This window comes from Coptis chinensis, chromosome 2, assembly GCF_015680905.1.
Source record: "Coptis chinensis isolate HL-2020 chromosome 2, ASM1568090v1, whole genome shotgun sequence".
Classification (NCBI taxonomy): domain Eukaryota; kingdom Viridiplantae; phylum Streptophyta; class Magnoliopsida; order Ranunculales; family Ranunculaceae; genus Coptis; species Coptis chinensis.
Window position 1 is genome coordinate 101944531 of NC_141457.1, and position 72089 is coordinate 102016619.

Here is a 72089-nt window from a genome sequence, read left to right on the forward strand (position 1 = left end):
TTGGTGGTTTAACAAATATGTGTTGTCACTTCTTGTGACCGAAACGTGTGTCGACCAATAAAATCAAACCACCAGTAGTCCACCAAGGCACCAAAAGAAACTTTAACGTTTTCTCATTTAGAACCAACAATGTCACTCATTTTCGGAGGTTACCAACGTTGGAATCATCATATATATTACGTGATTGACAAAGATATACAATCAGAATTATCAGATAATATATAAGAATAAATATCATGTACCAGCAAACTATTTTGAACAAACCCTCTTGAACAAACTGACGTGGCAAGTATCATGTAACTTATTTAGCTACAACACTGTTCAAGTTGCAAAACAGTTTTAAAAAAAAAACAATTCCATCTTTTTTTTGTGGCCAGTGGTGGAGCCAGGAAATTAAGTGAGGGTGAGCTACCACAACTAAACATACAATTTTTTTTAAAACTAATATTTCAAGCCCAATCACAAAATTCATTGTTTTTTTTAACTAATATTTCAACTACCATCTTCAGTTTTTTGGTGACTTTGTTTTGAGAATAATCTTATTTCAGCATTATTAACATCTTTTGAGTTCAGTATTGGTTGAGTTAGCAATGACTTTTCTTTGATAAAATACTTTAACATAATTGTTTAAACAATACTTAAGTAGCAATAAACCAATGTAATCTATTACTTTAAATTTCAAGAGAAATAAAGCATCAAGTTTAAACCTACAAAATACCATAAAAAAAACACATCAATAGTTTAGAAAATTTATTTAAAACTTACTACAGCCGTCCTCAAAGAGAGTGAGAGACGGAGTCACCAAAAGAGAAAGTACGTGAAGAGTTTTTTATTTTTATTTATTTATTTATTTTAAATAAAAGAGAGAGTGCATGAGGTTAATATTTGGGGTTTCTATTTTTAATTTATTATTTTTGGGAGAGAAAAAGAATACGTAAGCCAGCGGGTTTTTGGGCTGGGTTTGGTTTGCTTTTTTATTTTTTATTTTTTCCTATTTGCTTTTCGGTTTTTTTACTTTGAGGGAATAAAAAACCAACTAAAATTAGACGAGACAAAATAGTATTTTTTAAAAGGGACCCTGGCTCTGCCACTGTTTATGTTGATTACCCCATTCTCTCTTTAAAATGCATCTCTAATCTTTTGAATAACCTTTTAGCTCTCTATCTTCATCCATCTATGTTTTTTTTTTTATAAGACTCCAAAACTTAAAAATTCAAACTCTGTATCAACTATTAAAAAACATAACACTACTATTGCAAAACATATATACTCAATATCTAAAAAATTGAATGTTTCTTTAACAATTGAGTACAAGTTCACAGAGAAATTGATTGAAGTTCAAAACATTGTTCAAAAAATATATACTCAATATCTAAAAATTGTTTTTTTTTTTGAGTACAAGTTCACAGAGAAATTGATTGAAGTTCAAAACATTGTTCAAAGAATACGAGTAGTTTTTTTTTTTTTTTTTGGATTGTTTTATAATACAAAGAGTATTGGTTTGAAAAGTAAAGAGCATGTGATGCTTGCCACGTCAGTTTAATTGTTCTGAGTTTGTTCAAAACTGTTTGTTCATGTAGAAAAACTCTATTTCCTTTTTCTCTTTCGGTGGTAGAGAAGAAAATATATCTTGAATGGGACCTCTCTCTGTCGCGCTCTCTCTCTTTATCCAGGTACTATACCTTTGTTTAATTTCAAGGATACCATTTATATATCTTGCATTGCGGGTAAAATGCAAAATGTATTGCTACAATTTAGAACGTGGTGTGTTATAGGAAGATTCGTTTTCACAACGCAGTAGAGATCCCTTTAATCGACCACTAACTTTATGATTTTAGACTTGTCATAAAGATCTCCTCTTACTTTAGTATCCATCACTCTTAGCACTTTCCTGTTTCTGCAAGTATTCTTTGAAGGTTTGGTGGTTGATGTACAGTTAAACACATTTTCATGCAAGTATGAATCTTCCACTTTATAGTTGGGGATAGCAAAGGGTGTTGATCGTCTACATATACCCTCCCAACTTTATCGCCTTTATTTCTGTAGCCTCTTTTCTAAAGCAGCTTGGGTTAATTTCCTTTATGAGGAAAAGGTCATGGATGCAACTAGATTGTTGTTACACTCTGTGGGGGCCAGAGACGGAGCCAGAAATCTGAGTTTGGGTGCAGCGGCAGTAGTTCAAAGCTCAAACTTACCAAAAAAAAAATTGGGGGTAGATCGACCATTGTAGATTCAAGCATTTTTTATATTTCTTACAACACTTTAACTAATTATACCATATAATAATTGTATTTCCAAAATTTTGGGGTGTTGCCAGTTGTGCGGTTGTGCCACTCCCAAGATCCATCACTGTGGGGGTATAGCCGTATACTAAGAGTACGTAGTGTTGTCATTTGAACTTTTCTCTGTAGTAGTCCTGAGTCCTGACAAATAACATTCTTTCCGTAAGGTTCATATCTTATCCAATCCCCCAACTTGGTTTCACTGCCAAGAATATTTATGTGGTAATAAAGATCCGATCCTATGACATTTTTGCTGTGTTTGATACACCAACAAATGTAACAGAACTACCGAAGTACGTTAATTATCGATCTGGTAACAAAGATGATGCATATATTTTACAATTACAGGGAAATTCTCGATCAATACCTCACGTAATTAGCTACACTCCAAACTTAATTATTTGTCGCTATTCAACCTCACAATAATTTGGTATGATTGTATCCATTGTCGCTATTCAACCTCACAATAATTTGGTATGATTGTATCCATGGAATGATCGACTTCAGGGCGCGGTTTAAGCATGCGAATGATAACACTTTTAACTTTTTAAGCTCCTGATTACCCCTTTCTTTATGCTCTATACCAAGCAGACTGCAGAGACTTGCATGCAAAACATATTCATGACAACTGAATACTAAAGAATTCATTTGAAGATTGAAGATAGAGACCCCCCAACAGCAATTTTAACTCAACATACTACTCATCTTATACTTTATTCGAGTCATGAAAGCTATAAAAGCACTAAAACTGGTTAGTTTTGTCATCTAATTAATCATACAAGTGTAGAAGCTATAGAAAGTAGTGGTTCCTCCCTAAACTTTTGACTGCTTTTAATTTAAAAATCATTTTATTTATATCTGTGTTGCTAATTATAGGTTCATGTATCTACTCATTCTTGTCAAAGACTTAAAGCCATCAATGAATCCTAATTTTGTATCATTACTGTAAACTCCAAGCCTCCATTTAGGAGCCTTTAATTTTTAGGCTAAATGCCCCCGGCCGTCTTATCATTTTATTTTTATTGTTCACGTGGTTTGTGGGACGAGTCTAAAAACCAGATCTTATATGAAAGACAAAGAAATAAATAATTTATGGGCTATTTAGATTTTGGGCTATTTTTTAATTCGATCATTTGCGGTTTGTCACTAATTGATCGTTTATTTGCATTTAGGTCAAAATTGACTATTATCTATCTATATTTTATATATTGACACATTTACCCATAGGATCAAATTCTAATTTACCGTTAAAGTTTGGGGTCAAATCCTAATTTAATTTTGAGATAAGACTTGGGCATTTAATAAAAGGCCTAAATTTGTTCTAATTACGATTGTATGCTCTAATTATGATACATCTTTCATGTAATTGATAATTGACCCTAAACACAATAACCAACTCTAAATTGACATAAAATTATTAGCTGCTAATTGGGATGTACAATTTTATGTTTTTGGTACCATTAACAATAGTTTTAGAGTGTTAATATTCTCCCATTGTTACGTCTATAAACTCACTCTTAAAAAATTATATTATCTATTATACTCCTCTATTCTTCCACCTTTTCCATTAGCATAAGTTCACCACCACCTCCTTGAAAGTTAAAACTCTCTAATTGGATAAACTAGCTACTCAAATATTCACTCGATCTCTTTTACAAATATTTATTATATTCTAATTTATACCTAATGATAGCAATTGAATCAACAATAGGTTGTTCAACCTAGGAGTGTAAAAAAAAACCGTTGACCCATCATCGGTAGGGTACCCGGTCTTCACCCGCCACCCAAACCCGCCCCGCCCCCCACCGTTTTTATGTGGTCGGGCTATGGGTGTAGGTTCTATGCTCAAACCCGACCCGTTAAGCCGCTCGGCCCGCACCGTGTCAAAAGCCGTTGACCAACACAATTTCAAGACTCTAACTCTAATATTTTTGTATTTTGTTTATATTTTTTTTTAACTTTTGTAGAAATTTGAGAGATATGAATACAAACTTATGAGTTCAACATCAATTTCAACACTTGAACATTAAATATCAAAAGTTCGAATTCAACTTTGAATTATGGAAAAGATTAATCATTCATCCTTGTATTAATTTATCTTTTTAGTTTATATTTTATTGCTTTAAGATCCTCTCTCCCATCTTCATTTTATCATGCTATAGAAAAAATTTTACAAATGGCTTTTTATCATTTTATCACGAGTCCAATTTTTTGAAAGTTAAAGTTTTTTTATTTTTGTTTATTTTTTGATTGATTGATTCCATTTTTTTATGTTGTAAAAAATGTTGTGAATTGAAAAACAAACACTTTCTTAACCTTTTTTTTGGGTGAAATTATTAAAATGATAATTTCCATCCGACCAGAATTATGACAAATCCCAAATGTGATTCATAATAATATTAACCTCCTACTAAGTTTGATTTTTTCCTCTACTACCAATTTGCCTAATTGATCTAGACTATTTAATTTGACACCACCTTGTAACCCAATTTTGTAAATAAATTCAACCCAATTGGTTTGCTTCTACAATCGCGGCCATCTTTTATATAGATGTAAGAATCTTATTTAAATTTAGGCTTAGATAGTCCAATTTGAACAATATCTTACAATTATTTTAGTATAAAAGCTAATGAAAAACAAACACTTTATAACCTCAGCTTGAATCAAATAACAATTGAATTATGACAATCCCAAATGTTTAGTATTAATATGTAATATTTGCGTTTGGTTTTGTTTTGCTCCTACTACAAAACAATTTGTGTAATGATCGAGACTATTTAATTCGTACAATTATGTAAAAATTAATAATATGCATTTTGTTTTGCTTCCACCCATCACTTTTGTATCGTATTTGCGTGTGTATGTTAATTCATTTTTTTTTTTTCCGATAATTTATATAATTAATTTGGCTTAGATGTATGATGTACGTTGGTTAAGTTGTGGTCACAAAAAGATTTTTATATATATGAGCATTGAATCAAATCTTAGATTTTGTGTGTTTGACTATTACTTAGAATTTTTAGTATTTGGTCATACTATGTAATATTTGCGTTTGGTCCACAAGTAAGTCACGTGTATGGTATGCGCGGGGAATTTTAGCCATTTTTAAGAAATTATAGATGGAACAAGACGGTCAACTCAAAGTAAATGCAGTCAACTATCAATTTTGGCTCAAATGCAAATAAACGATCAATTGATGACCAACTGCAAATTATCCAATTAAAAAGTGGCTCAAAAGCTAAATAGCCCATCATTTATTTAGAATATAATTCAATTGCACAATATTACTATCAAAGATTCAAAGTATCAAATGATTCAGTGGACATGGGTCTTAGGGGTGCAAATTTTCTTCGGATTGGGCCCGAAAAAATGAAAACAAGCCCAGAGAAAGGCCTCCAAGGTTTTGGGCTTGAATTCCAAAATCAGTTGGCGTATAAACTTTTTGAACAGAAAAAAGCAAACAAGAAGCAGAGAATGTGGTATCTCCATATGGCTACATACATACTGCAACAAAAACAGTTGTATAACTTCCGAGTAATTTTACAACTGATGCTACACAACTTCCAGCGCAAGATTTTAAATACTGTAGTTTCAAACAACAAAAAGTGACAAAGGACTCCACGAAACTTTAATTTGCATAGGTAAAGGACTACAGGCGTACAGCTTTGGTATATAATCCCTGGGGATGATGAACTTAAAAATTGATATTCTTGGAAACGTTGCTTTAAAGTCCATATCTGAATGGATAAAAAGTTGGGGCTTGTTATGCCCAACCTATTCTTCAAAAGAAAAACGGAGACCGTCCCAAATCCCAACTGTCAAGTCTCAATAACTGCCAAGTCCATTTGGCCATTTTTGAGGTTTTCTCTTTTGGAGTTTTGATTGGGTACTTCAAAGCTCATAAGGTCAATAATAGCAACAAACACTACTTCTTGGAATAACAACACTAAGAGCATCATCAACACATTTTCATTTTTCGTTGTGACACTTCAGCAGTTTGTGGACTTCAAAATTTCTAAAATCATGTGAAAAACTAACGCGTTTTATGTAAATTTTGGTAAAAAAATTTGGACAAAAATAGTTGTCCCGTGCCAATCTAAAGTTTTTTTTACATGAGAATAGTTGTCCCGTCCCCTATTGAAACACATTTTATTTAAAACGCGTGAATTCGTATCATAAGCTTCCAGTAACATTTTCCTGCAAGAGCTTCATGAGATAAACTTAAAACTCATCCCTTCAATCACCAAATAAAAATTTGTTTTTCAACCAAATTTGTTTCTATTTTTTGCAATGGATCAACGTTGTCGAGCTGACGTAAGAAGAGTATTCTGTGTGGGTTGGGAATTCAAATCATCGGGAAAATGAGAGTGAACTCGTACCGGAAAATGATTTCAATTTTCCACGAAGATTAAGTATTGTTGATTATCCGACGTTGGCTCTCAATCCAAACAAGCATGTTTCGTGTTTATATAACACTGATGGAGTAAGTATGAGTTTATGAACGTTGTTTAATTGATTTTGATTTAAAATCGCGTTTAGAATTTATCGTATACTAACTGTTTGATTAAATGCCTTAACGTGTAGAAGATAAGTTTGACGAAATGGAGATGCGCAATGCCGAGTATTAAAGACTTCTAGAGTCATCTAGTGGAAAGAGGGGAGGATATGGAGCACGTAAGAGCTCAAATTTTGGGAACACCTTTTGGTCCATTGATATCGGTAATGAAGCATTGGACCGATCGTCCAATCGATATTTGCATTGGCGGAACGATGGTGGCACACCACACACATTTTTCACCTTTCATGTGGTAAGATTGGTATCACACCACTTGACTTTACAATGCTAACGGGTTTAAGTGTGGGCGAAAAGAAGCCAGTTTTGTTTGATTCAAGTATCGAAGATGATTTTGAAAAGTTGAAGACTCTACTGCCTTCGTTGTTTGATTTTGAAGGTAGACTTGTTCAAGGGAATATGGATGTCAGATACATTTTGAACCTGCACATCAGAGAAAAATTCATGCACCGATTAGATTATGAATATTGTTTAGAACATGAAGTTGATGCCCTATATTTGAACCCAAACTCTACGGAGGAGGATGAGTTTATTAGAATTTTTTTGTTATATTTTTTTGGCCAAGTGGGTTTTACAACAGGAAAATCTGAGGTTTGGGGTGGTTGGTTAGCGTCTTTGGTAGACCTTGATAGCTTGGAAGATTTTGACTGGGGAGGTGCTTTCATGGCATATTTATATACAGGGCTTGTTTGTTTGTACAAACAAATCAAATGGGGAAGCAATGCAACGGAATTACTTGGATACTACAGGTAATTCAATAGGATTTAACTTTTAAGATATAAGCTTTTATTTTGTTAGTTAAATATTATATAATTTAAATTAGATACACTTTCATTTGATTATTTCTATAGCACCCCGTGTTTTTCTTTTTTTATTTTCCTAAGAATAATAATAATAATAAGAATAATAATAATAATAATGATAATAGGTTAAACTAAATATAGATAACTATCAGATAAGGATAAAAGCCTCCTAGGTAAATAGATAAGTGTTGTCCTTGTTTTTCGGTGAGTTTTCTCACGTAGAGTTTTTGGGGAAAAATACAGCGAGAGTTTTATACAGAAAAACGGGATTTTCTTAAAGAAGAAAAGGAAGGTTTTTCTGGTAGCTGATTGATAGTCGGAGCGCGCTAAAGGTGAGTAGATGCTTTCAAATATATAAAAAAATTACACTTTGAAAATCTTTAATACGCTGTTTTACTGCTGGATCGTCGTTTTTGTTTTCGATTGTAAAGTTGTGGAAATTTGGTCGTATAAACATGTTATTGTTTGAACTATATGGTATATAAAGGAAAACAAGATGTATAACGCAAAGGAACAGATATATCAAGAACCTCGTCCCTGATATCGAGGGAAAATGGAAGACGTTGTCTTTCTGTTTAACTATAAATGGAATCGAGTTTCCATGGAATTAAGTATTTCATCGTGCTTAGATTTAATCAAAAACTTATTGATTGTTGAGAATGTAAACTGTTTTCATTTGATGTCTGATGAATTCTATATTTTGGATTTGTTTTCGTTGTTTGAATTGAACATGGAGGTTGTTGGGTAAGGTGTTGAGGGTTGTGTGTTGAGTGGAGATGGCTCGATTGTGCCGAAGCGATACAATGGAAGCTCGAGAGAGCTTTAATGGCGTCGATCCAATTTTACAAATATAAGGAAATTATGATTTGTTGGTATAGGTAGGTGGGGTTTTTCGTGGGGATGAAAACCGCTGGGTTCATTTTGGTTATAGGTGGCCGGTGGTGGCTGTTGTGGTGGTGGTGGCGCTGGTGGAGTGAGGAAGAAGATGACAGCGAAATTCATTTTTGATGTTGGGCTTGGGCCGAACCATTTCTAGTGTGGGTTGGGTAGAACCAACTCATCTTGAGTGATGGCCGGTGGTGGCTAGAGTTGGTGGAGGTTTTGGTGAGGAAGGAAGATGAATAGTAAATCTCGATTTGGGCTTGGGCCCAATCATGGGTGGGCTTGAATGTTTAATTTTTAGATTTTCAATTTGGATTTTTGTTTTAGACTTTGGGCTTTTGGGTTAGAAGAGTTTGGGACTGGTTGACTACTGTTGACTCTTGGCAGGTCGACTTTGACTTCGACCAGAGTTGACTTTGACCAGGGTTGATTTTTGACCAGGGTTGACTTTGACTAGTTGACCCATTTTGACCTTTTAACTCGGATTATGATTTGGGCTATTAGGATAGGTCTAGGGCTTTTAGCATGCTTGGCTTTAGGCTAAGACCTTTCTATATATACGTGTGTATGTGTATTAATTGCTATGTGATATTTCAGTTTTTGTGATATGCAACGCTATGACACTTAGACATCAATCTAATTAATAACGCGTAAACAAAAAATACATGAATCAAGATACTCTTTTATTCTCTGAAATAATATATGCAATAAAGTTCTATAATGCGTAAACAAAATTTACCGCACTCTTTTAGAACTCTCTACGCCTTAAGTTTTGAAATTGAGTTTTATGACTGTTGATGTCATATATTAGGTGGGCATTTATTGAATGTGCCATAAATGGCCCGTTAGCGTTATATAGGAGTATTTATTGAATGTGCCATGAATGACCAGATTGTTTGGACTGCCCTAGAAAGGAACTAAGGTATTCGCCTTGCGGGTTAGTGGTATTAATTTGATTATGTGAGTGTTTGGGTTTTCTTTTGAATAACTATAGGATATCTACATATGTTAAATAGAAGTTCTAACTTTCTTTTGCAGGAGGGTAGGACTAAATAACATTTTGTACAGGGACGCGGTCCTACCCTTATACAGCAGTGGATATCGGTAAGTTTTAATTCAATATTTTAGATATTAAAACAAGTTATTATAATTAGTTAATAAAATAGAAGTCTTGCTTGGGAAGAAACTATGCTGGTTGAAATGACGGAACTACCTATCTTCCAAGCTGAGAATGATTAAGTTAGGATATATTTAAAGTGATGGTTTGATAAGTAAAGACTGGAAATAGTTATATGTGGTTAGTCTACTCATACCAGCAAATTCCATTTTGCTGACCCATGTTTGCTTTGTTTTGGCAACGTGGGTGTGTTCTTGGGAACATAGGTGGAAGGCAGTGGAACCGCAGCGTGTGATTTGGATTCTTGCCTGGAGCAGTCCGGGAGGTTATTTTATTAGGTCTGATCTTTTGGAAGTATGTAATAACGTAGTTTTCTTTTCATATGACATGAAAATTCGATGTTGAAGACCTGTTATTCTTAGAGTGGTTTGATGTTTTATTGGGACGGAAGATAGATTTTTTTATAAAGTAATAAAGAGAATTTTGGAGATTATTTTTGTTGTTAAGATTCTTTTATGATGTGGGTTTTCGGTTTTGGCATGTGTAGTATCCACCCGTCCATAGCCTGGGTTTTTAGACAATTGAATATAGTGATGTTTGAGATATTTATATTTCAAATATATTTTTTTTTTTAGTATTGTTTAGAAATTTGGGCTGTGACAATTTCAGTACTGGTGGTATGAGTATTTGGCTTGCTTAAACCCTATACTGAGAGATGATTGGGATAAGGACTTATGGCCTCGCCCACAGAGATGGGCTGCAGACGGTCATGCTAGATTAAGGGATGAGGTCTATAATGATCTTCAAGCTACTAGGATCCAAATAGAGATGAAAAGTATGAGATCTATTGTTTGGAGTTCGTAGCCAAGTTCTCAATTTGAGAATATGCATATCTGTCAGCATAGTACTCTAATGTCGTTAAAAAGATTCATATTGCAAGCCCCTGATATATGTGCTTGGTTCCTTGGAAATAGGGTAACTATGCAAACCATTGGATATACATATATTCCTGCTCTCCCACCCACAGATATGCGTGCTATGGATGTTTCAGAGAATTTGATTGAACGGTATCGCGCGCGTTGAGAGTGCGTGGTTGTGTTTTACAGATTATGTTGAGTATATCATGGTTATACACCCCCACCTAGTGATCCATATGACCCATGGTCATACCGCGTTGTTAGTTCTCAGGGAATGGATAGCACATTTTACTTGGAGCGTTCGGTGCTTGTATCTGAGTTACATTAGTTTAATGAGGTATATTTATATTTCATTATGTTAATTTAAATACACTATGTATATTTAACTTATATACAATATTGACACAATGCAAGAAACAGTGCATGCTCGATTATCAGATGAAATGCAAATCAACCAGGGGCTTCGAGCTAGTTTAATTGAGCACACTCAACAGTATTATGGCTATTTAGACGAAGAACGAATGCAAAGAGCAAACGCTGAGCGTAGGATGACTGAGATGACAAACGAATTGGAAGCCTTAGTAATTTTATTATATGTTTTACATTTTCAATTTTTTTTATATATCCAATTTTAGATTTTAATTGCATTGTGTTGATGTTTCAGAGAATTGCTACTGATATCATGCAGCAAAACAGTGCTCCTAATAAGAGAGGGCGAAAACGGAGAGGGAGTGGCTAGAGCAGTCAGGGTAGTGCTCCATAGTGCTATATTGCACTATTTTGTAATAATTTAGTGATGTCATTGTTGTTGTTGTTGTTGTTGTTGGTTGTTGTTGTTTTTTAGGGTTTGAGCATGTTTTTTAGAATCTTAATAGGTTTAGGTATGTGAATTATGTTGATTAAACAAAGGAGGCTATGTCCAATTTTTTTATGCATTAAATTAATTATTACATTGCGTTAATTATTACATTGTTTTAATTATTATAGCAAGTTTATAATCTATACATGCTTTTTGTTATGTAGACAAAGAAATTCTCATGTGAACAATCAAGCCCATGTGAACGTGACTACTAAGCTCATGGGCCTCCAAGCCAAAACTGCATTGCATAATAAAGTAAAAATACACTAAAACAAAGGGATCAATTTTTACGTTATACGTTGGCATTATTCCCAAGGGAGGATCAATTTATATCCGTTGACATTATTCCCAAAGAGGGATCAATTTATATTCATTGGCATTATTCCCAAAAGAGATCAATTTATATCTGTTGGCATTATTCCCAAGGGAGGATCGATTTATATCTTTATATCCGTTGGCATTATTCCCAAGGGAGGATCAATTTATATCCGTTGGCATTTATTCCCAATGGATATAGGAATTTATTCATAACGGATATATTTCTATCCATTGGGCCTTTGTATATATATTCAAAGTCATTTTCATTCCTCACTTCAACTTCTCATTTTCATTCTCTAATCTTTCTCAACTTCAATTTCTATCTCAACTTCAACTATCAATATGGGCGGATCAAATATTGTCCACATTTCTACACTTGAGATTTGTCAGTGGTGTAAGGAAGTTGGTCATTACGCTACTTCATGTCCATACATTAACATCAAATGCCCAAAACCCGAATCTGCGACATGATGATGATAATGGTCATAACTAGCAATGATGATGGAACATTGGAAGACAAACTTCTAAAGTGTGATGTTGATGATTGTCCCTCAAATATTAACATCTATCATTCAAAAAAAGTTGACATACCTGTATGTCATTTTTGTAAGGAAGCAGTAGATTTCTGCCCTAGGTGTGGCTTATGCGATCAATGCAATCCTTCAATGAGTGGTGGAGAAACAAGTCGTATCTCTTAGAATTTAAGTGTAGGATATGTAATATTTGTATTTTGTTTAATTCCCTAGTGTATTGCCTTTAATTGTTTTGCATGTGTTTTTAATTCCAGTAGAATTTTATAAGATGTTTTGTGTTTTTATTTCAAATTAAACTGTAATGTTTTTCATTTCTAGTTAAGTTGATTTGTTTTTAATTTCAACTTATAAACAAACACATTTTTTCAAGAAAATATACTTTCATTAAAACAAAATACAATTTTATTTAAAGAAAAACATACACGTAAACAATAAAAACAGATTACAACATAAAATTTAAATAAATTAGTACGCTAAAACATAATCTAATACCACTCAAGTACACGCTCAGGCCCAATGGTACAAAAGCCCAACGGTACAATTTTTGCAAATCCTCTCAAATCGTTCAGGCCCAATGGTACAAAAGCCCAATGGTACAATTTTTGCAAATCTTCTAAAATCGTTCAGTCCCAACGGTACAAAAGCCCAATGGTATTAAAGATCAACGGTACAAAATCGAGAAGGTTTAATTTTTTATTAAAAAAAAAGAAAAAAATGATGGACGACAAAAGTAGTCCAGTCCCACTCTTGGACGGGACAAGTTGTCCCGTGCGAGACATTTATATATTCTTGACGAATTTGGTTTCAGATTTGACAATTTTGAAAATGAAAACGATGTTTTGACAGCGCTTTGGTGATGATAATTGCCAAATAAATTGTTAACTGTCACATTAGAAATGAATTATAGCATCGCATTGATGATGCTCTAACTAACCAAACAGGCCTCGGTTTTTCTATATGTAATAACTTTGGATATTGTATTGGTGCAGGACATGAGAGAACCAGTGCCGCTAACCGAGGCAAAGGCACGAGCCATTCGAGGAGAAGTAGACTTGTGTCGACGTTTGCAGCTCCGATATTTGTCCATTTTGACAGACTGCAAACACCTAGGTAAAGTCATAGAGAAAAAGGAAAGAAATTTATCTTGGGGAGCTAGATCTTGATGCACACGATATTTACTGTAGTATCTCTTTGTTTGATCATTGTAATTTCTTGGGTTAACTAGTACCCCCAACTAGATGAGTCAATTAGGATTTCCCTCCACTAGATGAGGAAATTAGGGTCAACCCCCCCTAGATGAGCCAATTAGGATTTTCCTCCACTAGATGAGGAAATTAGGGTCAACCCCCCCCCCCCTAGATGAGCCAATTAGGATTTCCCTCTACCAGGATGAGGAAATTAGGGTCTCCTCCAAGTACACACAAAATAAAAGTTAACTTGGGTTGACTGTGTTTTTTTAGTGTGTATTTAGAAAAAAAGACCCTAATTGTCCATCTAGTGGGGAGAAAATCCTAATTAGCTCATCTAGTGGGGGTAACACTAACTAACCCTAATATCTTTTATATTTGCAGAGACTCGAATATTATTGCTCATGTAGACATGTACTCACAGCTAGGGCAGCAAGCCCCTCCTCATTTTACTAACCTTGCGAAAACAAATTCGCTTATTAGTTTATGTATGGATGTAACAATTGCAAAGAGCTCTTTCCTTTTATCTAAAAAAAAAGCACGCACACAATAGATTTAGGCAGGCGACTTTGGACCGGAGACATTAGACATTAGACAGATGTCCGATTAATGTTTGACTTAACTCTGTTGCGCTTACGCTTAAGCTACCTAAACGGCTAAACATCAACTAAAACTTATTTGACTTGTGAGCCTTTGCCAATGTGAGGTATTGGTGGCTAGATCTGTTGTTTGGCTATCGAGAAGTACAATGACTTGGGTTTAGCAGTCATAAGTGGCCATTACCGAACATCTGTTCAAATGCTCGGCTTAGCAAATGGAAACATAATCTTGGTTCATAACTTTGTCGTTGTAAAATAACCATACATATGGAAGCACAATGGTGAGTTCCTGATGTACAACTATAATTATATACAGCTCAAGAAGTCACCTACAATGATAAGCTTAATCTTACAAAACAACTCAAATATATCTTAAAGCTCAAGAATTAATAACACGAGGCTCTGAAGAAGTTTTCATTCAAAGGGGGGGCAAAATGGAAGACTTGTTTCAGATAAATAACACTCTTCCTCTGGCAAACGATAACATGCTCCTTATCTTTTTCAGGAGACCAGAGGAGGTGGTTATGGCTACAACACAGAACTTAAGTGGATGCAAAAGCAGCTTCTGGGTGGTAGTGAAGCATTTCAGTCCACATCATATCCCTGATCGTATCCTCTCCCAAGTCCTCATCTATGTCAAGATCAATTGGAACTTGTGCAGGTGGATCGGAGTTTGGGTTATATAAAGAGGACATGAAAGGGTGTTGGAGTGCTGCAGTGACACTAATTCGCTTTGAAGGATCAAAGATGAGCATTCTCTGCAACAAGTCAATTGCCAATGGACTGGCACTCGGATATAGATGGGAAAGTGGGGCCCTAGGGGAATAGGGAAGTGATTTAATGTACTTCCTGGCTTTCGGATTGTCAATGAACTCGAGATCAGACTCGCTTTGGCTACCAAGAACGTTAATGATCAGTTTGAGCTGATTGAGGCACTCAGTACCAGGGAAGATGGGTTTCCGACCAAGTAATTCAGCAAAGATGCACCCGACAGACCAGACGTCAATGGAGGTATCATATTTGTCACAGCAGAGCAGGAGTTCAGGGGCCCTATACCAGCGTGTGACAACATATTCGGTCATGAACTGCTCTTTGCCACTGCTGGTCCGTGCCAACCCAAAGTCACATATCTTCAGGTCGCAGTTGGCATTGACAAGAAGATTACCAGGCTTGAGGTCCCGGTGAAGGATATTTGCAGAGTGGAGATACTTCAGCCCCCGCAGCAACTAAAGTCAAGTGTCAAAACGTTTTAGTTTACTGGGTAAAATGCTTCCCAGATGTACTTATGAGTTATGACATACTTCCTCAAATACTTCTTCCATGTGAGAAATAGGCCAGCATAGGGTTGATTCAGTGCAAAATATTGATAACTTTATATAATGTATCTTGATTGTTTGTTGCAAAACGGTTAGTAAACTAGAGCTTAAGAAAAACGGGAACCATAAAATCGGCCCAAGTAGCGTAGATTGTTGGCTTACCATGCAGTATTACCATCTTGATAACATTTTAACAAGCAGTATATATTTGCGGACTAACAAGGATTAAGATAGCAGATGATTTATCATTCAAACATACACCCAGTATGTGGATTAACTTCATCCTTATAGTAAGGTAAAATTAACTGCATTTTTTGGATGATTAATTAATAAATGGAGAAAGAAAGAAATGCACGACGGACGACTAGATTATCTGATGGAAACACCCTTAGGTATAACGTAAGTACCACTAGCATTTAAAGTGAAAATAAAATAAAATGCATACCTGAAATAGAAAATACTGGCAATGGTCATTAGAAAGTGCTTGAGAAGACTTGATTATCTGATGCAAGTCTGTATCCATCAACTCGTAAACCAGATACACATCCTTGAAACTCCTCCTCTGTACTGGCACCATAACATCCTTCAACGCTATCACATTCTCATGTCGAAGATGCCGAAGAAGCTTCAATTCCCGTAAAGTTCTGAGTGCATCAATGCGATTGTCAAACACATTATTAATTCTCTTAATCGCAACCTTCTCATTCGTTTCTCGATTAATGGAGGAGCAAACTATACCATAAGCTCCTCTACCAATCGGCTTGATTGGAACATATTTCGTGTCGATCTCAAACAACGTTTGCCACATTGAGAAATAATGTTTTCCTCCGGACCGAATTCCATTCGGTGGATCCACATAATTCGCCATATCTCACCAAAATCACTGTAAATTCATACGATCATCGAAAATCAACCACAGTTTTCAGCATTTTGAAGAAAAAAAAAACAAAAAACAAAAAAAACCCATCTTTATTTCTTGTTAATTAAATTAAAGAGAATTCATTTGATGATCTCAACAAGAACCATTTTCTATTAAAAAAAATATTACCATCATACCTTGAATTATTAGACCACTATTGGAAAGTTGACATATATTCGAGCCGTTAAACACAAATATTTTCCTTGGTGTACAAAACTACACCACCCTACATCTAACTTCCTTTCCTTCACTTGGATGAAAATATTTCGTCGTGAAACAGATGGAGATAGAAGAATGGATTAGGAGATGTCTTAGTTTGGCAAGATATCACTCATCTCACTCTTTCTCTTTTTATCTCTCTCTCTCTCTCTCTCCAATTCTCATTCATGAAGAAACAAACAAGACTTATTATTATCTCACGCCTTTTCTTATTTTTAAAATAAAAAACATGATCCGAGTTTTATTTTGTCAAGGAACTTTAAATCACTATCGGCTCTAACTAAACTAGCTTCGTGTCGGCTTTGTGGTGGTGGTCATTGGTCAGTTGGGTCTATTAACTCTATATATATGACGAAATTTTGACCGTATTGACTTTCCCTATATATATCGACCTTAATACATTTCACCGGTAGGATCAATATCGGATACCTGAATATCTTGACATATATCTTCAATGGTTTGTCGACGATTCATGGTTTAGATGCAGTGAGATATTGAGATAGACACAGTTTATATGGTAACAACTAATTTGCTTGATTATTATGATAGATGGATTTCAAGAGTTTGAGACTTTGCGAGGCGTTTGATTTTTGAAATATTTCCCTTGATTAAATATCTTATTACTTGGAAAAATTAGTCTCAAATTTGACTGAAAGATGTATTTGTTACGTCTGCTTGTTCTTAACCGTGCACGTACAATCACGCTGAAGTGCTAAACTATAACTAGAAAAATGCAGGGCAGGCTAACAATCAGGCTACAGTATTTTTTTTTTTGGTCGGAAAGTCTACAAGTGTACAATTCATGATTAAATTGCGCACTGGTGTACTGTGGACAGCGTGGCCATAGTGCTGTACTAGTATCATCGAAGTTAGAACTTAAAAATCATAGAAGGATAAGATTTGCAATTGGAAAACGAGGACATGTGAGGATGTGTAACATGAAACAAGCGAGATGCCGAGATATATGAAGTTTATTTTATTTACCTAACAGTTTATGATGAATTGAATCTGTACCACTGCAACCACATGTTGCTTGTTCTGTTCTAATCGAAAATACACATGTTGCTTGTTCTATTGTTTACACGAGCAGAATGTCATATTGGAGGATCTTGGACCATACCTACCCGCCCCTATCCAAGTCTTTATGCATGATTGCATGAACCAGTGAACCACTTCGCTTTCAAACACGGACGGGACGAAGTAATCCGAAGTAATCAATCAAGTCTGATCCTTCACTCACATAACCAGAAGTATTGTCCATCTTGACCACATATTTTAAGTTTTTAACCAACAGTTCAATATATACTGAATCCCTCCCCCCAAAAAAAAAACGGAAAACTATTTCGGACCTTTTCCAAGCCTTGATATTTCGATTTCGTATAGGCTGCACCTACCCTATTTCAAGCGAAAAGGAATGCGGCTCACAATTTTTTTTTTTTTTGAAACTTGAAAGTCGTTCAAAATCATGGCTAACGTCATTGAACAAAAGTAGGACTGAATCTTCAATCGATAATTTTCGTTTTCAATATAATAAACAACATGCATTGCATGGCACGACTCTTTTCATGCAAGCCAAGTTAGCCAGGCCCAGCTAAGATTGGACGGAAAAAAAGTATTTTTCTGTTAAAATATGCTTTTGTTTGACAATATTATGTTATTTGGACCTTGCTTATCCCGTAATCCATCACACCCTTGAATGTTTCCCAGACATTCTCCAAAAAATTTAACTTTTCAAGCGAAGTTTGGCCGCATGGCATTTTCTCGTTGGGCCGGCTGAATATTTTATTTTTTTATGCGGACTAATTTAGCAAATAGTCTCGCTGGAGAAACGATAACTTTGATGATTCTAAGTCACTATGGTCACTTTTTCTTCCACTTTTAGCAAAGTATAGATTTTGGATCGTATGCTCGCCTTTAGTGCTTTTCTGAGTTCGTTTCTTTCACTCTCCAGTCTTAACGTGCGTCCATGGCTGCGGTATTGAGCAAACTAATTATGCAAGGCACTACCGAGTTTTGATTAATGTTTCACAAATTCAATGGATAGTACTTTAGCCACCAACAAAGGCAAATTTCGTTGGATTCCTAAATATCAAATTTCTGTTTTCCAAGTGCGCCGTACACCACAGTCTAACAGTCTTGAAAAGTCCCAAAAATCAGCTATATATCGAACAATCAAGAATACAATTTTTCGGTGAACAACAATATTTTAGGGGTACCTACCAAAATATATCAGACATCCTGAATTGTTGTAATATCAGATTTCCACAATTAAATGGAGGTCACGTGTCTGAAAAAAGATGACGGTGTCTTTTCTGGCCTATACACAAAAACATGCACCCATTCAACATGGCTAACTTTCATTCTAAGGAAGCTTTCTTTGATATCAGATATCCTGAATTGTTGTAATATCAGATTTCCACAATTAAATGGAGGTCACATATAGCTTACTGGAAATTTTTGTTTAATACAAACTGCATAACAATGACGATTGCAACCTGCAGTGTCACAAATTAGCACAAGTTGAGATTTAATAAGTAAGATCCCACCTATGAGAACCTTACCATAAATTTAGGGTGTCGCTAGCTAAGAACAACGCTGTCTACCGAAACAAAGAAAAATTCACTAAACCCTGGATATTCTAATACTTCTACAAAATCAGCTCGTTCATGCATTCACACCACATCTATGTGGTGTTGGAAGTTCATTTGTGAGCCAATAGTTTTATGATTCTGCAGTCCTTTTTTGGTGCAATTTAAAATAATAATATGGAACTCACTCTTCCTTTGGAACAATGGGCATAAACGCGTAAAAATGGCGATGAATTGCTATCAGCAGCAATGACTCCTTTGCCCATAAACCAATGCCACAGTAGTGCACTGAACATAATAAATCCATCAACGGAGGAAGGACATTAGAATTAGAGTATCACTCAAGTATAAATGCCGTTTCAATCTCAATGAAAATTTTCTTGCCTGTAATAATCAGGATTGGGAACAAACGTTGTCGTGCTGAGGAGACCATAGTTCCCACCAATTAAAGTCTGCCTACAGTATACTTTAGTATTGTACTTGGATGTCATTCCCAATTGATCTAAGTACCTGAAGTACGTATGGATATCATACAGAAAATCTTAAAAACCCAAATCCCTTAACTTCGTCCCCAACTCCTCAAATTTCCAAATTTCACTCAAAAGAAGAAATGCTAAAATCTCTGTTCTCAATATTAGTTCCATTAATACCACTAACTTAAAGCTACAACTCTTCAACCTCTCTGTTTCTTCAAAATAGAGCTCTATCGTCAGTCGGGGAAGTGCTCGTTAGTTGTCATTAAAGTGTAGTAGGCAAATTACAGAAAAATTAAACAAATTACAGAAAAGTTAAGCATTTACCTTTAAGATCCAAAATGCCAAATGAACCTCCATTATAGATTGCACTTTGAAAAATTTTGTTTTCAATTTCTCAAAAGAGAGAAAGAGAGAGGAGAGAGCAATCGCGATTCTATTTGGAGAGCAAATTCTATTTTTGGCTTCGGTCAAATTTTGTTTCCTAAAATACCCTCCCATATTTCGTGATTTAGAACTCGCGATTGATTCAGTCAAATTTTGGTCACATCCATTGGATTGCACCAGATGAAAGGCCGAGATTCACTGTGCCCATAATGTGGCTACAGTACCTGTGGTTGTATCCCTCCCCATATATATATATATATATTTTAGGTCTTACAAGATGTGATTACGTGAATGCGTTAAGGTATGCAAGTTAGTCAACTTAAACCACTTGTTTCATCAGAGTGATGCTTAGAATCAACTACCAACTGCTGCTTCGAATATGCATTTATCAACATAAGATCTATAACTAGTGGCACGCAGACTCCACTCAAAGGATTTTACATAGGTAGTAAGACAGCCAGTACTTCAAATGAAGAATTTTATTGACATGCCAAGGACAAGTAGGTAGAACTTCTAGTGCCGTTCACCAAGTTCTCTCCAGAGTTCTTCCTCCATTTGGTGCAAGTTCAAAAACTGAGGAACACCAAAGTGTGAATTAAGAAGAAACCCTGAATAGAAGAAACTAAAAAAAATAAGAAGGGAAGTAAGGGAAAAGAGAATCACCATTAGCAGCTTCACCATTGGCTCCATCTTTAAAGTTGCATATGGTAAATAGATTGGTGAACAAGTTCTGTATCTTCCTCTATGGGCATGTAAGACACCTGTAACTAAAAGGAAAAGAACATAAGTAATGAGATAGATGCAATTGATTCCAAGTTTCCAACTCATCATGACCAGATAGGCGGGTAGTTCAAAAAGTTAAAAATGGGTACCAGTTATCAAATATGCCATATGCGTATGGTGAACCAGACCCAACAAAGGATTTTCGATTTAGCCTCCCTTGTTGTCAACATAATCATCAACAGTACAGATACAGCTTAGGTCAGCAGTCAGCTGAATTAAGCAGAGAAAACATTGTATGATGACCACTGCATCCCATCTCGGGAATCATATTACAGACAGACATTTACTACAATATGAACAAACGCGGATGGCCAGTAGCTCCAATGCCTCTGTAGCTAAAAATCCTTCTCTTGTTTGTGTGCTCATGCAAGATGCCTGAAAAACATAATGAATATATTCAAATACGAGAATGGGGAATCAGAGAAGAGTTTGTTTTTCATTTACCTTGATTCCAAAATCCTATGCCGAAGCTGGTAATGAACAGCTCCTCTAGCTATTTTTCCAAGCATGTAAAGGTTGATCTCAGTGAGGTACAATCTTAACGAGCTGTGATACTGCAAATACAGGAAAGCAAACTTGATGGAGCGTTTCATGAAACTTCAGCAATAAGTTGTACATTAATTTACTGTTAATAGACACCCTAAATACTGGAGCAATTACTTTGTGTAGCATTTTGATTTTTGAATGTTCTTTTTGAAGTAGCAAATGGTAGGGACATGTTCTAATCCTTCAGCCTGATAAGCCCTTGTGTATATGCAATCCTTGTATATCGATTTTAATAGATTAGACCGGGTCGTCTAGGTTGAGTTCTGTTTTAGGTTATGTAATTTTATTACCTGATCAGAAACGGTTAGTATCATGGGAACAGCAACTAAGATGACCCAGTGACTGTGCAAATAGCTTTATACTTGCTTGAACATGAAATTCATATAAAAAAATAAATTCAGACCTGAGAATTCTTAGAGGATCAATATGACCATATGTCGTTGGAATTCTTACTTGTCTCAGCCGCGAAATATTCTAGTGTGTGTGATCTAGGTTTTTAACTTTTTCTTAAAAATCTTTTGAGTCTCTTCTACCTACTTCAAGAAGAACGGGTGAAAACAAGGATTTATTATAGGAAACTTCAACATCCAGGTGGCTGAAATTAGGGCACCTTTTTTAGCGATTAACCCGCACAGAGAAACACGAGATTGAAATACAGCAATTCCAGACACATCATTTCCGTTATTGAAAATTAAACAAAATTGAGTGAGAAGATAAATAACCGACGCAAAATAGTATGGATTGTGAACTAAATATATAATATTTGAATGCAGACAAATGCCAAAGATAATAGACTGATTGCACAAGGAAATAAAGAAAATGATGGACTGCTTACGGGTGGATGATCACTTCAGCAGTTTAGCATATTGCCATCTTCACCAGAAAAGAAATAAGTCATGCACTCTATAATGCCCAACCCTATTGAAAGTAGAAATACATAGGGATTTTACTTGACATGCACAGAAGAACTGAATCAAGTTTGTGTGAGGAAGTATCGAAGTTTCACATAACAGAGGAAACAAAACAGGGTGATATATAAAAGACAATAGAACGGATCTCTAACATGATGAACTAACTACTGCTAAACAATTATTTTTTATTAAAATTAACCCGTTGTTGCTAAATGCAGTCAATCTGGTTAGCTGGAATGTCTAAAATGAGGTTGCAGTACATCAATTTCGTTATAAGAAATGAAAATCATATAAGAATATAATGACCTTTAAACAGCTCACCAAGCTGAGAGACATTACCTCAATAACATGTGATGGAGGGTATGTGTCGCACTTTGTATAGTTCTTCTTCTCCTTGAACTCTGTCCTTGAACTCCTTTGGCATCAAACCAATCACCAATTTCTGAAGGCTAGTGATGAACCGCAGCCCATCTGGAAGCGTCTCCAAATTCTTGCAATCCCAAATCTCCAAATGGATAAAAGTAGGCATTGCTCCTTCGACCACTGTCCACTCTTCCAGTTCATACAAGCCCAGGAGTCGGAAAGTTTGGAGTCTAGGAAAGCCTTTCGCAGTACAAACCATCCCCTTTCCTTTATATGCATTACGTTGTAACTTGAGAGAGACTAAATTTGGTAGCTTCCCCAGTGTTTCCATTGGGTCTTGCTCAAGTTGAGAGGCATGCAAGGTTAATTTAATGAGAGTTGGCGGGAAGACATCTGGGTGGTGTACCTCAATCCGCCCCCACAAGTACAACTTAAGGAGGCGGTGGCAACACGAAAGTTGTGAGAGATCTTGAAAGATCTCCTCACTGGACAAAGACAATGACAAGGAGCGGAGGAATTTGAGTTTAACAACAGATTTGAAAATGGTATTAGTTTGTTGTGTTGAGAGATCATATATTCCTAATTTGCGAACATTAGTCAAATTGATCAGACCTTGTTCTATTGAACTCCCATACCTTATGCTCAAAAGAGTCTGAAGGTTTTTCAAAGTGTCGATCCTCAAGCCCTTCCCATAATTTATATCAAACAAGAGATGCCTTAATTCTTTCATTTTCCATATTACATCAGGTAACTCTGGAGAAGCATTGGCAATATAGCTACTTCGCAAGTCAAGAGTTTGAAGGCTGCATAAGTTACCAATTGAATTTGGAATTTCTGTTAAGCAACTTCCGTTCAACCCCAAGTATCTCAAGTGAATTAACTTTCCAATGTCATTAGGCAAGTATTTAACACTTAGACTTCCAAAATCTAAGATCCTAAGTAACTTGAATTTCTTCCACATAAAGTTCAAGTGCTTATGTGAAATTATGAAGCCACTCTGCAGAATAAGAAGAGAACGAAGGCCGCCGTTGATATTCTTAAGGGAAATGTACTTACTGATTTCATAGTCCGAATGGATGGCGTGCCTGCGAGATTTAGCTGAGGGAGCATCATTTATGCTCCCAGTCCCACCTAGAATCTCCAGAAACCTTTCCTCTTTTGACTTTGCCACCGCGAAGTCCCTCCAAACATCATGAACATGGCATGTTTTAACTGTCCCAAAACTCATTTCAATAACTTGTACCATGCACCTAGCAATCAACTCCTTCAAGCAATTCTCAGCAGCAGCTTCCATGGCTTCTTCTCTTTCTTGAGGTATGAACCCCTCTGCAACCCACAAACGGATCAGTTTCTTCGCGCGGATGTTGGAATCATCTGGAAAGTGACTGAAATAGAGAAAGCACGATTTCAAGTGGTGAGGTAAATCATTGTAGCTTAATGCTAATATTTTTGAAATTCGATCTTCGTCGCCTTTATGCAAATGCCAACTGATGTTGTGATGCACCTCCACCCATTCATCCCAAGTCTTTTTTGTCAACAATAATCCTCCCAATACAACAATGGCCAAAGGCAAACCCCCACACCTTTTCACCATCTCTGTTCCTAGCTCAACCAAATTGCTAGGGCAATTTGTATTAGGAAATGCCTTCTGGCAAAACAAAGCCCAACTCTCACCTTCAGTTAAACATTGTGGTTCATAAGGTTTGGTTTGTGAATCTGCATGGAGAGCAACTTTAACGTTCCGGCTTGTAAGCATTACTTTACTTCCTTTCTCCCCATTCGGGAATGCAGGTTTTAGAACATCCCAAGCCTCTGTACTCCATATATCATCAAGAACAACCAAATAATGTTTCGATTCAAGAAAAACATATATCTCTCTTAACAACTGTTCCTCACTCCACTGATTGAAAATCCCCATTTCATCTACATTAATTCCATTAAATTCTACCAAGATTGTCCGCAAAATATCTGTTAAATTGTATTCTTTCGAAACATATATCCAAAAACAGCAATCAAACCAACTCTTGATACCATGATGATTATAAACTTTAAAGGCAAGAGTAGTCTTACCAATACCACCCATGCCAATAATTGAAATCACGCGGAGTTTTGTGTCTTCATTCATTAATTGGGCCATTACTTGTGCAGTATCTTCCTCCAAAGCAACTATAGAATCTTCCTTCATGTGAGGAAGGAGTCGCCGCCATCGCCTTGTACTCTCATTTGCAGAACTGATAACTTCACCAGTCTTAATAATGCTGTACTTTTCGCGGTTGTTGGAGATATTGTGAAGTCTAGTTTGGATCGATGTAATCTCTTTTCCAATTGTGCGGAGATCTTTCCATTTATTCAGCACAGAAGTAGCTCTCTTGACAAAGCCTTTTCTGTTTTGAAACTCAATCTTGAGGATATAAGTGTCAATTACATCGTCTACATCATAAGCTACTTCTCTGATTTCTGAAACCCAGAGTCGAACTCTTTCATCTTTTTCTTGTTTTGAGTCCGCGTCTTTCAAGAAGCATTGAATCCACTTGAGCTCATTTTTCATCTCCTCGACTTGATCACGCATCCCATGCAAATAAGATGTTTTCTGAAGCAGCAAATAAGCAAGTCTTTCTACAACAAACGCAACAACAGACTCAGCCATCGTGTTCTTCAATTACCAATAGAAATGAAATAACAAGGTTTAAAACTTCAGATAATCAGACTTTGTACCTTACAGAGTTACAGGTTCATTTCTTTTCTTTGTTTTAAAATCTACGAAAGATAAGAGAACTAGACAAGTCAACTCCAATTTTCTCTTTAATAACAATTGTTGACTCTGACCACAAATTCACCATAGGAATCCTTTTATACTTAAAAGTCAAACAAACCCTCACCAGTCACCACAAGGAACATGAGTGTGAAGTTTATTAAGCAGTGGGGGAGTGAGCGGAGAGGGAGAAGAAGAGAGAGAGTCCGTAGAGAGAAAGAGAGGGTAAGAAAGGAAGATGGGAGGACAGAAACCAACCAAACAGATTATTTGGAGAAAAATAGGAAGAGTGGATATTTAGAGGAAGATAGTCTGGGAGAAGGGAGATGGAAAAGGGTGGATATTTAGAGTGGAGAGGGAGAGGAAAAGGGAGAAAAACGAAGAAAAAAGCGGAAAGAGATGAAGACAGACAGACAGAAACCAACTTTCTCCCAAAATGTTCTCCGCTCACGGAATATTCTTCAATTAAAAAGAAATCACAAAGGGTGGTGTGTTACTTCCATTTTGTAATGATTAAGGGATCACCGAAATAATGTCCAAAACCCAATGATAAACACATAATCTATCCATATCTCTACTAATATAAATAACCTGCCATCTTAAAAATAATCAGCCTTTTCAGTACCCATAATGTCCTTAACAAGTGTTGAGAAAAAAATAGATGAGTGGGCAAACAAATAGACAACATAGTAATTTACTTTTTTCCTTTCCATTTATAGCCTGTAGTTTAATAAGAATAAAGTGCATATACTAGGGGTGGGCAATGGGCCGGGTCGGACTAGCCCGGCCCTAAACATTTAAAGCCTTTCAAATATTAGGGTCGGGTAGCGGCCCTACCTAAAAGTCGGCATAGGGTTCGAGGTCGGGCGGGTCCTGAGTCTAAACCTCGAAGCTTACCCTACCCTAAGCCCTCTTTAAAGGCTTTAGGGCCTATATATATATATATATATTTTTTTTTTTACATCATCGGGTTTAAAAACTCATTTATATTACAAAAATGTCAATAATCTACAAACTCAAAGTCCAACCAATCTAAGTAATAATCTTGTATAAGTCCAAAAATTTAAATGCATATCCACAATCTAATGAACTCAAGTACATCGAGAGTTGAATTTGTTATTCATTGTACTCAAACCTCACTAAAATTACATTTTAAATTGAAATACATGTAGACAAATAATTATATTATCATTTTAAAGGAAGAAGTAATAGATATAAAGAAGAAACATAATAGTTTTGGTTAAGAGGGTCATGGAAGTTGTTAAACTATTTGTAATATCATAAATTATTTATATAATAGATTCAAACAAATATAATATTACATTTCTTCTAATTTAAAAAGTAATTCAAGCTTTGTATATGGAAATGAAAATATTGGCTTTTGAACAAGTGATGGAGAAAGGTTTGAGATTACAAATGTCATTTTTCCTCGACAAAGGTTGTTTTTTGTTTCTATGTTTTGAATGTCCGCTCAGATTTTGCTTTAATGGTGTGGAAGGAAATCTTTAGTTTTAGACTTGGCTTGGATGTGAATAAAAATATAATTTATAAGAAATAAGTGAGAAAAGAAATTGAGAATAATAAGTTATGGACTTTGACTTGATGATCAAAGGAATAAAGTCTTATTTTTTATTAAATTTAGTGCTTCATTGTTCTTCATGGTACATTAAGTTGACAAGTTTTTGTTATATAAGACAAGTTATTAGAAGTACCACTTGGGTGTAAGTGATAAATTATAAAGGACAATGTTATTTTAATTGAAAATATTTAACAAAAGAGTTGGACAATTATGGTATGTGTATTTATAGTGAAAGTGTGAAACAGGGCGGTTTGGGCTTGGTTAGGGCTTAGTTAGGGGTCGGGGCTAATGAGGGTTTGAATTAGGTCGGGCCTATGTTTTAGAATCTTAGCCCTAGCCACGCCTAGAAGGCATTAGGCTGGTCGGCCGGCCCTAAACTCTGTGAGGGCTTTAGTTGTGAGGGCTTTATAGGGCTTAGGGTCGGGTCGGTCAGGGCCGGGTTAGGGTCGTTAGGGCCAAATTCCCACCCCTAGCATATACAGAGGTTTTTTTTTGTCTTTTTGAAGATGTTATTAAATGTACGTACTTTTTCTTTATGTCGCCATCATACAATGTTTAACGCATATGCACAATCCACATTAAACATGATTATGTATCCCATCTACTTTACTTTTTTAGTTGACCCACAATGTTTAACGCATCTGCAATGTCAACATTAAGCATGCCTATGCATCCTAACTACTCTAACTTTTCAGTCTATTTTTTTGTTCCCATAAGTATCTGCTAACTTTTCAAAACAGTTGTGTGGTACCCCGTTAGAACGCATTGGTGTTACCAACGCTTCTGTAGAGGAAAGAAAGAGTTTTACTATCAGCCATATTTTCTCATCACATTATTTGGCCCTTTCTATACATATAGAGCCAGTGAGTACAAAGATCTTGCCCATTATCTCCCCGTTTTTGCCTTTCGCCGTGAGTCATTACAATGTGTTTAACCCCACCATAACTAAAAAATAAACCTGCTTTACATTTTATTTTATTTTTTAAAATATCCCTAACATTATTTTCTTTCCTCTTCAAATACTTGCCTCGGGGGCACTTCAGTGCAGTCGGCACACAATGTTGAACGCATTTGCAATGTCCACAATAAGCATGACTATGCATCCTACCTACTCTACCTTTTCAGTTTATTTTTTTGTTTCCATAAGTATCTGCTAACTTTTAAAAACAGCTGTGTGGGACCCTGTTAGAACGCATCGGTGTTGCCAACGCTTCTGTAGAGGAAAGAGAGAGTTTTACTACTAGCCAGATTTTCTCATCACATTATTTGGCCCTTTCTATACATATAGAGCCAACATATTGCCCATTATCTCCCCAAATTTGTCGCCCGTGAGTCATTACAATGTGTTTAACCCCACCATAACTAAAAAACAAACCTGCTTTACATTTTAATTTTTTTTAAATATCTCTAACATTATTTTCTTACCTCTTCAAATACTTGCCTCGGGCGCACTGCAGTTCAACATGCGTAGCTAGAGTTTAATAGGAAAGGCTACCTGCTTTATGCAGAAAAAAAAAAAAGGAATGATGATATACAATGTTTATTTGTCATCGTCAGGCACTCGAGGTATCCACTAATTTGCATTTTTTTCCCCCTCTTTTGTTACTTAAATTCTAATGAATTCATTTCTGCAGGTTTGTTTCCTTTTTCCCTCCATTTCGATACAGTCGGACATTTATTTGAACTATCCAAATTTAAGTCAGCAACTTTAAAGCCCATTTAGATAGGTAAACTAAAACGGAAAATTACTTAGCTCAATCCATTGCATTTGTTGTTTTAAAATTTTTTAGTCTGTTTTTTTTTTTTTTAACTGACTACTAACTATTGTTGTATGAAGGTTATTTTAGGTCCCTTTGACGGAATTGAGTCAACGGAATTTTCGTACCGAAAAATACAAAGGTCCCATAAAAATGTTTATAGTATATTGTAAAAAAAAAAAAAAATATGATCATAGTGCATTAATCGGTTAAAATAAAATGTTTAGTAAGTTACAATGGACTATGTAACATGTTATAGGCCCATAGTGTTTTTGTTACGAGTTAAAATTACAATGAGCTTGTTGATAAATTGTATTTTTATACTTTAAAAGTAATGAACTAGCATATTGACCTTAGCTGCTTTGAAGCTTGGCTTATGTTCTGACTTTTTTTAACTTGCCAAGAACAATATTTGAGTCAATAGTTTACAAGGATTTTTTAATAATAGTTTTGTTGACAATATTGTTAATTTTTTTTGCTTTGTTGACTATGTTGCACCTTAAAATTGTCATGTCATTAAATTGTGTAACTACATCAGATCCAAAATAGATACAAAATGCACGCAAAAAAAAAGATGAATAGCTAAATATTACATGTTTAGCATAAGACTCTACAAGCTGTAATTTGAATCATTCTATTTTGTGTTTCCGTTTGTTTAGCATTAACATATGGAGTTGCATGGAAGTGCTTCGAATTTAGATCTCAGAAGTTATGATAATGCTCAACGACAACAACAACAAAATCGGCGAATTAGGGAACGAGAGAGGCAAGCCAATATGGATTCAACACAGGTAGCCCAGAGAAGAGAACGTTTACAAAGAAATTATTATCGATGAATCCGACAGCAAAGAAATGAAGCAATAACTGCTCAAAGAGCCCGCATGTGTATAGCGTGAGAAGATCCTTCATTGATTCCCACTGATGAATCATTACACTCCAACAATTTAATATCTCGGAGGGTTAATCAGGTACCACACCAACAAAGAAATATTTCAAACCAGTTGGTTTGGGATGGTCGTCCTACGCAACAAAGGCATTTAACTCATATAAGGCGTTATGCTCACAACTTGGTCAACGAAGATTCAGAATTTATTGAAGCAACAACAACTACATCAGTTAGTGCAAGCAATAATTATAATGCATCATTACCCTCCAAAAATTGCATTACTCAGAGGGTAACTCAAATGCCACATCAACCTACAAATATTTCAAATCAATTCTTCTGTGGGGATCGCACTACACAACGAAGACGGTTGACTCATATAAGACAATATGCTCGGAACTTGGGAAATGAAGATTCCAGATGATCGATGCAACATCTACTGCATCAGCAAGTGCAAGCAATATTTCAATTCAATCATGTCTTGATAAAATATTTATTCGATGTATACCATGATATTGACAAAATAAAATTGAACTTTGTTAAGTTCTAGGAATCTGTGATGATGAAATTCCTGACGAATATGATATCAATACCATCAGTCTAGATGGGAATATCATTAATAACAGTAGTGACAATGAAGGCGAGCCTTTCGTAGGTATACATCTAATCTTATGCTTGCGTTGATAATTAGTAAACTTTTTTTATTTCGCTTATCACTTATAATTTTTATTTAATTTATAGAAACAGATCTTTTCCCCACGAAGATGTCAACATCGCATTACAAAACCGATTCATTAAAAGTCTTGATTACGTAATAGATCTTTGATGGAATTGGAAAAGACATCGAATGTTTAAGAAAAAATTTAGTATCTGTGCAAGGTTAAATTGACTTCTTAAATTAAGAATATCTATATAAGTCATTTAATTACATTAAGTAACTAGGTTTATGTAATACGTATATTAACTATCTAAAGTATGTTCCCTTAGGTGGCGTTAAGAATAGTCGACAAACATGCTTTGTGACTAGAAGAAGGCGTAATCATAATTGCACTCGAGGCTATGATGACTCTTCGCATGTAGAAACACATCGTTTGCCACCACCTCGGAATTGTCCTAAATGTCAAGCAAAATTATTCAATCGTGAACCACCCAGTTTATGTTGCTCAAATGGGACAATTACTTTACCTCCTATGGTAGCGCCTACTGATTTGATTAATTTATATGAATGTCAATCAACGGTTGGTGTTGAATTTAGGAAAAATATCGTCGCATACAACCATGTTTTTCCTTCACTTCTATGGGGTGGACATTGATGATGCTCTCTCGCTGATGGTAGGGAAGGAATTTACACATATAAAGCTCGGGGTGCTATTTATCATCGTATTGGTGGCCTACTACCAAGTCCGGACCACGCCCCGATTTCTACAAATGTATATATATGACACAGATCATGAACTTGAATATCGGATGGCTGAAAATGGAGTACTAGACCGACGGGTATTGTCTATCATCCATAACGTTTTAAAGGAGAATCCATACGTCCAAATTTTTCGACAAGTGTCGCAACGATTAACATCACCAAATGTTCGGCTGGTTATTAAAGATAACCCAACAGGAAGTCATCAATATAGCATTCCTACGTCTTCTCAAGTAGTTGCTATTTTAGTTGGTAGTGAAGATCCAAGTAACCTTAATGAACGTGACATCATAGCCCAAAGGATTTCTGGTCAATTCGAAAATGTTCCAGACACTGCAGGCTATTATGATCCACTTCAGTACCCTCTTCTACTCCCTTATGGCAGTCTAGGATGGAATTTACATATGTTTCGTTGCAATAGGGCACGACTTACATGTCAACAATTTTATTGTTACTTGCTACAAGTAAGTTTCTGATTAACATTTTATAATATTTTGTTATATACATATTTTTTAATCCAATTGAAAACAACTAATTTCTAATTCCCTTATTAGATTCACCCAGATGATCCATCCCTTCTGCTCCGTAGTAGTCGTCTTTTACAACAATACATAGTCGACAACTATGTTAAAATATCAACTTTAAGATTGAGGTGGATACGTGATCACCAGCAAGAAATAAGGGCTGAACTTTATCAAGGATTGCAAGACTCTTTAAGTTCGGGGGAAGTTCATTCAGGTACGTATTGAGTTTTGAAACTTATTAAAATTTAGTCAAATGGAAAACCTTACATTCATTTTTTATGTTAAATTGAAGGCAATGTGGGGCGCAAAACAATTTTACCTGCAACTTTTCTGGGCTGTCCCCGTGACATGCATCGTCGATATCATGATGCTATGGCATTGGTTCAAAAGTATGGAAGACCAGATTTGTTTATCACAATGACGTGCAATCCATTGTGGTCAGAGATCGAAGATGAGTTGTTAAAAGGCCAGGTTCCAAATGATCGACCCGATTTGATAGTTAGGATTTTTCGTGCCAAGCTCGAAGAGTTGAAAAATGATATATTCGTTAAAGGAATCCTTGGAAAAGTGGTTGCACATGTTCATGTAGTTGAATTCCAAAAAAGAGGGTTGCCTCATGCACATATCCTTCTAATCCTTGATGAGGTCAACAAGTTAACAACTACAGATGCTTACGACAAAATTGTTAGAACAGAAATTCCAGACCCGACTATTGAGCCAGAACTATATGAGATTGTAGTTAAACACATGATTCATGGTCCGTGCGGTAATGTTAATCCTAACTGTGTCTGCATGCGAGATCAAAAGTGTACAAAAAATTTCCCAAAACAATTCATTCCAGCAACTAATCAAGGAAGCGATTCTTATGCTATATATATGAGGCCGGACAACAACGCTTTTGCAACTGTTAAGAATCATGATCGGCATTATCGTGTTGATAATCGTTGGGTTGTTCCTTATAATCCATGGTTATTGAAAAAGTATAATTGCCATATCAATGTTGAAATATGCTCGAATATTAAAAGTGTCAAGTATTTGTACAAGTATATTTACAAGGGGTCAAACCGAGTAGCGATGGAAGTGACGTCGACAAATAAAGATGAACATGATGAAATAAAGCAGTATGTAGATGGCCGTTGGATTTGCCCGCAAAAAACCCTTTAGAGAATCTTCGAATTTCCACTAAGTCAAATATACCCGTCAGTTTATTCATTGCAAGTACACTTGCAAAATATGCATGAAATAACTTATCAAGGTAACCAGCTGCTTCAGGGTGTTTTGGCTGATGATAGGAAATCTCGCACGATGTTAACAGAATTTTTCCAACTGAATAGCATTGACGTTGCTGCTAGACAATATCTTTATCATGAAATTCCTGAGCATTATGTGTGGGATAAGTCGACTAAGCATTGGTAATCAAGAACTGCACAGAATCGGGTCATTGGAAGACTATTTGCAGTTTCCCCTATGGAAGGTGAGCGATTTTACTTGAGGCTACTGCTGAACCATGTTAGAGGCCCAATATCATATGAACATATGCGAACTATTGGATCTAATATATACCCTACATTCAAAGAGACTGCTGAGGAGTTGGGGTTGCTCGAAAGAGACAGTGATGTTCGCCAATGTTTGCTTGAAGCATCAAGAATGCAGATACCAAGTTCTCTACGGAAATTATTTGTTACAATTCTGGTTTATTGTAATCCTATCAGAGTACATGATTTGTGGAATGAATTTAATAGCTATATGGCCCAAGATTATGCCTTAGGGAGTTCTAACACAACCTATGTGACAAATCGTTTACTAAGCGAACTTAAGTTGTTGTTGGAGCAATATGGACAGACAATTTCATATTATGATTTACCTCAGATGAGTGCTGACAAAGTTGACCAAGATGATATATCAAGTTTGGTCACATAGGAACTTTCTATTCCTGTTACTTCAGAAGATCTTTCTTCTATCAGTCAGCTTAACCATGAACAGAAGATTGCTTTTGATCAGATTCTTAGTTCTGTGCAGCAGAGGAATGGTGGTGTGTACTTCGTTGATGGGCCTGGGGGGACAGGTAAAACCTACTTATATAAGTCTATTTTAGCAAAACTCCATAGCAACGAACAGATTGCTATTGCAACAGCTACATCGGGAATCGCTGCTATCATGATGCCTGGAGGTCGTACAGCCCACTCTAGATTCAAGATTCCAATTCCAATTACATCCACTTCCACTTGCAAAATAAGCAAAGCCGGCGGTTTAAGCGCTTTATTACGGCAGGTGAGCATCTTGATATGGGATGAGGCTACCATGGCACATCGTTATGCGTTTGAAGCATTTGAGAAAACTTTGAGAGACATTACAAACAGTGATTTACCATTTGGAGGGACAGTTTTTGTAATGGGTGGAGATTTTCACCAGGTGTTGCCAGTTGTTTCTCGTGGTTCAAGGGAACAAACTATTGATGCATGCATAACAAGTTCTCCACTTTGGGAGAAAGTTAATGTGTTACATCTACAGGAAAATATGCGGGCTAAAAATGACCACGCCTTTGCAGAGTTACTCATGGCCATCGGCGATGGGATTCAGCCAATTATTTGTGAGGATGACATCATTGAACTGCCAAAAGATATTGTCATTCCGTGGGAGAATGAGCATTCACGTCTTAAGCTTATAAATGAAATATTTCCAGGATTAGATAAAAATGCTGGTAACAAAGACTACATGATCAGTAGGGCGATAGTAAATCCTAAGAATGATACTGTACAATTGTTGAATAATGAAATAATTTCCCGATTTCCCGGTAAAGAAGTCACATATTACTCTTTTGATTCAGTTCAAAATGATTCTCGTGGTCTATATCAGCAAGAATACCTGAATTCAATCTGTCCCAGTGCTATACCTCCTCACAAATTGAAGCTAAAGTTGGGGGCTCCCGTTATACTGACGAGAAATCTGAATCCTAAAAATGGCCTATGTAATGGAACAAGACTAATATGTAGAGGATTCAACACGCATGTAATCGATGAAGAAATTGTGACTGGAAATTCCGTAGGTGATTGAGTTTTACTGCCCGGCATTCCGTTGTGCCCTTCTCAGGATGCAAAGTTGCCATTCGAAATGACTAGGAAACAATTCCCTATCAAGTTAAGTTTTGCTCTTACAATAAACAAATCACAAGGTCAAACCATTCCACATGTTGGGGTCTATTTGTCTGATCATGTTTTCTCGCACGGCCAACTCTATGTTGCTTTATCAAGAGGAGTATCACAGACGACAACGAAAGTTTTAGTTAAAAAAGGAACAATCAAGGGTCTTCCTGGAACTTACACTAGAAATGTCGTCTGCAACGACATTCTAGCTTCTTGCAATGTTTAGTTACAAGTAGTGTATTTTACTATTGTTCACTTCAATATTAATTTTAAAGCGTATATATTATTTTGTGTAAAATGCTTAATTTATATGACGACCAAGTCTCATTATTATACAATATAAACTCAAAATCCATTTCCAAGCATCCCTTCAATTTTTCATGTCTACGTTGCGCAGCCTTTAACCCAACAAACAAGGTGAACTATGTGTATTCATTGTTGTGTACAATTTAAACATTTTTTTCCTCTGGTCTTCATATGATTTAAATCGTTTTTATTTAACTCAACGCTTTTATCCTTGCAGTTTATTATAAAAGTGATTCAAAAAAAGTTAAGAGACTTTTCAGCACTTAGGAAATGGCTTACAAGGATACTTTGTATAATGCATATGATGTGCTTCATGTCTGAATAGCTTAGCGTAATAAACCAGCTACAATATAAAAGAAGATTGTAAAAAATTTATCTTATAAGGTATGCAACTATTTTTTTACTTGGACAATTTTAAAACTTTTCAAGTTTAGCTATCGGAGACCCATCATTCATAAACAGCACATATCCTAATAAATTAAATTAAATTGATTGAGGGATGAGGTTGTTAAAATGATTGCCCATACTTGATGGGTTGACTCTCTTATACTTAAAATAAAGTTATAAAATAATATACATTGGCGATACGTTGACATTAAAAAAAAAATGTCTGTCTTATTCAATATAATTTACAAGTATACTAGAGCATGTAAATGTCTGCAAGTAGATGTATTTAACTTAACTAAAGCCAACGTGGGCAAGTAAATGTCAGCATGTAAAATATCAATTATTGTGACATACGATCATCTTAGCCCAAACCTATTCCACACTTCTATTATACCACACAATAATTGTGGGATGGTTAATTTTTTTTTCAATATAAAATTGGTCGGTCACATAGTGGCTATTAAATTATTATTCTTACGCGTACCTTATTATTGCTGACAGGACGCAAATTTGGGCTTCTTTTGTACATATTCAAATTTTGTTATCACCAAATGAGCATTAAGCAATAGTTAAACCAAGTTACAGAAATGCACAGAGCCGTTATACATTTAAATGTTTCTTTCCTCTTAGGTAATTTTTTTAATACGGTGTTTCATCTACGCTTGATAAACATACTAGATTAGACTTAATTTTTTTAAAAAAATCAATAATGTATAGTGACTATATATTTATTTTAAAACTATTATGGTCTTTTCCTTATTTAAAATATCAGAATAGGTATATAGATTAGATTACCTACCGTTGGTCATGCACAAGCTTATATATCCTGTTTACTCATTCTTTTAAATTCTTTATAAAATTTAAAAATTAATAAGCTAAAAAAAGAACATGTTCAATTGATAACCCAAATCTTATTCCTCAAACAAAATCTCATATTAAAAATATTCATTTTACCTTCTTTTCCACAGTAAATTATCATTTTCGTCACTAACCCACTTAATCATGCTATGCGGCGGTAATAAAATTGTAGGGGAGCGAAGAAAAGTTTAAAATATTAAATTAATAAGTTGCATAGTTAGGTTGAGATTGAACAACTCTTACCCGCCCATTGTTATCACAGGAGGGACTTAAGTTTACATATATGCAATATATATCTAAACCTTGACGCTGACAGAAAAACGTTGTTGAATAGTTTGCACAGTGTAAAGAGACATCATTGTCCGTCTCACATGAAACTATTGTTCTCTTTGTCAAACAAATTTATCGTCATCCATATTTATTATAAACACTTGATAAATGATGCCCGCCCCCGCTCAATCATGGTTATAGGCAATGATAAGGGAAACAAAACAAAGTTAAAACTATAAAATTAGTCGGTAGCATAGTAAGGGCGGGGTCATACAGCTCTGAACTACACATTGTTATCACTGGGGGACTTAAATCTACATAGCTACAGTACATATTTGTCTATTTGGGATCGACTACCAAAAAAAATGTTAAAAAAAGTGAACACAATGTCAACAAACGCTCGTGTTCATGACACATCAAATAATGTTCTTCTATATCACACGAAATTATTGTCGACCAAATATACCATCCAAAATTAATACAATCCAACCCTGCTAAATCATGTGAAAAGACAATGATAAGATGGTAGGAGACGGAAAAAATGTTGAATAAACCAAATTGGTCGGTCACATCATGATGGTGGGGTCGAATTACTCTGAGCCGCCCATTGTTATCACGGGCGAGATCTAAATTTACATATCTACAACACATATTTAGATGTTGATGTAATTTGAAAATAAATTTATTATTTAAAAAAAAACATTAGCATTTCATCGCTCACAACCCCACTCAACCATGATTAGAGTCAATAATTAGGGAGACAAAAAAAAAGTTAAAAAATATAAAATTAGTTGATTGCATCATAAGGACAGGACCGAGCAGGTATGAGCCGCACATTCTTAGGACAGGCAGGCCTTAACTTTACATAACTGTAGCACACGTCTATATTTTGCGGTTGGCAACAAAAAAGGTGTTGAAAAGTTGCCACCATGTCAAGGGCCATCAGTGTCCATCACTCATTAAATAATGTTTCCCTGAACGACACCAAATTATTGTTTATTAAATATAGCATGTACAATTGACACAACAGAACCCCACTTATTCAAGGTAAGAGACAATAATAATACTGTTGAGGAACAAAACAAAAGCTAAAAAAACAAATTGGTTGGTTGCATATTAAGGTTGGTATCGATCAGCTCTGGACCGCCGATTATTATGACGAGCGAGACTTTAAATTTACATATCTCCAACACATATTTAAATCTTAACGTAAGTAACCAACAAATTCATTAGGCAATGATAAGGGGAACAAAACAAAGCTAAAACTACAAAATTAGTCAGTAGCATAGTAAGGGCGGGGTCGTACAGCTCTGAACGGGGGCCTTAAATCTACATATCTACAGTACATATTTGTCTATTTGGGTTCAACTACAAAAAAAAAGTTAAACAAAGTGGCCACAATGTCAACAAACGTCCGTGTTCGTGACACATTAAATAATGTTCTTCTATATCACATGAAATTATTGTTGACCAAATATACCATCCAAAATTGATACAATCCAAACCCGCTCAATCATCCCAAAAGACAATGATAAGATAGTAGGAGAGAAAAAAAAATGTTGAATAAACCAAATTGGTCGGTCGCATCGTGATGGTGGGGTCGAATAACTCTGAGCCACCCATTGTTATCACGGGTGAGATCTAAATTTACATATCTACAACACATATTTAGATGTTGATGTAACTTGAGAATAAATTTATTATTTAAAAAAGCATTAGCACTTCGTAGCTCACAACCCCACTCAACCATGATTAGAGCCAATAATTAGGGAAACAAAAAAAAGTTATTGTCGACCAAATATACCATCCAGAATTGATACAATCCAAACCCGCTAAATCATGCCAAAAGACAATGATAAGCTGGTAGGAGAGGGAAAAAATGTTGAATAAACCAAATTGGTCGGTCGCATCGTGATGGTGGGGTCGAATAACTCTGAGCCGCCCATTATTATCACGGGCGAGATCTAAATTTACAAATCTACAACACATATTTAGATGTTGATGTAACTTGAGAATAAATTTATTATTAAAAAAAACATTAGCACTTCGTAGCTCACAACCCCACTCAACCATGATTAGAGTAAAAAATTAGGGATTTTTTTTTTAAATATAAAATTAGTTGATTGCATCGTATGAACAGGACCGAGGAGGTATTAGCCACACATTCTTAGATGGGCATGTCTTAACTTTACATAACTGCAGAACACATCTATATTTTGCGGTTGGCAACAAAAAAGGTGTTGAAAAGTTGCCACCATGTCAAGGGCCATTAGTATCCATCACACATTAAATAATGTTTTCCTGTACGACACCAAATTATTGTTGATCAAATATACCATATACAATTGACACAACAGGATCCCACTTATTTAAGGTAAGCTACAATAATAATATTGTTGAGGAACAAAACAAAAGCTAAAAAAACAAATTGGTTGGTTGCATATTAAGGTTGGTATCGATCAGCTTTGGACCGCACGTTATTATGACGAGCGAGACTTAAATTTACATATCTGCAACACATATTTAAATCTTAACGAAACAAACCAACAAATTCATTATTAAAAAAAACATATACTTTGTCGTTTTAGAATTAATAATCAGCTAAGTTGTATTATGTTGACATCCAGACTATATTACCTTACTTTGTTGCGGCATCAAACTTATGTAATATGTCAACTCTCTCTTTAAAGTTCTTATTAGTTCATTAAAGTTATACCTTCTCTTATAGAGAAAAAAAAAACTTCCATTCCACTTCAGAAAACTTATTCAACAGCCTACCATAATCAAATGGCATCACAAGCATGTCAATTCCTTGCTAATCTCCGTACATGTACATACAAGTGGAAAGTTAAAGTTAAATTAATAATAAGAATGTAGAGTCACGTCATTGGAATAACAACGACGTTATAAGCCGAGACTTTTTACTATTGGATTCCCATGTAATGGGTCACGTTAGTTTTAAGCTATTTTTTTAAAAAAAATAAATTTTGTTTTCTTTATACACAGGGAACTCACGTACATGCAAAATTGGCATCGGAAAACTTTAGAGAATTTGATAAATTTGCAAAAGAAAATGTGATAGAAGCAGGCCAAATCTACCTTATTGAAAGATTTGATGTGATGTTAGCAACAACCTATTGTCCGGTAGTTCATCCATTTGTGATTCATTTGAAGCCAGAAACATTAAAAGAATCAGTGGATGAAGACGAGACTGAAATAGCAAAGCACAAATTCAATTTCACTGGCTTAAAAACCCTTCAAGAAAGATCTAAACGGAAAACTCTTTTATCAGGTTATATATTAAAACTTTCGACTTAAATATTTCTTCTAATTTATAATTTCACATTAGATTAATCAGTTTTTTCACTTGAAAAGTTAAATGACAGAAGTTCAAATGTTTTGTTTATGTCAACACGTAGATGTTATTGGTGTCTTAAAAAGAGTTGGCAACCGTAAAGAAAAATCAGGATTAAATTTACAAGAGATCGTAATCATGGATAAGAAGTGAGTTAAACATTGATATCTTTAGTTAACAAATCAAACATATTGTTGTAACTCAATGAAGTCTACCCAACTTTTAGCGGCGCGGAAATAACAATTGCTTTGTGGGGTGATATCGGCAAATCAATTCCAGAAGACATTATAACAAAACATAATGTTATCATTATAGCCACTTCGCTGAATGCAAAAGATTATCAAGGTACATATACATTTATATCGTTGACAATTTATGTTGGTATCAAATATCAATTAATATCAAATTTATATTCCACCTGAAATTCTATCCATTAAAAAAAAGTTTTAATACAATTTTTATTGTAGGCAAAATTACACTTTCATCTCTTAGCGGGACAAAAATATATGTCAACCTGGAAATTGATGTTGTTGCTGAATACAAGCACTGGTGAATTATATATATATAATTTTTTTTTTTAGTAAAAAAAAATTAACATCGACTATATTCGTTAACACTATAAATATATTTGTTACATTGGGTTCAATTTTCTTTTACTAAATTGCTATGCGTATTTATGTAACTGCAATTCATTAACATTTTTCCTATTCCCATTATGATCCACGTTTTTATTTCTTGGGTACATACTAGCTTCCGAGATACATACATTTCCGTAGAGGTTGAGGGTTCTCCTGAAAATTTATCTGAAAAAGAACTACTTAGAAATAGAAGAATTACCATAGCTAAATTAAAGGAGCTTGGAAGAGATGAAGCACAACATGGATCAAGCTATACCTGCTCTGCCATAGTAGACAAGGTATACAATGTTAATTGGTTCTACAATTGCTACAGGCGTTGTAAGATAACTATCCCACAAATTGACTATGAGAAACCCTGTACTAAGTGTAAGGTGGACACAGAAAAAAGGTTGGTAAAATTAAACTAACATATTTAACCTGTTTTTCCTTAAAGTATTCAACTCCCTCATTTACCACATTCTAATTTCAAAGTAGGTATAAACTTCGAATGTGTGTGAATGATTTCTCCGATATCACCACTTTTGTCGCTTTCAACAAGCATGCCGAAGCCTTGCTTATGAAGTTGGTCGAAGAATTAGACATAATCCAAAAGGTAAGTTATTTCACAATTCATTAATACATCTTTTGAATATAAGTTGAAACATTTCTTATACAAAATACATAAAAATGGTCCGGATGCAGTTTCCAAAGAACTCCAAAAAATTGAAGGAAGGTCTTTCATCTTCCAAGTTCAAATCAACAGCTTAAGTGCCAAGGAAACTTTTGAATCATTTACCATCGACAAAGTTTACCCTGAAGAAACAGACTTAGATAGTCAAGTGGTTGGCAAGGTGAAGTTATGCTTTTTTTTTTTTCCCTTCCAAAAAAATTTATGTAAATGCTTTAACAATTATACATTTTTAACTAACATAGGGTAATGAGCTCGCAACTGGTGAAATGGTTCGCAAAGATGTTTCAGCCAAGGAAAACAATGCTGAAATACAACCATCCAAAAAAAAAAAAAATCAAAAGAACATAATACTAGGTAAATGAACAACACACACATTTGTGTGGCATTATTTAAATATTCATTTCCTTTATTTGCTACCTAGGAAATATAACAACGTTAATTGTTTTTGTTCTACAATGCAGGAGACATCCATGTATGAAGAGTTAACTGTGTTACATCTCTATCTTTAATTTTTTAAAAGTCAACTGCAAAATGGAAAACGAGATGCTACTACGCCTACTCCATCCCATGCTAAGTCCATCTAATAAATGTTGTTGATTTGACTCTGTTCAAGTCATGTGGCTCGGAGTGTTATAATATTATTTATGTACATATGTTTATTTTTAAATAATTTGCTACTTTAAGCAAATCTAGCAACCTTTCCACTTGAGCTTTCTATCAATAAAATATACTTATCTAAATATTATAAAAAATATAAATTATCTATATTATGCCTCCATCTGATCCTTTTTTTTGTTCCATTTCAAATTCTTACTTGCAACCATATTCCAATATTTCAAAATCTTCGTGATTCTACGGATTTTAAAAAACAAAATTACGAAACTTATTCCATTATATTACAAGAACATTCTAAAATTTAGATTTATTCGACACACTATTTGTAATTACGAATTTAGCAAAGCTCGAAATATTAGGTGGCATTTCAAACAGTTTCTCAAAATAACCAACTACGCTTACGCCGACCAAAATGCATGGTAACTATACTGTAATAGTATTACACTTTGTGGGTGTACATATTATGCGATATCATCTTCATGTCTGCTTGCTTCTCCTGATTATAACACTATATACTATTTTATTTTCTCAACAAAAACATATATATAGTTATTATGTACTGATACACCTGTTTAAAAGTTGGCTTATGACAAATCATGTTTTGAGAATTAACATGTATTTTTTTTTTGTTTTTCAATATTTTTTAATAGAGATGTTTTTAAATTCCTCCCAAGCATCCCTTCGACTTCCTCGCAATCATCCCTTCGACTTTAAAAGTTGACTTTCCCGCTTGATTAAGTTAAAGAAAACTACTTGGATGGTAATTCCTATCTTATTATTGCAAACTTTATTTTTTTTTAATTTAAAAGGATGCAAAATTTTAACCAATAAAAAAAAACAAAAATTATAATTTAGTCTTGACTTAGCATACAATGAGGTCCATTTGTTGGTGAGAAAAAAACATTAAAAAAGTAATTTTGATTATTTAACAAGAAAAATATCAATTGAAAAAAAAATGTCCATTTATCAACAAGTTGAAAAAAACAGAATTGGTAACTTATCGATTAAGCATATAAAAAAAAAGTCAGAAACAACTCCCATTATGCCTACCATACTTCTATATTATAAAATAACACAATATATATATATATATATATATATATATATATATATATATATATATATCAAAAAACATATATATCAATATATGTATACCAACTACGAACATAATTTTAAACAATATTTTCCATTTGCAATCAGTGGGGCCAAGCCTTAAGGAGCCTCCCACATATCCTCCCTGTTCAACTGCAATCGTACTATTTTCTCTTCTAAACTACATATCGTTGTCTCCAACATGTCAATCTGTTTTTCACTTCGCTGGCGATTTCCATCGGACCATCGGAGATCAAACTCTTGGGCCTCTATCAGATCCTTCAGAGTCATCTGATCTTCCAATATCCTTAACACGCAAAATACCGAAAGCTCTTTATCTCGAACTAAATGATCTTTCTATTTGAACTATCCGAATATATTTGCTTTGTCTCTTCCAAACCGGTGATCGCACCTTCACGTGTTCTTTGCTCCCTTAGTTTCTTTCTTAACACTGCTGACAACATGGGTTCCAATATCCAGCCTTTCATTGTCAGCTACTAAACTAACAATCCGACCACTCTGTACGTCTAAATATTCTTGATACTGACGTGCCACATTATCAAGAAGTAATTGAACCTATATAAAACATTTGACTTTATAAATCTAACAAAAAAATAACTAAAAAAAAAATTTTAAAAAAAAAAAAAAAAAAAGCCTTACAGAAGTTAATCCATTTTGAACATTTGTAATTCGCAAAATAACATCATCATTGTTTCCTTCCCGAACAGCCCCATCTCTAGAACTAAGTGACAGGCCATTCCTGACTTTTGTTTGGTTCTGAGATACTTGTATTGCTTAGACAATCCCAGCCGGTAGCATGGACACGTTTAACGTGTGTTAAAGACTCTTCCATAGCCTTGCACTTCATATGCTCCTCAGCAGCTTCACCCTTGCCTTCTCCCATAACAAAAAAAAAGCAAAGCCATCAAACAATTATATAGCAGTTTAATGTCTCTTTCTCCCTTTGTCTCTTCCGACTTTTTTTTAAACGTTTTTTCCTACTGAGGGTTATTTTAAACATATTTTAAAAATCTTATGTATAAAAGTCCTGGCATAACTCTTAAACTTGACAATTAACATGCCTAACATAAAATAGCCCAACATAGCCTATTTAAAGAAGAAGCAATAAAAAAAATACACTTTGAACTATAGTTTTTTTCCATATCTCCTGCTCTTAACCTCTTAAACATCCTTCAACTCAGGCCCTTTCTCTCTTTCTCATATTATAATCGCTTAAAGAACTCTTTAACAATTTATTTTTCGTATATACCCTTCCATTACCTTAACGTAACCATCGGCCCCATTATATGTTTTTCTTTTGCCCTTCTTATTTGGCTCCTTCTTAGTCATCTTTGCGAAACAAGTATTTCATCATATATAGTAATAAGAAATGTTTAAACAAAAAAATATATATATATATATTAGAAAAAACAAAAAAAAAACAATCACTAGCTGTTAAAGACCAAGAAGAGAATATATGTATGTCTAAGGAAACTCGCAAGTTTCTTAAAGAATTTGTGTGTTTTTAAAATAAAAGCAAAAGGCAGAGAAAAACATAATTTTTAAAATAAATTAAATGAAAAATCTACAAAACCACTATATATACTCCATCACATATCATTAAGTTGAGCAGTTCTCTTTTACAAACCAATTGACCCAATAGAATTGGTACAACAAAGGAACTACAGTTACTTAGAATATTGAATAACACCCAACTCCCAAAACATTTAATGAGATAAGGCCCACCTCTGTTACACATAATATCTGCTGACACATTTTCAAACCCGAGTTCCAATGTTGTCTGCCACATTAAAAAAAAAAAACATACAGAAATCATTGCGATGGGCTCAAAGATTACATCATTGTCAGAGTGAACCCTATTCACAAAATAGTAAAAAATGATCCTACATTAATTATAAATAAAAAAATTATGCATAGGTCCCATCAATTACAATTTCTTTTAACATACATCCTATTATACTGTAATTTTAAAAAATATAAAACCTGTATTAAGACATACAAGTATGGACATGTGATTACTTTTAAAAGACAATACAAGCTCCACTATAAAATTTACCAAACATCATTTCATCATCATAAGAGCTATTCATTGTACTCAAAAAAATATTTTTTTTTCTTTATAAAAGATGCATGAAGTATTTGATAACTTTAGAGTCCTTCCATTTATGCAAACAAAAATAAATTGTCCATAAATCCAAAGCAAACTGCTGTGAGTTATAAAGAGTGTATGAAAATTCATGCTACTTCAATTCGTAAATATGCTAATGATGTTTGTTGCCTATATATACATATGACTTCACTTAGTACAACTGTTCTAAATGAAAAGGTACTAATTTGTTTATATATATCACCAACTGTTAAAGACAAAGAAGGGAATATTTATATGTTTAAAGAAACTTGCAAGGTTCTTAAAGAATCTTTGTGGTTTTTTAAGTAAAAGAAAAAAAAAAAACAATTTTTAAATAAATAAAATGAAACTCTAGAAAACAACTATATATACTCCATCGCATATGATTAGGTTGAGCAGTTCACTTTTGCAAACCAATTGGCCCAATTAAATGGGTTCAATAACGGCATTACAGTTACTATGACCACTTTGTAAGGCCCAACTTCCAAAACATTGATGAGATAAGGCCCACTTCTGTTACCCATAATATCTTCTGACACTCTTTCAAACCCGAGTTCCAATGTTATCTGCCACATTAAAAAAAAAAAAAAAAAATACAGAAGTCGTTGCGATGGTCTCGAGGATTACATCATTGTTAAAGTTAACCCCATTGGCAAAATAGTTAAAAAAATCACTACATTTATCATTAAATAAAAACATTATGCATGGGTCCACTTAATGACAATTACTTTTTGCGTACATACTACTGTACTATTATTTTAAAAACATAAAACATATATTGAAACATACAAGTATGTACATGTCGTCATTACTTTGAAAATACTATACAAGCTCCACTATAAAATTTGTTAATATCATTGCATCATCATAAGAGCTTTTCATTGTCCTAAAAAAAGTTTTTTTTTCTTTAGAAAAGATGCATGAAGCATTTGAAAACGTAAGAGTTCTTTCATTTATTCAAACAAAAACCGAATCAAACAAAAATAAATCGTCCATAAATCCAAAGCAAACGCTGGTTTGTGAGTTATAGAGAGTGTATGAAAAATCATCTTTGCTTCAATTGGTGGATATGCTAATGATGGTTGTTGCCAATATATGCATATGACTTCACTTAGTGCAACTGTTGTGAATAAACATTTATCACTTAAATGTGCAGCCTGTGGGTGTCATCGGAATTTTCATCAGCAGAAATTTTTTGTCCGAGTAAAGTTAATCAAAATCGATTGTCAGATGTACCTGGTAATCATATGGGGAAAAAAATTTGTATCAGTGGTGGTTCTAAGAGTGTCAAGAGTAAGAGATTTAGAAGCAAATTTACAGAAGCTCAGCAGAAGCAGATGACAGAGTTTGTTAACAGATTAGGTTGGAAAACAAAGAAAAGTGATGTTGTTGCCATTAGGCAGTTTTGTTTGGAGAATGCAGTTGGGATAAATGTTTTTAAAGTGTGGATATATAATAACAAAAGCAAAAGGTGAAGCATAACCAACGACTAACCCTACACCTCTTATTGCAGTTGCAGCATCAATATTAAACCTACTATGTTGATCTCTTCTACTAAAAAAAAAAAAAAAAAAACTAAAACTGTTTGATTTTTCCAATTTGTTTTATATTTTTTTTGTAAACTTTTTCATATTAAATATTGCAACTCCAACTGAAAGTTATTTAATATCTAATTTCACACCAAAGAAAAATCCCCACCATAACCGTTGACTCCACAAGTTTCTATTTTCTTAAGTTTACCAATTAAGAAAACATTTACGATTAAGTTATTGGATAATCATATATGATTGGATTTTAACAGTTAGTATTAATTTTAATTACCTTGATGTAAGCACTTAATACTTAATTGTTTTTCTTAGTATTGTCAAACTTATCATGATTTAATTCCTTTTTTCTATGTTTTATTGTTATAATTTTTTTAAATCCATTTTCTTGCTTATTCAATCACGCTTAACAACTTCACTTTTATTTTGGGGTTTTTTTTTTTTTTTAACAATTTTTAAAATTTTATATCATGTCATAGACTATAGTTAAAGTTAGTTTACTCTGATGATGTATTGTATACTACTTAATACTAATTTAATCTTTGTATAACGTGTCAATAACTTATAATGCGTTATGTTTGTTTTAATGCAAAAGTGATAACAAAGAAATCAACCTCAATGAGACTATTGCAAGTGTTTCTTCTACAACAATACCTTGCTTTACTGAAAAGGTTAGTCAATAGACCCTTTCCTGTGTTTTTTTACCGCTTCGGACATGTAACTCATTGTGCTCTCAAATTGATTGCTACATATTAGATTCATGATATTTTTATAGCACGAAGAATACACTTACAATTAGTTATGAATTTGTTGAACTGTCTTTTGTTTTACTTTTTGTTATTAACTTGCTGCCAGGAACTGCTCCACAATGCTCTACAATATATAATTCCTACGTTGCCGATGACAAATGCTTAGTGAGATTTCCTTTTTGTCGTTACAACTGTGATGGTCATTGATGTCTTCCACAGCATAGATTATCATTACCTTAATGTATAGTTTGAAGAGTCAGTTCTATCTACTATTCGAATTTATGCCATTGACAGCCAATTACTCAAATCGATAGTGGTCAAACTGTTCTGGCCATTTGTAGATTTGTTTTGTAATTTAAGAAAAATAGTTGAGCTCATTGTCTGAGGTTTTTAAAGTTTTCTATAATTTTTTTTTTCTATGCAGAAATGTATATGTTATTCCCTCGATCTGGTACATACAAAAACGTACATTAGAATGAAATAATAAAGAATTTGTAAATTGCTTGATTGAGATAACTTACAACTACTGAATAAATTAGTGTCTGTTACACGCTTATCACGTGGTTTAAAACTAGATTATGGAAGTAACCTCCTCTATCTACTTGACAAACCAAATTTTCCTTTAGACCCACCTATGCTTCTAAATATCAATTAAAAATAATTACAGAGCCCCCACCATTTTAATTATGTTTTCATATTTTAATATTTCTTTGCCACTATAAAAAAACGCACCCTTTTATTTTTCTACATACAATAATTATATTCCTCGTCCAGTCTCATTAGTCTTCCTCATAGCAAACCCTAGTTCTCAATGGCTCCAAATAGGCAGATAAGCCCTATCTCACCCCCGGTCCAAATAGATTACTTCGCTGAAGATGTCTTGCAGAACACAGTTGATCCCATGGAAGGGATCCATATTCTTCACGAGTGTATCAAAGCAATGTATGCCCGGCAAGGATTTATGCATGAACAATTAATAGATTTACAACAACGTATCATAGTGTTTGATGAAGAACAAGAACACTTTTTGGAGAACTACTCGCAGTTCTTAGAGAACCACTCACAAATTTTGGAGAGCCAAAGACAAATTTTCGAGCACCAAGGAACCCTTCAGCAATAAATTCTCCAACATATAGAACAACTTCACACTATTGTTACAACTTTTCTTCCACATCCTCCCCGTTATAATCGTCTGCCTGGCCCTTCATAATCTAATCATACCTCAGAGTAAAAGTTCCCAGTTGTTTTCTCTAAGATTCTTATTGTATGTGTAATATTGAAGTTATGCCACATTTTCATAATGTGCATTTATGTTTTTGAATATTGTCTGTAATATATATAAATATGTCAGAACCAAATAAAAACTTTTATTTAACACTTACATAGTCATTCAAAAAATACATATAGCACTGACATTACATCTTACATGAAAAAAACCTCACATAGGATAATCAATATGACAACAACACTCATTACCACAAACATCACAATTGACAACATGGGTGATGCTCTTTTCATTTGGCAACATTGGTTGGTTACAAGCAGTAATGTAACGCCCGTATTTTTAAATACGTATTTTTCTATTTAATTAATTTAATTTAATTATTTATTTTCAAAAATTCGTCGGATTGGACTCGGGATACGTGGGCCTGGTTTTGGGCCCGAGTCGGTGTTAGGCTTGGGTTTCGGACCCAAATATATAAACACATTTTTCTAGAGAATAGGGTTTTAAAAATAATAAAAATATTAAAAATGGAGGCAGAGCTAGAAGTTGGATTTCTAGAGCGGTGGAGCGCGACGGCTCGGACTCGGAGGAATTCGTAGGAGCTGTTCAGACAGGTGAGTACCTATTTTGCTATTTCACCAGATTTATAGTTTTCGTATGTCGGTATACTGTCTACTAGTTCTGTTTTTTATCGCGTTCATTATCCCAGTATAATTCGACGTCGTCGTGCGTCGTTTATTTAATAAACTTTGTTAAATATCGAAATTTTATTTAATCTGTTAAAGCTTTGGAAGCTTGAAGCTTACGTCGGACATAAAGTGGCGGCTATTTGGAGAACTTCGCCAATAAACTTTTGTGTGGACCGTCATGGTTGGTTGTTGTATTGTTTGAAGTTGGGTTGTGTGGTGCGAGATGTCGGGAAGAGGTATGTTAATGGCGTTAACGCCATTAATGCGATCTTGAGGTTTTGATTTTTATGTGAATTGTTGTTGTGAACTGTTTTGTTGGTGTCGTGGGTTGTTTGTTTGAGGAATGGGGGTAGTGAGGGGAGGAGTGAATACCGTTGGAAGCGATGAAGCCTTGAGGAGGCGTCAATAAGCCGAACGCCATTACCGAAGCCACCGGGGGTTGGGCTGTTTTGGTGTAATTGGTTGTGTTGTTTTGCTTGGTTGGGTTGAGGTTAGGTTGTGAGGTCGGATTGAATGTTGGGTTTGTGGGGGGGGCTTTCGATTTGAGCTTGAAAGAAGCCATTAATGGCGGTAGTAAACTCTCGATCTAGTTTTGGGTCGACAGGTGAAGTTAAAATTAGAGTTTTCGGTTTTGTTAAAGGTGTAGGGGTTTTCTAAATGAGTAAAACCGAAAGTGGTTGAAAGGGGGTGGTTGTGTGGAGGTTGGTGGTGGCGGGATTTGGGGTCAGCATTGGAGAGAAGATGATGAACGATGGCGAATTTGGGTTTGGGCCTTAGGGCCAAAACCTTAAGTTTTGTTTTGGGCGGTTTTGTTTTGGTTAGGCCGACCTTGTTTTGTTTTAGTGGCTAGGCGAAATTTCATGGTAGTTGGGCGAAATTTCGCTTAAATTTTCGGACCATTAGTTATGTTGGGCGAGTTCTTTTGTTTTATTGTGGGCGAACCCATTTGTATTTTTTTGGACAAGTTTAATTAAGTTTTGTTTGGGCCTTCTCAAATTATGTTTTGGGCGCCTTGAAGATAAGTTTTTGGGCCCGTTCTAATCTTGTTGGGGCGACCCATTGACTTAAAATAGATCCAATTAGGTTGTAAAATAAATAAGTGGACTTTTAGACTTAGGGTTCTAAGGTTTGGGCTTGGCCAGTTAAGGTCCGAACCATTACTTTAGTCATGAGCCTACGAGCCATACACTTTGACCTTAGCCATGAACCATGGCTATGACCACGAACCTGTCCGAACACCTTAAACGATTAATGACTTTGACTTTGATATAGACTACGACCACGGACTGTCCGAACACCTGAACGCGACAGTTTGACTTTGACCAGGACAGTTTGACTTTGACCATGATCTGTTGACTTTGACCAGGACCGTTTGACTTTGACCATGACATGTTGACTTTGACTAATACAGTTTGACTTTGACCTTTGACCATGGACGGTTGACTTTCACCTTTGACTTTGACGATGACAGTTTGACTTTGACCATGACATGTTGAGTTTGACCTTGACCATGAGGTGTTGACCTTTGACCGTTGACTTTGACTGTTGACCGTTGACTCTGACCGTTGGCTGTGAATGTGGACTTTTCCAGTTTTTCACATATTTGATTATATGGATAAATATAGTAATAAAATATTGTTGAGATTGTATAACTTGGTTGGTCATTATCTAATTTAGATTTACGCGTGAGTAGTGTGTAAAAGCATATATATATTGGGCTTTGATTGTGGATTTGTTGATTTGTTTATTAGTATACGTTTTATGTGTATATTATATAGACACATATAGTAATAAAATGTTGTGGAAACTTGTATAATTTGGTGGTCATTATCTAAGAAAGATTTGATCTTGATGTTGTGTATTTTTGACCGCGTGGCGATATTGAGATATAAGATGTTGATATATAAGATGTTGAGATATAAGATGTTGATATATAAGATGTTGTATATATATGAGATGTTGATTGACCCATGTGTTGGGCAATCGTAAATTATAGTGGCTTGAGATATAAGATGTTGATATATAAGATGTTGTATATATATGAGATGTTGATTGACCCACGTGTTGGGGCAATCGTGGCGAAATAGTGGCTTGAGATATAAGATGTTGATATATAAGATGTTGTTTATATATTTGAGATGTTGATTGACCCATGTGTTGGGCAATCGTGCCATAATAGTGGCTTGAGATATAAGATGTTGATATATAAGATGTTGTATATATATGAGATGTTGATTGACCCATGTGTTTGGGCAATCGTGAAATCAATAGTGGCTTGAGATATAAGATGTTGATATATAAGATGTTGATATATAAGATGTTGTATATATATGAGATGTTGATTGACCCATGTGTTGGGAAATCGTAGCCGAATAGTGGCTTAAGATATAAGATGTTGATATATAAGATGTTGTTTATATATGAGATGTTGATTGACCCATGTGTTGGGCAATCGTAGCCGATTAAACGTTTGGGGTTTGGTGAGGAATTTTTCAGGAGATCTTTTTCTAATTTTGTGGTTTCTTTAATCATGATTGAATTCCTCATAATATTGCTCTAATACTTAGTGATTTTGAAGTAAATCCTTTGGGTTTTCATAAAGACAAGCAACACAAACAAATCTAGGAGAACAATTTTCCCAACAAGAACAGGTTGTTCTCATTTCTTCGACCTTAATTGGCTTCACTCTCTTCATAAATCAGTCTCTAATCGATATCAACTCCTACATATATTATGTTTATTTTAGCTATTATAATAGTTAGTTTTAATTTTATTATAACTATTGTATAGGTCAGGCAAGTGATTATATCTTTGTTTTCATTACTGATTTAAGTGAGCAAGTGATTAACTATTGGATGGGTTTGTCAGGTTCACGTGCACTTGAAGCTTGAGAAAGATACTAAGTGAGCTCAAAATGAATTGCTGAGGCTTTAGAATCGCCTTGGTTATGAGGTCCTTTAAAGATGATGCATACTCCAATTTTACTTCTAGTACCAAATTAAACCAATGTGATTTGTTTTAATCTCCTGGACCAAAAAGGATGGAGTGAAATTGTGCACATCCTTACCCTCAAAAGTATGCATACGCAATCATTCGAATTTTCTGCATGGTCAAGTAAGTTTTCCATTTTGAAGTATATTATTTGATCGGATAAATACAGTTGATTCTTAATGCATGTAACAAGTGTCTAATGGTACTATATTTGCTACTACCGTACCACAATAAAATAAATAAAAAACTACTATATATTATCTTCTCTTATAATATTTATTTTTCCAAATGGTGCTATATTTGTTCTGTCGGGAATTTTTTCCAAGCACTTGAATGAATTCTTTATATCAATTAGTGTAGGTTAGTCTTTGCTTGAATGCCAGTGTCGGGGTAGATTGGCCCAACATTGAGAGGTTGGTCACAAGCTCTTTGGGTTAAATACCACCTTTAGCCGGAAAATGGGATTTAAGGGTTTAAGGAAATAGATATATTTCTAACTATTAACAAAGGCATTAGGATATGGTTTTTACATATGTTATTATTGTTTTAGAACGCTTTATTGTGAGCATTAGGCTATCGTTTATAGATGTGTCTATTGTTCTAAAAGGCCTTTCATTTAATAATAGTAAACAAAAAAGACTTCATGGCACCATGGACCAACAGAGGACACTGGAAATGCATTGGGTAAGGGTGCAGGACATATTTGCACACAAATGTTACACACTATATGCTCAGGTGTCAAATAGTTTGATCATTGATAGAATTTGGTCACCATTGAATTGGTTGTGAACGAAGTAGGAAACATTTTATTTGTTATGTATAACATTTATTTGATATGCTCATATTGTTTTATGTAGTGGTGTATATGGATATTATTGGATGTTCTATTGAATTTAAATGAGTGGTTTTTTCTTAGAAATTGACATGAATATACTACTATACATGTAATATACTACTGTGACCTCTTACAACATCATGAATTATTTTTCTTCAACGTCAACCTAATCTATTAACCTAAAAAAATCTATATATGTACAAAAAAAAAAAAAAATTGCACTACATATATCGAAAAACTAGATAGCCTATTTTCTTCCTTCTTCTCCATTATTTACAATTATTTTCTGACTTCATTTCTTATTGAAAATACTGGATTAAGTCTTTTTTTTTTTTTGTTATATTAAAGAGTATTGGATTAAGAATTTATAAATTTTATTATGTATATTGCAGATAATGGCGTATGAAAATTACAGCTTATGTAAAAAAAAATTGCTAAAGGAAATTCTAGAAGTAGAATTTAACGTTCAACAAGATCTGGTTTACAACACACAATTAGAGAATGGACGATTCAAAAACATTGTAACATTAAAGGTACCAAAAGACTTATTCTTTAACAATAAAGACGTCATAGTTAAAGAAATTGATGGAAGCACTACATATTCAGTTGCAAAAGCAGAGGATTCAGCAGCTTTTCACAAAATACAGTTTATAAATGATGAACGTGATATGAAAATTGAATACTTCAATTTCAAATAACTTTTGAAGAAAAGAAAAGTGGTTGAAGAGAAACATAATCAACTTGACATCCTCAGAAATATTATGCTAGATTGTTTGGTTGATGATAAACACAACAAAGATAATATATATTGTCTCAAAGAAAAAATTAAATGAATGAAGGACATGGAGAGTTTCATAATAAAGAAAAGAAAACCATGAAGATTAGTACTTGAATACCAAAATTTTAGTATGTTGGTCAAATAGTATATATTTTTTCTGTTGAATGCATATTTTAAACTTTATATATGTCTTAATTTTATTTATTTACTTTATATGTAGTTTTGAAAGAAGAATGCAGTCTGAAGTTTTGAAAGAAGAATATATAGATATAGATTTGCATTTATGTCATATTCATAGTTAATGTGCTATTTGAACTGTAGCATTTTTAATCTGGAGAAATAATTGTACAAATAATGTCCATTTCTCCATGCAGCCAAATTTAAAGCACAAATATCTTATAAGAGAAGTTTTCTGATGTCACTGAAGTTCATGCCTGAAACGAATGAACCTGAAAACAGACGGACATTAACCCAAATTTATTGGCGGAAGCAATGAAAAATTAACTCTTATAACGAGTAGTTAAGTGGGTCAATCCAATGGCGCGTACTTGAGGATTTGGAACATCATCTGCCAATAACTAAAAAAAATATATATATTTAGAAATATATGTGGGCCTAAAGGAATGCCTAAAGATCAAGAATAATGCTCCTTTCTCTGTTTCGTCTTCAGAGATCTTGAGCAAACCATTTTCTGTATACTTTACCAGTAGCCAAGCTATATCCAATAATATAAGCATATGCCATGGTATAAGCTATTTTCAACTTAAAAGAAGGAAAAAAAACTTCGGTGTAGACTTTGTGTTTTAGCACTTATGCATATCTAGACACACCGTTGCCTCCCCTACAAGGACCAGCGGATGACATTCCACCGGAATGCTAGACAAGATCAACATCATATGTGTTGTCATCGAGTTCAACTGATGAGGTATGCCATTAGGAATCAACAAGTAATTTGGACGTGCCTCCTGAAGAAGGGTCCTATTACAATTATCAGGCTCAAAACAAACCAACACCCCAATAGAACTGGCAGGCGGGGCTGCGTTAACACCTAGGCTCATTACCTTACAATCAAATATAATATATTGTACTAGCTAGCTAGAGCTAATGTATTTGAATATGGTAATGCAGTAATGGTTAATCAGAAAACATATAGACAATTCTTTGTTCAATTAACAAAAGAAAACATGCAATCCTAAAGACTTGCAACAAAAGTTTCTAAAGTGATATTACATTTTCAACATAAAAAAAACTGCTCTTGACATATTCCTGATTACTGCTAAGAGACAAAAAGGACAGGAAACATTACACTGTGATCACCATAAGCTAGAAAATAATTTAACTGACTGAAACACAGTATCAAGACATATTACAATTTAAAACATAAAAAAGTGCCCCCCAAAAACAAAAAAACTAACACCAACTTTCTAAAACTAACAAAACAACAGTTGGTATTTCTTAACAATATCCGCAGCTAGCTCAGCAGCCAGCATATGTGCTTCAACCTTGGACTTTGCTATCCATTTTTGTGTTTGCAACAACCACACATTTGTCTTCCCAATCCATACTCTGACATATTACTCCTGATGCAGGTTTACTACTAAACCTGTCAAATCAAACATAAAATATTCAATTCAGTCAAAACAGAAATTAGGAGAAAGAGAACACCCAAGTCCCCAACACATGCACATGTACAACTCAACCTATTTTGTCTCTTAAGTATCTTAAGCAATTGGACTAAAACAATATTTAACTAAAACAACTTACCCATCCATGGCGTCTACGGTAGTAGATAAGTAAGACTACAATGAATATAAAACCAAGAGAGCATAGAGTGAGGACTACGAGTTTAGGGGAAATGGCTTTGTGGCTGGAGGTGTAAGGAACGATGAGGGAAAAACTTATACACTTTCACTGAAACAAACTTCAAACGTCATAACTTCCTCTTTTTTTGTGTTTGAACATTTAAATTTCAGTTCACGTGGTCTTCCAATGACAAATGAAAGAAACAAATTAAATCGAAACAACGAAATTGAAAATAAACAGAGACCAAACCAAAATAAATGGCCCATTTTAAAGTTCATAGATAAGTGTTTACAATGTATCTTATTTTCAAAGCAGTAATGTTACACCGACCCACTTATTTAATATTTTAACATACTATTTAAATCTACTAATGTGTCAAAAGTCCTAATAAGTGCAAGTTTATACATCAACAAAAAGTTCTTAATAAATAATACTCTGACCAAGGACACATTTTCATTAAAAAATTTAACTCAACTACAATTAAATGGGTTAACAGACTTTATTATGGGCTATGCCTAAGATGTACTATAGCTAGGAGTATAAAAAAAACCGTTGACCCATCACCCGATAGGGCACCCGGTCTTCACCTGCCACCCAAACCCACACCGACCCGCCCTGCCACCGTTTCTACGCGGTCGGGCTATGGGTGTAGGTTATATGCTCAAACCCGACCCGTCAAGCCGTCTAACCCACACCGTATCAAAAACCGTTGACCCAACCCGTTGACCCGCACAATTTCAAGACTCTAACTCTAATATTTTTTAATTTTGTTTATATTTTCTTTTAAATTTTGTAGGAATTTGGAAGATAAAAAACTTATGAGTTCAACATCAATTTTAAATATTCAAGTTTGAACATTGGGCAAATATCAAGAGTTCAAATTCAACTTTCGAATTTTGGAGAATATGAATCATTCATCTTTGTATTAATTTCGAATTTTTTTAGTTTATATTTTATTGTTTTGTACCATAGATCCTCGCTCCCATTTTCATTTTATCATGCTATAGAAAATAATCAATTTACAAATGGTAAATCACGAGAAAGAAAATTCAAATTTTCAGATATGGTTTTGGGTTCAAGTTCAAGTTTTTTATTTTTGTTTATTTTTCATTGATTGATTCAATTTTTTTTCTCTATGTTGTGAATTGGAAAGATATTACTTGCAAAATTAGAATTAGAAAGTTTTTTTTTTGAAATTGGGTTAAAATGATAATTTCCACCCGACCCGGATGACCCGCCCAAAACCCACCCTGTAAGCTGACCCAACAGGCCGGGTGATGGTACTAAGACATGACACTTCAACCCGCCCCGCCCCGCGCCCATCAAGATCACTGGATTTGTATCCCCTAGACCTGCCCCCCACCCGCTATGTCACTATTTTGACCCGCGGTTGACCATGCCTGCCCCGTATTACACCCCTAACTATAGCCCTAAGAAGTGCACTATGGGCCTAAGCGATAAAATTGGACTGTATGCATCAATTTAGGGTGTGTTTGTTATGATGGAAACACTATAGAAAGGAAAGGAAAATAATAGTGGTCCACCTTTTCCATAGTTTTTAAGGCGTTTGTTTACCCATGGAAAGGAAAAGGGTTTTTCCATATGGAAACAAAATCATGGAAATGGAAAAGGTTTTGTGTCCTTACTCCTTAGCTAACCCCTGAAATTTTTGTGGAAAGGAAAGGAAAGGAAATAGATAGATAGGGACTTACTACTAATACACCCATGACCCAACAATACAATTATTCCTTTCCATAGCTTTTGCAAACAAACATGATTATTCCTTTCTCCAGTTTTTACTTTTCTTTCCCCAGTTTATCAAACACATACCATTTAAAATTATTTCTTTTCCATTCCATTCCATAGTGGACCACCCATTTTATTTCCTTTCCTTTCCATAAGTTAAAATTTAACAAATACACCCTCAGTTCATATTACAGATTACCAAATGGGCTTATGACTTAAGTCCACATTTGTATATGACCCACATTTAAAAAAAAAAGTTGATATAAATACATCTATCAAAAATTGGATACAAAAACCACTCAATTCTTTGTGAAATTAAGGAGAGCACTTTCTAATTATGTTAATTATTATCGGGTAGGTGAAACTTTTTCTTGAAGTATGGATGCGATTAGAGATGAAAAAAACACTAGGATTAGTAAAAGATCATTGATCATACTTTCTTGCCTTAGCCATTATTGAGTATGAGGAATTTCTACATACTTTAGATCACTATCGAGAAACTCATAACACAGACAATCCTTAGGTAGTTTACTTGCTTACTTTAACAAGTAAATTTAGATTAGTGATAAATATAATATTCATATCTCATAGCTCTACATAATTACTAATATTTTTCATAATAATTTAATATAAAACAAGATCAGCAAAGTTAAGATAACTGTTAATCCTAATAAGTCAAACAACCCACCATTCGTTAGACTTAAAAACCAAACTCATGCTAAGTATTACCCGGTATAACAATGAAAATTTAATTTGGCATTGCAAAACATTATTTATGTTTCACAAACGGGGAAATTATATGATAAAGCAGAACATGTGGATAACAATTACACAACTGAACTGGAGAAGACAAAAAATCGTCTACATCAAAAAAATTGTGAAAGCCAATATAATATTCATATCTTATAACTCTACTTAGTTACTAATAATTTTTATAATAATTTAATATATTCAACCAGCACTCTCTGTTTTTCCATAATTTTTTGTCATAAATCAAATTAATTATGTTTGTTGAGCTATTGTTTCTTTTATTAATACTATGTTGTAGTATTAATGTTCACGTCAAAATCTGAAACACTACACTATTCTATAGTTAAAACTTTTTGGCACGTAATAGTTCATGAAAACTATCCCCGTTCGTTGAACGGGCTCAAAAACTAGTAATAACAAAGTATTTAACTCACCTCAGGTTCAACAGCAAACAATGAGAGCAGCTTCAGGCTTCAGCACCTCCACAGTACACGACCAAAGGTACAGCCAGTTAGGCTGAGTCCCATGGTTTTGAACTTTTGTATCTCCAATACTAAGCCACTTCAACTTGCGAAATCATCGGAAATACAGCCCAGGATAAAATGAAAAACAAAAAATAATAATAAACCATTTTGCCCCAACAGCTTAGAATAGAACCCAAAATTGCAAAAAGACGACAGCGCCCCACGCGTCCTCTTCTTTCCAACAGCACCTATTTTCTCTTCCAATATAAGAACCAAAATTATTAAAATGCCAAAATATACCTATAAAACATAAAACAGACAAGAACCGAAACTGATCCATCATTTCCAGATGGTGAGAAAAACCTAACCTATTTGAGAATTATCCTAGTTAAGCGTAACTAAAATCCACGTTGTATGTTATGTTATAAACCGTTTTTAGTTGCTAAACCAATTATCCTATGAGCTTTCAAAACCGTTTCTAGACATACACACCGTCAAATTAAACGGACGGCATGTCTATCTTGCTGTTAAATTGCCAACTGAACATTCCACCTCGTCATTGCAAATTTCAGTTTCATCTTCTTCAACAACAACAATGGAGGTAAGACTCATTAAACAAATTCCACGTTTATTTTCTTTTTACAGTATATAAAATCAAACGCAAATTATCTCACCTACTTATATACTTATGATTCATTGCTTTTCGCAAATCAAACAAGTTAGTTGCCTAAGTTCATTGCGTTTTTAGGTCGTTAAACACTTGTTATTTTTGGATTGTATTTTATACACATGGGATGGGTTTGATGCAGTCGATGCTAATTTAGCCCATAAGATTTTTATGAAAATACCCTCTTTTGGGATTAACAAGCTAACCGGTGGTTTTGATTGTTACCCCATGGGCTCTAACACTATTACAACCCCCGCCCAAAACAAAAAGGGTAGAAAAGAAAAGCTTTTCTTTCCTCAAGTCCAGAACTATAACTCATTGAAGCCGATACGTCATACGTATCAGTTCGTGCATAAGTCAATCGACAATGCACCAATCATTTCATCAGTGTGCTGCTTATAATAACCATAGCTAGTAAATTCGTGGACGGTAAAAGTTCGATACGTCAATTATTCGCCTAAGATTCGAAATTTTCAACAATAATACTTTTAAATATTCGGTCCAATAAAACGCTAACGGTAAAAATACGATATAATAATGTTTTAAACGGGGGATATCTAATATATTTCTTTAAAATTTGGCTATATATTTTACATTTAAAATTTTGATATATAAGTATATAACGTTTTTATTTTTATTTTTACAATTTTATTCATGAAAAAAATAATACAAATGTCATTTTATTCGCCAAACCTTATAATTAGTGAATAATTCACGAATAATTAAATTATAAGCCCGACCCAACCAATTCATGAATTAAACCGGTATCATTCAAAAATTCGAATTATTCGTTTTATTCGCTAAAACCTTATAATTCAAATAATTAATTGAATAATTCGCTAATTACTAGCTATGATAATAACCACTATAGCCACTAGATTTTGGACCCGGACATATGCCCGAGATATATTAAATATTTTGTATGTTTAAAATGTTTTACAAAATGTCTCACACAAATTTTCGAATCAGAATATATTTTTATTGAAAATCAATCGAAATACGTTAATGAGCAACAATTATGATGCATAAGTACTTGGAAACTAAGAGATCAAATTGAGATAGTCTATTCACTTTGTGGTTTATGATATTAATCCGTAATTTTCAAATAGAATTATCTTAAACTCGATCCTAACTTATATATATTAGTTTTCTTAGATTTATGGTAATTTAGCGGCAAATTTTCAAATCAGAATATATTTTTATTGAAAATAAATCGAAATACGTTAATGAGCAGCGATTATGGTGCATAATTATTTGGAAACTAAAGGATAAAATTGAAATAACATTTTCACTTTGTAGTTTAGGATATTAATAAGTAATTTTCAAATGGACTTATCTTAAACTCGATGTAGCTAGGTTGTATAATAGATTTCTTAAATTTATGGTGATTTAGTAGTAAATCATTATCGCTCGGCTTACATACTAATATATACAAATCACTAAAATATCTAGCAAACCACTAAAACAGATTGATTGTTTCCATATCCTCAAAGAAATTAAGAATACACTACTCTCACTTGAAAAGATTTATCACATGAACGTGTTCTACGATGAATTGATGAATACAAAAAAAAAAAAAAAAAAAATATATATATATATATATATATATATATATATATATATATATATATATATATATATATATATATATATATATATATATATATATATATCTTTCAAGAAAATGCGTTCACCTACTTAGAATAATCCCCAAAATATTTTTTTTTTTCTAGGTGATTATTTGTATACATGCAAAATATATTTATTCAATTCCAACATGAATAACATAAAAGATCATGTCGTTCTATGTCTTTCGTCAATATGAACATGTCAAAGTGTTAACGTAAGATTGGGTAGGTAAAATGAGTAATGATCATTAATTTTCAGATTTGAACAATCTAATAATCAAATAAATAGAAGAAGAGTGTGTATTTCAAATAACATTCCCTTTCCAAACTTGAAGTTTCTAACACACACTTTGAATTTACAATAAAATGTCCAAATATTTCATCTTATTGCACATTTTTCCTTTTTTCTTATAGTAGATTTATCTATTCTCAATGTTTCTGCAAACACATTGCAAAACAAAGTTCAGATGAATAAATAGTACCACAAAGTTATTCCAATATTGTACTAATGTTGAAAGAGTTAAATTTGATGGTATCAATAAAGTGCATAAAAAATAAGTATAACAATAATTCACACAAACACTCTTTACTCTTTTGGACCAAAGAATTATCATCCATCAATTATCAATAAAATAATCGTAAGAATTTTTAAGCTTCAATATATTTTACTCCAAAATTATTAAAATTTCTACAACTAAAAAATATTTAGATGGCTCTTTTTGCAATTAAAATTTGTTGCATATCGAATAAAGGTTGTTGAGCTATTGCAAGTTTAACTGTAACTCCATCGCCTTGAAATGCTCATCATAATGCAAATTCAATAATAGCTTTCTTATGCAATACCAAGAGTAGCTCATATAGGACATCATATTATTATATAACTTGACAAAATCCTACTCCATGATGATATGGACATTCTATAAGCATCCACACCTATTTATGAAGTTAGAGAGGTGAGACATACTTGGCAGGATCCTACTCCATGATACGGACATTCTATAAGCATCCTGACCCATATATTTTAGCACTATCACATCTTCTTGCACTCAGAATGAACACAAATTTTGAATTTTTTTAGCACTATCCCATCTTTCTGTACTCGGGAAAAAAAAGAACAAAACTTATAGAACCAAAGACAGCTGTCTCGATCAAATAATTTAATCTTCACTCCTGAATGAAATGATTTCACTTACTGTATCTTGTATTTGTTATAAGAATCAATTTCAATTTCTATTTCTATTCCATGAGCTGAAATGAAATGTAAGAAGGTTGTATATATTCAGTTCAAAGAAAGCCAATGTATTGTTTATAAATGAAATTAGTTAAGTACATATACTTAAGGTTTTGCTTACCATTTGGGCTCTAAAGGAAACCGTCCTAAATGCCAAATACAATTTTACTTTTGAATTCATTTGTGTTTCCTGATGATATCCAAATACAAAATTTAAATTGTTATAGTCAGCTCTTATTGTGATGGAAAACCCTCTATAGATTCACATGTAAACGTACTCTATTGCTCTATATACATTGAATAAAAAAACAACATCACATGCATAACCATGCATTACATCTACCTGTTTTCCAAATATGACTATCAGTGATCGTCCAATCCTTTCATAGTGTTCTTAAATTGATAGAAGCACAATTATCTACATTAATGATAAAGAACTTGAGAGAGTTTGCTCCTTGGCATTTAATCTCGTGTTAACTTTGATATTTTTTTAATCGAGTGTTCGAGTGTATGTATCTGAGAAGTTGTGCTTGGATGATTATTAGATATATCATTAGATTGTTTAAAGAAACAATATCATACAAAGAAGTATAAATCAAATGTGCAAATAAAAGCACACATTCATAATAAGCCGGTGTTCTTTTTACACATCTAGACTTTCAATATGTATTATCATATTGTAGCCTACATGTGTTTGAAAATCAGAATGAGATCCAAGAAAGAAAAACGAAAAGGAAGAAAAGTGCATATGTTAAAAATGTGAGAGTGTGTGATAGGTATTCGGGCACTTACTCGGGAAGCTAAGTATATTGGTCTACTTCTTAAGAAATTAATAACCAACAACAAATACAAATTCTAGATATATACATGGAAAAGTTATGCGAATAACATTTAGAGTGTTCTAATTCGATATATCTTACATAATCCTTAGAGAATGTAGGGAACCGTCGGAAGCTGATTTTACACCCTATAATAAGTTATTAACTGAAGAATATGTGGTGTCTTTGAGGCCGCGTTAATGATATATTCAAAATAAGTCAGTGCTTTATCATAGACACTAAAAGTGTATGATTTGTAATAGGGAATTAGCTTCTACAAATCACCTATTTTTTAGTAATTTTTTTTTTATTTGATCAAATATATAATAATTGGAACACTACAAGTGTTTGATTCGTAATAGGAAATTACCTTCTATAAATCACCTATTTTTTAACATTTTTTTTTTTTGATCAAATATATAAGAATTAGAAATACATTCAAACTCTCCAAATATAAGAATTAGAAATATACTCAAACTCTTCAAAGAGGTTCCATGTACGTGAGATTATTGGCTATAAGAAAAGACTATCTTTCATATTAGAGTGTCACATAGGAGAGAGAAAATAATATATCTCATATTAGAGTGCCACATAAGAGAGATAAAAATCTATTTTAGAGGTCTCTGCTTTAGTATATAGATAGTAGATATGTTAGGTATATTTTGGCGGAATATTTTGTTACAACTTACAAGAAAGGATGCAAAAAATACATTTTCACATGGTAGTAGAGATAGAGATGACTTCTTAGTAACAAAATATCGACTTTTAGAAATCACTCTTTTGCTCATGTCAGAAAGTCATTGTCTTTGTTCCTCTTGTTGTCTTATTTCTTTTTCTTGTTGCAATCTACGATAATTCTCTTCATTTTTCTTGTTGCACTCGACGATAATTCTCTTCAACAATCTATTGAGCATACATCTGTTTTTCAACAACTCTTTGTGCATAAAATTGTTGTTGTCTAATACTTTTATTGACAATGACATTCATAATCTTGAAGTGCTTGAGAATATTTTTTATGAGCGGCTTGTAAGCGAAACAACTTATAAGAACAATCAAGATAGTCTTTTTCATGCTATAAACGATCATAGTAATCATGATAAGGAGATTTATAATAATCAAAATCAATATCTCGAAGATCGTCTTTCAGCTCACATATTTTTGTTTCGATAGCACAAATTTGATCGAGCATGAAGTTGTTGTGGATTTAACTGTGAAATTTTCATTTTTTTTTTTTTTTTTTTTGTGGTGGTGGTGGTTAAATGAAAATATTGGTGGGCAAGGATCGTTGGTGGTAAGGTGATGGGGGTGGATGGTAGAAAATCAAACCTGAAGATGTAAGTAAATGTTGCACTATGGTTGGTGCGTTAGAATTGATTGAAAATTCCTACTTTTGCCTTCTTGTTGTGATTTTCAATGAGAAAAGATTGTATCAACATTATGGGTGGTGAGATACAAACCCTTCAATAAAAAAATTCAATCCAAAGATACTCTGAACAGAAGAAAACAAGTACTTACGTCTTGGGAACGTTCTTCAATTTCGAACTGGATATCAACCCTAGAACACCGTTAGAATCTGATACCAATTGACTTAGCGGAAACGATATTAAAAGTTCATTAGAACATAAAAGAAATAAATGAAAACATAAGTTTATTGATAATATTGAAGATTACAATTTTCGTCCATAAAACTCTTTATATAGAGAATTTCATCAAATCATCTTAAAAATCTACTAAAATACTAAGAAACACTTTTATAATTTATCTATATCATAATAGTAATCTTCTAAGACTCCTAAAACTCATAAATTAGACTTCTAGACACTTCTAAATTAGGCTTAAATAATAAAAACGAAAAAAAAATTTTTTAGTAAATTTGAATTTACTAAAAACAATTAGACAATAACCATAGACTATATGTTCTACATCAGGTTACGAGTTTGTTTATGAGCAGTGTTTATTAGTGTGTAACTAGTATATTACCCTTGTCGTACGGCAAGAAAAAAGCCAATCCATATGGCGTTGATTTTTAAAAATTGTAATTGAAGGTCAATCCTACAAAAGCTTAGTAGAAACCCATCAGAAGCCTAGCCTCAAAAAAGCACAACCGCACTTGTTGATCACTATGAGCACATCCCCCATTAGAACCCTATTAATACTCTTGGATGCTTTACGTCATAAACAAAATCTAAAGATTAGGGATTGGGGTGGTTGTTCACTTAGTCCCACACTTTTCTTGTTTGTTATATAGATTCTGTACTAAATATGTGGCGCAATTATTTGAGACTCGCAAGCTAGCAACACAGGCCTTTTTGCTTGGGAGTAGCTTCACAGTAGGTGTAGAATGAACAGGATTGGACTAAGATGTGGACGACTTAATGCTGGACAATAACAGGCAACAGGTCCATGTCCGAAACATATCCACGCGGGCGACCCGCACGCCCCACGGCAAAAGTTCCCTGATGCCAAACATATTTTCTTTCTTTCTTTTACCGTTTTCATCCCTATTTGTAAAGAAGAAAAAACAAAAATCTTTCTGTGTTCAAACTAGATTCGAAAGATGAGGATGGCCACTACTGTTATGAAACTTTTTCTGGAAAATCGACCAGTTAAAATTCATCCTTACATGTAATCCAAAATCGTATTCAAAATTATTGAGTGTGGAATCTAGTGCCTTCACTGAATGTAATGCGACATCAGGTCAATGAAACCCACTACAGAATACATTGAATACACCAAGAGTATATATGTTGGGAAAGATGCTGTTGGAATGCTAAAAATGTAGTGAAATTGGAAAAAACAAGCAAATAATGTAGATTTGAATCACCCGAAGCAGATCATCGTTGTTCAATGGTTTTAGCCTGATCTATAATAAGAAACACATACCAACAAATCCTTGAGCATCCAATGTCATCCAATCTCCCCAAGGCAAGTGAATCTATTACCCCTGTTTCAACAAACTCGAAATCTGGAAAGGGCTGTCTTATATCCTGAACCTAGCTAGTCACACTCGTCTGCACGCTTCTATACTCTTACAACAACTGGACTTACTGTATAATGCATTGGATATTTCATCTTCATAATTCAAATTTATAATAGGAATACTCCAGGAAGAGACATCAGTCACTGATGTGCACGCACAACGACTCTCTCAACATAACACGACTACCAGGCATACGAACGCCCATCGCACTAGCTACATCAGAACACTTGTATACTCAACAGTTCAGTGACTCGTCATTCGACTTCATCTCGTGACATCATCACCTACTACGGTCATCATTACCAGTTTATTTTTAAACTCATTTTCCGCAGTAATATATGCATCATTACAGTCATACACCATAATTACGGAGAACATTATCATTACACCCTATGTCAATTTAGATAGACTTACAACTATTAATCCACGTGCCTCCCACAGGCACATGTCAATCCATCTCGACTGCACATCTGTATTCGATCATCAGTACACGTGTCACACATAATACTCACTCTCAATGACTATAGAAACTACCTTTCAAAACTATGTGTGGCTTGATTCCCGTTTTACTAACATAGTGCTGGATACGTAAACATCTTCTTACTCATAAAAAACAATCCATTAACACTACATGAAACCATCCCCTCTTGATTATCCCAACTTAAGAGCTAAGAACTAAATCTTAATCTTTGATGTAAATTTAAATATTTACACCTCCATAATATGTGTGGTGACACTAATTTTACCAATGCTGCAATTCTTTAAAATGTGTACATTATCATACACTAAGCCAAATAGGGTTTTGCTATTAAATTGTATAAAATAAAATATCAAAACCCGAGCTCTATAATGCACAGGTTTTTAAGATTTAAGTGCTCAGCAATGGTTATCTCACTAGATAAACATGAAGGTGCACCCGTGCAAGTAAGTCCTTATCATTCAATAGTTTTATATCTGAACATTCATGTATCAAATCTATCTTAGCCTTTACCAAAAAAAAAAATCTATCTTAGCGACTTAAAATATGTATGTCCTTAAAATTGATCATAACAAAAGAAAGGTGAAGGGGATTGATGGCCAATTGGACCCTTTCGAAAACCTTACATCGTTTTTCAGTGAAAAAAAAAAAAAAATTGAGAGACATTTACTCATTTGATGTGCCGGAGCCAGGAATTTGCTCAGGCCTGGCGAGCCAGTGTGCACTACAACTCTACAAGGTTTCATAGAACTAAAATATTGTGTGCACGGCTCCACGTGCTTTCTTGTTTTGTCCTAGTTGAATATTTGTCAATCTATTTTTCGTTTTCTTTATGCTAGATTTAATGACGTTCAGGGTTACAATTGAGTTTTGTACTTATATTTTCCCATAGCTTAAATTGTGTCAGAATACGTCCACATCTTTCAAATCCATAAAAATTAATTGAATTTTGGAAGGGTAGCAAAACTGGTCTGGCTTTGGGTTTGCTCTCCAATGATCACTAGTTCGATTCTCTCAAAACTATTGGTGAAACAGTACCCAGTACCCGATCAAATTTCCAACAGGACTTCGAAATTAGTAATTGGCCCAACACCTAGTTAGCAAAAAAAAAAAATATATATATATATATATATATATTCACTACTACCACATATATAGTACCAAAAATCATATTCTTTACCACATCCCAACACCCGGTTAGCAAAAAAAAAAAAAAAAAAAAAAACATTTATTCTAGCAATGAATGATGTGAATCATAACATCCAAGAATCGTGGCATCCATATTAATTAGTTTATAGGACTTGTTCTCGGAAAAAATATAAAAAAATTAAAAATTATACGACTAATAAGATCAATATTATTTTCTTTTGAAAACTAATAATTATGTCACAAAAAATAATAATAAAAGAAACTATATGTTCGTCAATTGATGATTATAGTTTTTCAAATAATTGCCGGCACAATGCGCGGCTTGGTGGCTGCTAATGGTCGGTAAGTATTACATCGACGGGCGGGCGTAAGACCGAACGTTCTATACTATGTCACTTGTGACGTTGTCAACTATCACAAGCTTTTTAATGCCAGATGCTTTCGGAGGAGCATGAAAGCTTATAAAATAACAAGATTACTATAACACAATCTTTTTTGCATGTACTTTCAGCTGATGTGGGCCTAATAAGTCAATTAACAATAAAGTAACCAAATGACCTTCAGAGTTTAGATCCTTAATAGTTCTCATCCACACTTAAACCATTTACTCTAGCTGTAGGTAGGAGATAGAATTCGTAGCAAATTTCAGTTTTACCAACACTATACTAGAAGGTTTTGTGCCAAAATCCAGGGTGAGCCAGGGCCTACCCTCAACCCCCTGGCTCCGCCACTGCTGATTTATATTGTTGAGTCCATACTTTTGATTTCTTATGTAATTTTTTTAAGTATCTATTCGTATATTGTTAAATCCACGTGTAGACCTCTGTGTATCATCAGGTTACTCCATTCCATTTCTAATTTTCTATATCAACAGTATGCCTTTCTCTACTTGTTCTACGTTACTTCTACTCTTTCTTTCAATTAACTTCCTCTTCCGGCCTCTCTCAAGAAAACCATGTTCAAGTCTTCAGAACTTCCAGATTGTTTTTATCCAAACAAGCCCATGTTAATCTGTCCAAACAAGCCAACCCCAAATCATTTGCTTTATCTTTCTAATCTGGATGACCAAAAATTTCTTAGATTCTCCATAAAGTATATGTATGTTTATAAGAACTCAGTTTGTATAGAAAAATTAAAATCTTCATTATCTATGGTTCTTGTTGATTACTATCCATTAGCTGGAAGGTTAAGAGTTAGTGAAGAAAATGAAGAGAAGCTTGAGGTTGATTGCAATGGAGAAGGTGCTTTGTTTGTTGAAGCTTTCATGGATTTTACTGTTGATGAATTTCTAAAAGCTTCTAGGTGGCCTAACATGTCTTGGAAGAAGTTCTTGTATAGAGTAGAAGCTCAAAGTTTCTTGGATATTCCTCCTCTTGTAATTCAGGTCAGACTAATTTATTGTTTTTTTACCTGCTATATATGGCTATCCTGCTACTTGATAGTTTTAGTGTGATACAGTTCTCTCTTTTAAACTTTATTGGTTAGTTGGTTCTTTTTACTTAATAATCATTTTTTTCATTTTTAATTTCCTTACTACTTAGTTTTCAAAATCAAATAAACGAATAAAACTTTTCCGAAAATAATGTCCTAATAAGTTGTATACTAGATTGTATCTTGTTTTAAATAAATACTTTCGTCATTTTGTCCTCTATATATATTTCTTAACAGCTTTCTATTTGTGGAGATATTTTAACCTGAAAATCTTTTTAGTTTTTAATATTTGTTGGAGTTTTTCCGGCTAATTAAAGAACTCTGGTCTTACGGAAGCTCCTGTTAGTTTCTTTTCCAGCTATGCCCAGTTCGTTGCTCTCACTATAATGCAGGAGTAGTGTTCTTTTGAATTTTTTGATACTAATGAATAATGTGATCAATCTTTTAAAGCCTAAGGGGAACTTTCATGCTCAATGAATGATAGTTAGTTCTTCAGATAATGAAATATATATATATACATGACTCCAATGTAGAATTCATCATTATTTGAGTTGATCATGTACTTGGTAAATCTGACACGCTTTTAAGGGTATTGGAATACCGGAAAATCTGGTGGTTGGATTGATCATTTAACGTTACACTTTGAGTGCAATTTGGTTCATCAATCACGGATCACCTTAAAATCAAACTAGGCTGACCACGACATGTGTATGTCATTTGATGATCCATTTGGATTTTATATTAACGGTAATTTGCACACGATTTCGAGGAAGTGGACAAAATTACACTCACAAGTCACAACTATAATAGTTTAATCTAGAATAATAATTTAAAATGTTAAATCATACGAATATTTGGAAGCTAATAAGCCTAATATCATTTAAAAACAAACTATCGGAAATTAACTTTGGTAGGTCAAAGACTTCCAAAGCATACCTTTGCGACTATATAATTATGGCTAAATCTATAGTGTGCGAGATGTATGGTGCGCCATTACATCTCGGCCACTCATACTAAAAGGTGTGTGTGTATTTAATGGCAAAAATACTGATCCAAAGGCCCATATTATCTGCACACCATACGACCTACGCACTGAAAACATGCTTTATAATTATAAGGTTAATGTTTTTTTATATAAAGGTTTAGTGATTGGATAGATGACTTTGAGGGGAAAAAGAAAAAGATGCTGGAAATTGATTCTCAATGCTAATCTCCGTAAAAGTGATCCATCTTATAGTAGGGAAACCGGAGCTGCCCTATAGCTCATTCTTTCTTACATTTTCTTCTAAAAGAAAATTTCTTCAAATAGCTCTCCCAAAAAGTCAGAGAAAGTCAACGGAGAACCCACTTTTTACGTGAAGAGATCTACAATTTGAGCTGCACAACATAAATCAGGGCATCACATCAACATTTTAGAGGTTAGATTAAAAAAGATACATTATGTGAAGACCTCTAAATGATGGGTTCTAGACCTCTAAAATCAAACTTAATATAATGGCGACCTCTATATAGGAACCGCAGTGAAAGCTCATTTTTATATTTGGTCATTCAAATTTAAAGATAAAGGGTTATATATAATATAAAGGCCCCATTGGTGATTCCCTTACTGGTAAATGATTCACGGCATCTGCAGAATTACTCGTTTCCAAAAATACTGGCACTAACTAACTTCTTCGAAATAGTAATATTTCTGAGAAAATTTTGAGTTTTTAGGAGTGTTTTCGAAACATTCTGAAATTTCTGAAGAAAATACTATATATAATGTAATTCTGATTTCTGAAGACCCTTTTCTACTGCTCACTTGCGAATTGCGATTTTGGGAATCAGGAATTCAGGATATCAAAAGGACTGACTCTGACTTTTCAGCAAATAGAAAATCCCTTTTCAAGTACATTTCTATTTTTAACATTTCTCGTCTGATACAGTGATAAGCCTTTCATTTGATTGTCAGTTGAATTGATTACGAATACGAACCAACTTGGTAAAAGCCATCCCATTCTGAAGACATCTATATGATTCTTCATGTACGGACTAGTTCCATGTTTGTAAATTTTGCCATGTCTTTAAGGCCCCACTTCTTTAATTTGGGCAAGGCACCATGGTGGCCTGGTCAGTGGCCATGTATCACGTATCAATCATCAATGTATGTAGTCACGGAATATTTTGCTATGAGATCGATTCGCACAATCGCACGTTCATCTGAGAATGTCATTTAGAGTTTAGACTTTAGAGATTAAAGAATTAGCGAACAGAGTGTGTTTCTTTTTTAGGAAGAAGCTACATACGGGTAACCGATGCATGAATGAAAATGAACTTATTGCTTCAAATCACAAGCATATTATTATCTTTCTCCGACCTTCGGAAAGCTTATAGGTTCCATCGTTTTTCTTGTAGGTAACGAGGTTTCGATGTGGAGGAATGGTCCTATGTACCGGTATAAACCATTGTCTCTGCGATGGAATAGGCTCATCCCAATTCTTACATGCATGGGCTCACCTAACCACTAAACCTAATGCAAATATGACTATTTATCCTTGCCACACTCGCCACGTGTTGAGATCTCGATCCCCTCCGTATGTAACCTTCAGTCAACCTGTATTTACAAAAACTGCCCCTCAGAATGACCCATATTTCAACCTCACCCAATATCTCCAGTCTCAACCCTTAGTTCCCTTCTCGCTAACGTTCACTCCTACTGATATCCTTCACCTAAAAAAACGTTGCGTTCCATCCTTGAAATGCACATCATTTGAAGCTCTTGCGTCACACACATGGCGTTGTTGGATAAAATCGTTAAATCTACCTTCATTTCTCAAAATAAAGCTACTTTTTTCAGTGAATTTAAGGACAAAAGTAAATTCGGAATTACCTCAAGGGTATTATGGGAATGGTTTTGTGCTGGGATGTGCCGAGACCACAGTTAAGGAATTGGTCAATGCAAATGCCCACCATGGGGTGAAGTTGGTGCAAGAAGCTAAGAAATCACTAAGCAATGAGTATGTAAAATCCATGATAGATTTTTTGGAACAGGAACGAGTTAAACCGGATCTATCAGCAAGTTTAGTTATATCTCAGTGGTCTAAATTAGGATTTGAAGAGTTGGATTTTGGAGAAGGTAAACCTGTTCACATGGGCCCACTTATTAGTGAAATTTACTGCCTGT

At 34.2% G+C, this 72089-nt stretch overlaps 4 protein-coding genes and 3 long non-coding RNA genes across 11 annotated transcripts in view; 5 read left to right on the forward strand and 2 right to left on the reverse strand.

Moving 5' to 3' along the window:
• Positions 1-14288: 14288 nt before the first annotated feature.
• On the reverse strand, positions 14289-16840 carry LOC147519741 (mitogen-activated protein kinase homolog NTF3-like). Its single transcript, XM_086591293.1, has 3 exons — positions 16443-16840; positions 15832-16269; positions 14289-15296 (listed from the first exon to the last, which is right to left on the reverse strand). The coding sequence occupies exons 2-3, from the start codon at positions 16252-16254 to the stop codon at positions 14613-14615; spliced, it is 1107 nt and encodes a 368-aa protein (XP_086447419.1). The 5' UTR covers positions 16255-16269; positions 16443-16840; the 3' UTR covers positions 14289-14612.
• A 3501-nt stretch (positions 16841-20341) lies between these two features.
• LOC147519742 (putative disease resistance protein At1g50180) lies at positions 20342-25542 on the reverse strand. 5 transcript variants are annotated; one of them, XM_086591298.1, is made up of 6 exons: positions 22552-25542; positions 22137-22174; positions 21200-21309; positions 20845-21130; positions 20636-20739; positions 20342-20545 (listed from the first exon to the last, which is right to left on the reverse strand). In XM_086591298.1, exon 1 carries the CDS (start codon positions 25220-25222, stop codon positions 22553-22555), a length of 2670 nt encoding a protein of 889 aa, XP_086447424.1. In that variant the 5' UTR covers positions 25223-25542; the 3' UTR covers positions 20342-20545; positions 20636-20739; positions 20845-21130; positions 21200-21309; positions 22137-22174; position 22552. The 5 variants fall into 5 exon arrangements, with proteins under 5 accessions (XP_086447424.1, XP_086447422.1, XP_086447425.1 ...); XM_086591296.1 differs by having other exon boundaries at positions 22137-22219; XM_086591299.1 differs by lacking the exon at positions 22137-22174 and having other exon boundaries at positions 22552-25191; positions 25291-25541.
• A 5471-nt stretch (positions 25543-31013) lies between these two features.
• On the forward strand, positions 31014-32651 carry LOC147519743 (uncharacterized). The gene is made up of 3 exons (XM_086594183.1): positions 31014-31427; positions 31518-31701; positions 31780-32651. The coding sequence occupies exons 1-3, from the start codon at positions 31014-31016 to the stop codon at positions 32649-32651; spliced, it is 1470 nt and encodes a 489-aa protein (XP_086450309.1).
• An 8391-nt stretch (positions 32652-41042) lies between these two features.
• Positions 41043-41914, forward strand: LOC147519744 (uncharacterized). The gene is made up of 3 exons (XR_015214279.1): positions 41043-41274; positions 41357-41468; positions 41576-41914. It is a non-coding gene; the product is annotated as an uncharacterized LOC147519744 (long non-coding RNA).
• A 9756-nt stretch (positions 41915-51670) lies between these two features.
• On the forward strand, positions 51671-53585 carry LOC147519745 (uncharacterized). The gene is made up of 2 exons (XR_015214280.1): positions 51671-52291; positions 53396-53585. It is a non-coding gene; the product is annotated as an uncharacterized LOC147519745 (long non-coding RNA).
• A 5253-nt stretch (positions 53586-58838) lies between these two features.
• On the forward strand, positions 58839-65551 carry LOC147519746 (uncharacterized). Its single transcript, XR_015214281.1, has 2 exons — positions 58839-59145; positions 65137-65551. It is a non-coding gene; the product is annotated as an uncharacterized LOC147519746 (long non-coding RNA).
• Positions 65552-68082: 2531 nt separating this feature from the next.
• Positions 68083-72089, forward strand: part of LOC147519747 (HXXXD-type acyl-transferase family protein) — a 4516-nt gene continuing 509 nt past the window's right edge. Inside the window, exons 1-2 of the mRNA XM_086591300.1 lie at positions 68083-68879; positions 71321-72089. The exon at positions 71321-72089 is cut by the window's right edge and continues 509 nt beyond it. Of these exons, the coding sequence (XP_086447426.1) occupies positions 68451-68879; positions 71321-72089 (1198 nt within the window). The 5' untranslated portion in view covers positions 68083-68450. The remainder of the gene's footprint in view (positions 68880-71320) is intronic.

Coding starts and splice junctions, on each gene's coding strand:
- LOC147519742 (XM_086591298.1), bottom strand. CDS start 25,222: ATGGCTGAGTCTGTTGTTGCGTTTGTTGTAGAAAGACTTGCTTATTTG.
- LOC147519741 (XM_086591293.1), bottom strand. CDS start 16,254: ATGGCGAATTATGTGGATCCACCGAATGGAATTCGGTCCGGAGGAAAA. Junction 15,297..15,831: donor GCCAGTATTTTCTATTTCAG/GTATGCATTTTA, acceptor ACTTGACTTTAG/TTGCTGCGGGGGCTGAAGTA.
- LOC147519743 (XM_086594183.1), top strand. CDS start 31,014: ATGGCTGAAAATGGAGTACTAGACCGACGGGTATTGTCTATCATCCAT. Junction 31,428..31,517: donor TTTATTGTTACTTGCTACAA/GTAAGTTTCTGA, acceptor TTCCCTTATTAG/ATTCACCCAGATGATCCATC. Junction 31,702..31,779: donor TTCGGGGGAAGTTCATTCAG/GTACGTATTGAG, acceptor GTTAAATTGAAG/GCAATGTGGGGCGCAAAACA.